The following is a 71,742-nucleotide window of genomic DNA, read 5'->3' on the forward strand; positions in this document are numbered from 1 at the left end:
AAGATTCTTAAAACTACTTCAAAAACAAAACACAAGGGGTCCTCGAGATTCATTCAAACTAGTTCAAAAACAAACACAAAAGAACACTGAGATCCTTAAAACTACTTCAAAAATAGAACAAAATGGCTTCCCGAGATTCTTTGAAACTACTTCAAAAACAAACGACAAGGGACCCCCGAGATTCTTTCAAGCTACTTCAGAAAAAACGACAAGGGACCCCCGAGATTCTTAAAACTACTTCAAAAACAAAACACAAGGAGTCCCCGAGATTCTTTCAAAACTACGTCAAAAACAAACGACAAGGGACCCCCGAGATTCTTAAAACTACTTCAGAAACAAAAAACAAAGAGTCCCCGAGATTCTTTTAAACTACTTCAGAAACAAACCGCAAGGGACCCCCGAGATTTTTAAAACTACTTCAAAAATAAAACACAAAGAATCCCCGAGATTCTTTTAAACTACTTCAGAAACCAATGACAAGGGACCCCCGACATTCTTAAAACTACTTCAAAAACAAAACACAAGGAGTCCCCGAGATTCTTTCAAAACTACTTCAAAAACAAGCGACAAGGGACCCCCGAGAATCTTAAAACTACTTCAGAAACAAAAAAAAAAGAGTCCCCGAGATTCTTTTAAACTACTTCAGAAACAAACCGCAAGGGACATCCGAGATTTTTAAAACTACTTCAAAAATAAAACACAAAGAATCCCCGAGATTCTTTTAAACTACTTCAGAAACCAATGACAAGGGACCACCGACATTCTTAAAACTACTTCAAAAACAAAACACAAGGAGTCCCCGAGATTCTTTCAAACTACTTCAAAAACAAACGACAAGGAACCCCCGAGATTCTTTCAAAACTACTTCAAAAACACACGACAATGGAGCAACGAGATTCTTAAAACTACTTCAAAACAAAACACAAGGAGTCCCCGAGATTCTTTCAAACTACTTCAAAAACAAAACACAAGAAGTCCTCGAGATTCTTTCAAACTACTTCAAAAACAAAACACAAGAAGTCCCCGAGATTCTTTCAAACTACTTCAAAAACAAAACACAAGGAGTCCCCGAGATTCTTTCAAACTACTTCAAAAACAAACGACAAGGGACCCCCAAGATTCTTAAAACTACTTCAAAAACAAAACACAAGGGGTCCTCGAGATTCATTCAAACTAGTTCAAAAACAAACACAAAAGAACACTGAGATCCTTAAAACTACTTCAAAAATAGAACAAAATGGCTTCCCGAGATTCTTTGAAACTACTTCAAAAACAAACGACAAGGGACCCCCGAGATTCTTTCAAGCTACTTCAGAAAAAACGACAAGGGACCCCCGAGATTCTTAAAACTACTTCAAAAACAAAACACAAGGAGTCCCCGAGATTCTTTCAAAACTACGTCAAAAACAAACGACAAGGGACCCCCGAGATTCTTAAAACTACTTCAGAAACAAAAAACAAAGAGTCCCCGAGATTCTTTTACACTACTTCAGAAACAAACCGCAAGGGACCCCCGAGATTTTTAAAACTACTTCAAAAATAAAACACAAAGAATCCCCGAGATTCTTTTAAACTACTTCAGAAACCAATGACAAGGGACCCCCGACATTCTTAAAACTACTTCAAAAACAAAACACAAGGAGTCCTCGAGATTCATTCAAACTAGTTCAAAAACAAACACAAAAGAACACTGTGATCCTTAAAACTACTTCAAAAATAGAACAAAATGGCTTCCTGAGATTCTTTGAAACTACTTCAAAAACAAACGACAAGGGACCCCCGAGATTCTTTCAAGCTACTTCAGAAACAAACGACAAGGGACCCCCGAGATTCTTAAAACTACTTCAAAAACAAAACACAAGGAGTCCCCGAGATTCTTTCAAAACTACTTCAAAAACAAGCGACAAGGGACCCCCGAGAATCTTAAAACTACTTCAGAAACAAAAAAAAAAGAGTCCCCGAGATTCTTTTAAACTACTTCAGAAACAAACCGCAAGGGACATCCGAGATTTTTAAAACTACTTCAAAAATAAAACACAAAGAATCCCCGAGATTCTTTTAAACTACTTCAGAAACCAATGACAAGGGACCACCGACATTCTTAAAACTACTTCAAAAACAAAACACAAGGAGTCCCCGAGGTTCTTTCAAACTACTTCAAAAACAAACGACAAGGAACCCCCGAGATTCTTTCAAAACTACTTCAAAAACACACGACAATGGAGCAACGAGATTCTTAAAACTACTTCAAAACAAAACACAAGGAGTCCCCGAGATTCTTTCAAACTACTTCAAAAACAAAACACAAGAAGTCCTCGAGATTCTTTCAAACTACTTCAAAAACAAACGATAAGGGGCCCCGAGATTCTTAAAACTGCTTCAAAAACAAAACACAAGAAGTCCCCGAGATTCTTTCAAACTACTTCCAAAAACAAACGACAAGGGACCCCCAAGATTCTTAAAACTACTTCAAAAACAAAACACAAGGAGTCCCCAAGATTTTTTCAAACTACTGCAAAAACAAACGACAAGGCAGCCCCGAGATTCTTAAAACTACTTCAAAAACAAAACACAAGAACTCCCCGAGATTCTTTCAAACTACTTCAAAAACACACGACAAGGGTGCCCCGAGATTCTTAAAACTACTTCAAAAACAAAACACAAGGAGTCCCCAAGATTTTTTCAAACTACTGCAAAAACAAACGACAAGGCAGCCCCGAGATTCTTAAAACTACTTCAAAAACAAAACACAAGAAGTCCCCGAGATTCTTTCAAACTACTTCAAAAACAAAACACAAGGAGTCCCCGAGATTCTTTCAAACTACTTCAAAAACAAACGACAAGGGACCCCCAAGATTCTTAAAACTACTTCAAAAACAAACGATAAGGGACCCCCGAGATTCTTAAAACTACTTCAGAAACAAAAAACAAAGAGTCCCCGAGATTCTTAAAACTACTTCACAAACCAAAAACAAGGAGTCCCCGAGATTCTTTTAAACTACTTCATAAACAAACGACAAGGGACCCCGGAGATTCTTAAAACCCCTTCAAAAACAAAACACAAGGAGTCCCCTAAATTTTTTCAAACTATTGCAAAAACAAACGACAAAGGACCCCCGAAATTCTTAAAACTACTTCAAAAACAAAACACAAGGGGTCCTCGAGATTCTTTTAAACTACTTCAGAAACAAACGATAATGAACCCCTAGATTCTTAAAATTACTTCAAAAACAAAACAGAAGAAGTCCCCGAGATTCTTTCAAACTACTTCAGTAACAAACCACAAGGGACCCCCGAGATTCTTAAAACTACTTCAGAAACAAAAAACAAAGAGTCCCCGAGATTCTTTTAAACTACTTCAGAAACAAACCGCAAGGAACCCCCGACATTCTTAAAACTACTTCAAAAACAAAACACAAGGGGTCCTCGAGATTCATTCAAACTAGTTCAAAAACAAACACAAAAGAACACTGAGATCCTTAAAACTACTTCAAAAATAGAACAAAATGGCTTCCTGAGATTCTTTGAAACTACTTCAAAAACAAACGACAAGGGACCCCCGAGATTCTTTCAAGCTACTTCAGAAACAAACGACAAGGGACCCCCGAGATTCTTAAAACTACTTCAAAAACAAAACACAAGGAGTCCCCGAGATTCTTTCAAAACTACTTCAAAAACAAGCGACAAGGGACCCCCGAGAATCTTAAAACTACTTCAGAAACAAAAAAAAAAGAGTCCCCGAGATTCTTTTAAACTACTTCAGAAACAAACCGCAAGGGACATCCGAGATTTTTAAAACTACTTCAAAAATAAAACACAAAGAATCCCCGAGATTCTTTTAAACTACTTCAGAAACCAATGACAAGGGACCACCGACATTCTTAAAACTACTTCAAAAACAAAACACAAGGAGTCCCCGAGATTCTTTCAAACTACTTCAAAAACAAACGACAAGGAACCCCCGAGATTCTTAAAACTACTTCAGAAACAAAAAACAAAGAGTCCCCGAGATTCTTTTAAACTACTTCAGAAACAAACCGCAAGGAACCCCCGAGATTTTTAAAACTACTTCAAAAATAAAACACAAAGAATCCCCGAGATTCTTTTAAACTATTTCAGAAACCAATGACAAGGGACCCCCGACATTCTTAAAACTACTTCAAAAACAAAACACAAGGGGTCCTCGAGATTCATTCAAACTAGTTCAAAAACAAACACAAAAGAACACTGAGATCCTTAAAACTACTTCAAAAATAGAACAAAATGGCTTCCCGAGATTCTTTGAAACTACTTCAAAAACAAACGACAAGGGACCCCCGAGATTCTTTCAAGCTACTTCAGAAAAAACGACAAGGGACCCCCGAGATTCTTAAAACTACTTCAAAAACAAAACACAAGGAGTCCCCGAGATTCTTTCAAAACTACGTCAAAAACAAACGACAAGGGACCCCCGAGATTCTTAAAACTACTTCAGAAACAAAAAACAAAGAGTCCCCGAGATTCTTTTAAACTACTTCAGAAACAAACCGCAAGGGACCCCCGAGATTTTTAAAACTACTTCAAAAATAAAACACAAAGAATCCCCGAGATTCTTTTAAACTACTTCAGAAACCAATGACAAGGGACCCCCGACATTCTTAAAACTACTTCAAAAACAAAACACAAGGAGTCCTCGAGATTCATTCAAACTAGTTCAAAAACAAACACAAAAGAACACTGAGATCCTTAAAACTACTTCAAAAATAGAACAAAATGGCTTCCTGAGATTCTTTGAAACTACTTCAAAAACAAACGACAAGGGACCCCCGAGATTCTTTCAAGCTACTTCAGAAACAAACGACAAGGGACCCCCGAGATTCTTTCAAGCTACTTCAGAAAAAACGACAAGGGACCCCCGAGATTCTTAAAACTACTTCAAAAACAAAACACAAGGAGTCCCCGAGATTCTTTCAAAACTACGTCAAAAACAAACGACAAGGGACCCCCGAGATTCTTAAAACTACTTCAGAAACAAAAAACAAAGAGTCCCCGAGATTCTTTTAAACTACTTCAGAAACAAACCGCAAGGGACCCCCGAGATTTTTAAAACTACTTCAAAAATAAAACACAAAGAATCCCCGAGATTCTTTTAAACTACTTCAGAAACCAATGACAAGGGACCCCCGACATTCTTAAAACTACTTCAAAAACAAAACACAAGGAGTCCCCGAGATTCTTTCAAAACTACTTCAAAAACAAGCGACAAGGGACCCCCGAGAATCTTAAAACTACTTCAGAAACAAAAAGAAAGAGTCCCCGAGATTCTTTTAAACTACTTCAGAAACAAACCGCAAGGGACATCCGAGATTTTTAAAACTACTTCAAAAATAAAACACAAAGAATCCCCGAGATTCTTTTAAACTACTTCAGAAACCAATGACAAGGGACCACCGACATTCTTAAAACTACTTCAAAAACAAAACACAAGGAGTCCCCGAGATTCTTTCAAACTACTTCAAAAACAAACGACAAGGAACCCCCGAGATTCTTTCAAAACTACTTCAAAAACACACGACAATGGAGCAACGAGATTCTTAAAACTACTTCAAAACAAAACACAAGGAGTCCCCGAGATTCTTTCAAACTACTTCAAAAACAAAACACAAGAAGTCCTCGAGATTCTTTCAAACTACTTCAAAAACAAAACACAAGAAGTCCCCGAGATTCTTTCAAACTACTTCAAAAACAAAACACAAGGAGTCCCCGAGATTCTTTCAAACTACTTCAAAAACAAACGACAAGGGACCCCCAAGATTCTTAAAACTACTTCAAAAACAAAACACAAGGGGTCCTCGAGATTCATTCAAACTAGTTCAAAAACAAACACAAAAGAACACTGAGATCCTTAAAACTACTTCAAAAATAGAACAAAATGGCTTCCCGAGATTCTTTGAAACTACTTCAAAAACAAACGACAAGGGACCCCCGAGATTCTTTCAAGCTACTTCAGAAAAAACGACAAGGGACCCCCGAGATTCTTAAAACTACTTCAAAAACAAAACACAAGGAGTCCCCGAGATTCTTTCAAAACTACGTCAAAAACAAACGACAAGGGACCCCCGAGATTCTTAAAACTACTTCAGAAACAAAAAACAAAGAGTCCCCGAGATTCTTTTAAACTACTTCAGAAACAAACCGCAAGGGACCCCCGAGATTTTTAAAACTACTTCAAAAATAAAACACAAAGAATCCCCGAGATTCTTTTAAACTACTTCAGAAACCAATGACAAGGGACCCCCGACATTCTTAAAACTACTTCAAAAACAAAACACAAGGAGTCCTCGAGATTCATTCAAACTAGTTCAAAAACAAACACAAAAGAACACTGTGATCCTTAAAACTACTTCAAAAATAGAACAAAATGGCTTCCTGAGATTCTTTGAAACTACTTCAAAAACAAACGACAAGGGACCCCCGAGATTCTTTCAAGCTACTTCAGAAACAAACGACAAGGGACCCCCGAGATTCTTAAAACTACTTCAAAAACAAAACACAAGGAGTCCCCGAGATTCTTTCAAAACTACTTCAAAAACAAGCGACAAGGGACCCCCGAGAATCTTAAAACTACTTCAGAAACAAAAAAAAAAGAGTCCCCGAGATTCTTTTAAACTACTTCAGAAACAAACCGCAAGGGACATCCGAGATTTTTAAAACTACTTCAAAAATAAAACACAAAGAATCCCCGAGATTCTTTTAAACTACTTCAGAAACCAATGACAAGGGACCACCGACATTCTTAAAACTACTTCAAAAACAAAACACAAGGAGTCCCCGAGGTTCTTTCAAACTACTTCAAAAACAAACGACAAGGAACCCCCGAGATTCTTTCAAAACTACTTCAAAAACACACGACAATGGAGCAACGAGATTCTTAAAACTACTTCAAAACAAAACACAAGGAGTCCCCGAGATTCTTTCAAACTACTTCAAAAACAAAACACAAGAAGTCCTCGAGATTCTTTCAAACTACTTCAAAAACAAACGATAAGGGGCCCCGAGATTCTTAAAACTGCTTCAAAAACAAAACACAAGAAGTCCCCGAGATTCTTTCAAACTACTTCCAAAAACAAACGACAAGGGACCCCCAAGATTCTTAAAACTACTTCAAAAACAAAACACAAGGAGTCCCCAAGATTTTTTCAAACTACTGCAAAAACAAACGACAAGGCAGCCCCGAGATTCTTAAAACTACTTCAAAAACAAAACACAAGAACTCCCCGAGATTCTTTCAAACTACTTCAAAAACACACGACAAGGGTGCCCCGAGATTCTTAAAACTACTTCAAAAACAAAACACAAGGAGTCCCCAAGATTTTTTCAAACTACTGCAAAAACAAACGACAAGGCAGCCCCGAGATTCTTAAAACTACTTCAAAAACAAAACACAAGAAGTCCCCGAGATTCTTTCAAACTACTTCAAAAACAAAACACAAGGAGTCCCCGAGATTCTTTCAAACTACTTCAAAAACAAACGACAAGGGACCCCCAAGATTCTTAAAACTACTTCAAAAACAAACGATAAGGGACCCCCGAGATTCTTAAAACTACTTCAGAAACAAAAAACAAAGAGTCCCCGAGATTCTTAAAACTACTTCACAAACCAAAAACAAGGAGTCCCCGAGATTCTTTTAAACTACTTCATAAACAAACGACAAGGGACCCCGGAGATTCTTAAAACCCCTTCAAAAACAAAACACAAGGAGTCCCCTAAATTTTTTCAAACTATTGCAAAAACAAACGACAAAGGACCCCCGAAATTCTTAAAACTACTTCAAAAACAAAACACAAGGGGTCCTCGAGATTCTTTTAAACTACTTCAGAAACAAACGATAATGAACCCCTAGATTCTTAAAATTACTTCAAAAACAAAACAGAAGAAGTCCCCGAGATTCTTTCAAACTACTTCAGTAACAAACCACAAGGGACCCCCGAGATTCTTAAAACTACTTCAGAAACAAAACAGAAGGATTCCCTTAGATTCTTTCAAACTACTTCAGAAACAAATCACAAGGGACCCCCAAGATTCTTAAAACTACTTCAGAAAGAAATCACAAGGAGTCCCCGAGATTCTTTTAAGCTACTTCAGAATCAAACGACAAGGGACCCCCGAGATTCTTAAAACTACTTCAGAAACAAAACAAAAAGAGTCCCCGAGATTCTTTTAAACTACTTCAGAAACAAACGACAAGGGACCCCCGAGATTCTTACACCGACTTTAGAAAAAAATAACAAGGAGTCCCCGAGATTCTTTCAAACTATTTCAGAAACAAACGACAAGAGACCCCCGAGATTCTTTCAAACTACTTCAAAAATAAACACAAAAGAACCCCGAGATCCTTAAAACTACTTCAAAAACAAAACAAAATTGCTTCCCGAGATTCTTTGAAACTACTCCAAAAACAAACGACAAAGAACCCCCGAGATTCTTTAAAATTAACTCAAAAACCGGACTCAGGTGGTCCCCGAGATTCTTTCAAATTACTTCAAACACAAAACACAATGCGTCCCCGAGATCCTTAAAACTACTTCAAAAACAAAACATAAGGGATCCCCGAGATTCTTTCAAACTACTTCAAAAACAAACGACAAGGGACCCCCGAGATTCCTTCAAACTACTTCAAAAACAAACACAAAAGAATTCCGAGACCTTTAAAACTACTTCAGAAACATAACAAAATGGGTCCCTAAAATTCTTTAAAACTACTTCGAAAACAAAAGTAGTAGTAATATATTGCCCATGTTTTCTTTACACGAACCCAATCGTTGTGTTCGTACCCCTAATACACGATTTTTAGATGTACCATATCCCAGAACAAGTTATGGGAAAAATTCCTGTGCTGGCAGATTATCAAGACTAGTAAATTTTCTATAGCGCGTAGATTTCATGGGTGTGGTGACACAATAATAAATAGTAGTAAATAATCGCCCCATCTCAATTGATTATTTTTTTTTCCGTTCTGAGGCGGACAGCGAAGAGAAGACAATTACCCTTTTTTTTCGGAAAGAAAATTTAAGGCGTCCAAATTGGAAAATCGGTTCCATTTTCAAAATTTATGAAGTACATATTCTGTAAAGCCCTTTCTTATGTATCTTTTAAATTATACTTTAAGGTACATTTTGATCAAGAAGATTTCGTCTAGGATTTAAAGTTAAAAGAGAACGCTGTACCTAAACATTTTAAAGCTCAAGATTTCAAATATAAAGCTCCATTTAAAATTATCAATCCAGAAAACACAATTACCGATAAAATATCAAGATTCAAAATTCGGTATCCACTGATAAACAATTTACAAATCGAGTGTTTAGGAAAGTCATACCAAAAGTTATTGCTACAGAAAGAAGACGAAATTTATTGTTTAAAAGAAAAAATTAACAGATTAAATTTAAAGAATTTAAAAATCAATAACAAACTGTCCAAAATGTTGGTGGTTTAGATTATTTACGTTTATATTTTATATTTTCCTTATTACACATTCTATTTTTTGTATTTTTATCTGATACCTACGTTTTATATAATTGTAATATGGCGAATAAAACATTAGTATCACTATCACTATAAATGAAGAAAAAACCCTTGCAATATAAGGCGTAGATCGAATAACTAATAGAAGGAAAATAACAATGTATCTCTTTTTAATTAACAGTATTAAGAGTAGTTACCAGAATGAAGAGGGGGTGGGTGGGCGGGCCTACTGCTTGTCTACAAAAGACTCTCTAGGAAAAAGTTAAACTTAGCCCCACCCACCCACCCGTTCTCTAATGTGGATTTTGCAACTAACTCCTCCTCTCTATCTGACAACGAAGAAAAAATGCATCCATCACAACTGAGACAGGGGCGAGTGGGTGGGGCTTAATTATCGGTTTTTTTTTCTTAGCGTATACCTATTTTCAACAAAACCATATTTATAACATAATTCTAATCTCAAATTTACCATTTGATATTTAAAGCATTTTTATTATAAGCCCCACCCGTAGTTTGCACATTTTAGACAGATCAGTATTTATAAAAAATATTTCCTGGTACCACTGTCTTTTCAGAATTTTTGGGATTATTTTGCTTACTACAAGTAGAAGTAGAAGTATTTTTATAACCGTTTTCCGTTAATTAAAGTTTATTATTACGATTTGTACTGCTGATGCCGTCCATTATACATCTTAAAATCGGGTACATAAGCAATATGCGGCAGGTGTTCCATGCGTTCATTCAAGCTTACACAGACGATAAATCGAATTAAATCTTCCGTTTTAACAGAACTACTGCATCCAAACAATTAATTTCAACTGGCTTAACTTTACCTTTCTAAAATTTTTTCGAAGTACTTTGTTGCATACAAATTTTTCGTTGCGATTTTTCTGGGTGTTTTACTAAGTACTAAATTATTTTAGAAAATGTCGGACTTACCCTCTTTATGCACTTTCAACTCGTTAACCTTCACGTCTTCTTTTTTATTCCGGAGAGAACGCGAACCTGAGTTTTAATTTTCTTTCGATTAGTTGCCAAAGATAGACGAAAGATGCATACAAATTGACGAATTTTATCTAGCAATTTATCATTTTTTTTTTTAGAAATTTTCTTTCATTGTGAGAGCTAGTAACCCATTTTTTACGTAACCTTAGGCAAAACTTCCGCATAATGAATTTGGACTTTTGAACGTGAAAAAAAGATTGTCTATTGAAAAACAACTTTATTAAAAATATTGCACTAACTGAGATACATTTGGTAAAAATATATTACAAAAGGAACATAAAAACGCTCATTTACAATATCGTACATAATTACATCAAAATAAAAACAGAGAACAAGAAGGAACAAGTCAATAAATATGTAAAAAAATAACAACCAGCTTAAACTTGCACATATTCTAAAAACTTGTTAGCGTTAATACTGTGTGCTTAAGTAAGTAAAGTAAATAATTGCACTGATCCCTCCAACCGCACTGTACCGATTATTATTGCACTGTATTCCGATATCACAAAGTCATAGAGAAGCGCACCGATTACACTAACCTACAATTAAAAATATCGACACAGATATTGCACGTCTGGATATTCTTAATATCTAATATTGCACGATCTAGGCAAACCCAGCCCGCCTTCAAGACCATCATCTTGATCTAACTCTAGAATAAATAAATAAATAGAACAGACCATATCACAATCAGTCCCTCTGCAGCAGCTCGTGCAGAGCGGCGATGTACGTCTGTGCCATCTGCAGCGTCTCGAACTTGGACAGCTTCCTGTCGTTCCCCAGCGACGGCACCACGTCCCTCAGCCTGTCGAAGGCGTCGTTCAAGCTGTTCATCCTCCTGCGCTCCCGCGCGTTCGCCGCCAGCCGCCGCTTCTTCATCACTTCCATGCCGGCCTGCGCCGCCGCCCCCTTCTTGGCGTCCTTCTTGTACTTGCACGGGGCCCGGTAGAACTCCTGGCTGCCGTAGCCGCCCCCGTCCGACTTGTACCCGTACACGTTGTTGTTCTCCCCGTAGTGGCCCCAGCTCTCCTGCTTGTAGTAGTTGGGGGTGTAGGGCTGCGACGACATGCCCGGGTCCGAGGAGATGGACATGGGGCTGGACAGGCTCAGGGGGTGGCAGCCCGGCGAGCCCCGCGGCGACAGGCACCCGTCGGAGGACGACTCGTGGTTCTGCTGGTAGTAGTCGTTCTGGTGCAGGAACATTTCGCGTCTTCCATCACATCACACCGAGGAGCGGCGCGTGCTGGCACTGTTTATGTTCCGGTTCTTGGCTAAGTGGTTCACTCGCGGATAACAGGTTCTTGGACGGATGCTGCCAGGGCTCGCGGCGGACTGGAGATGACGAGCGTGTGCTAGGTGTTAAATCAAAGAAGTGGTAGCGGTCGAGGCTTTGCCATTGCCACTGTCGAGGATGGAGGTGAGGCCGGCGCTAGAGGTGTGCGATGGGATTTTTTCTGCGAATGGGGGACGGGTTGGCGGCTGGGGAAGGCGGAAGCGAGGTGGCGAGCGAGGGCAGGGGAAGACCGGAGAGTGAATCTCCTAGTTTTGGTACAGCAGGTGCAAGAACGACTAGAGAAGGCAGGAATTTTTACAACTATTTCATTTATTTCACTTAATTTAGTACCAAGAAGTGAGGTCCGGACTTTAGATCCTTCTTCTTACTTCCCGAGCGTAAGCTAAGGAACTATTTCAATGCAGTACCTCGGACGACTGGATACTTTCATGTTTTCTCGACGTTTAATTGAATCTTTTCTACGGACGGGTTTTTCCAAGACTTCATTTATGGACACGGCCATAAGGCCGGATGTTGTAAATATAGATAGTTTGTCACCAACTATGAAATGACGTAATTTCAAAATTTTACAATAGTGGATATAATTTAAATTTTATATCCTCCGTTTACGGTTTATGAATCCGTGTTGAGTTTTTACCTTAGACGTCATAATTTTTGGAAAAAAATCAACAACATTTTCCAATTTATAGTTTTTGGAAGCATGTTAAATCGTTAGTCAAAATTTATCCGTTCATGCTCCCAGGAATTGATGATTTTGTCGATTAAATGTTATTTAAATGTTAAAAAGTAGCATAATCATGAACTTGTAGTTTATAAATACACTATTGAGATTTTTCGACTTTTCGATTTGTCGATTTTTCGGTGTTTGAATGATACGATTTCTCAATTTTCGACTTTCTTTCAGTTTTTGGATTTTTCAATATTTCGATTTTCCGACTATTCGATTTTTGGACTCCTGAATTTTTTGATTTCTGAATTTTCAATATTTCGTTAAGCTTTATATTTTTCAATTTTTCGTTGTTTTAATTTTTCAATTGTTAAAATTCTAGGTTTTTCGATTTCTCGAGATTTCAGTTCTTCTATATTTCAATTTTTCAATTGTCCGGCGTTTTAAATTTTTTATTTTTTCAATTTTTCTTTTATAAAACTTCTCGATTCATCAATTTTTCGATTTCTAACTTTTCGTCTGAGCTTTCGACTCCTCAATTTCTCGATCCTCTGATTTTCCGATTTCTATCTCAGTTTTTGAATTTTTCAATGTTTTGATTTTTCAATTTTTTATTTTTTTGATTTTCAGTTTTTCGTTTTTTAAACTTTAAATATTTCAATTTTTCGACTAATTTATAGTTCGATTTCTCAATTTTCCGGTGTTTCAATGATACGATTTCTCAATTTTTGTCCTCTTCAGTTTTAGAAAATTTTCAAATTTTGACGTTTCTAAATTTTCAGCTTTCCGATTTCTGTACCAATCTTTTTTTTATTGTCCCAATTCTCGATTTCCAAAGTTGCGATTTTTAAGCTTCCGATTTTTCGGCTTTGCTTTTCAGTTTTTCGATTTCTCACTTTTACAATTTTTTAATTTCTCAATTTTTTGGATATTTCTTTCAGTTTTGCATTTTGCAATATTTCGATTTTAGGACTTTTCAATTTCTCGATCCTCTGATCTTTCGATTTGTCGATGTCTCAGTTTTTTAATTTTTCGATATTTCGATTTTCAAACTATTCCATTTTTGGACTCCTGAATTTTTTGATTTCTGAATTTTCAATATTTCGTTAAGCTTTATATTTTTAAATTTTTCGTTGTTTTAATTTTTCAATTGTTAAAATTCTAGGTTTTTCGATTTCTCGAGATTTCAGTTCTTCTATATTTCAATTTTTCAATTGTCCGGCGTTTTAAATTTTTGATTTTTTCAATTTTTCTTTTATAAAACTTCTCGATTCATCAATTTTTCGATTTCTAACTTTTCGTCTCAGCTTTCGACTCCTCAATGTCTCGATCCTCTGATTTTCCGATTTCTCGATATCTCAGTTTTTGAATTTTTCAATGTTTTGATTTTTCAATTTTTTATTTTTTGGATTTTCAGTTTTTCGTTTTTTTAACTTTAGATATTTCAATTTTTCAACTAGTTTATAGTTCGATTTCTCAATTTTCCGGTGTTTCAATGAAACGATTTCTCAATTTTTGTCCTCTTCAATTTTAGAAATTTTCCAAATTTTGACGTTTCTAAATTTTAAGCTCTCCGATTTCTGCACCAATCTTTTTTTTATTGTCCCAATTCTCGACTTCCCACAGTTTCGATTTTTAAACTTCCGATTTTTCGGCTTTGCTTTTCAGTTTTTCGATTTTTCTCTTTTACAATTTTTTAATTTCTCAATTTTTTGGATATTTCTTTCAGTTTTGCATTTTGCAATATTTCGATTTTAGGACTTTTCAATTTCTCGATCCTCTGATCTTTCGATTTGTCGATATCTCAGTTTTTTAATTTTTCGATGTTTCGATTTTTCGATTTCTCGGTTTTTCGATTTTTTACTTTTGGGCTTTTCAATTTTTCGAATTTCTAATTTTTTGATGTTTCGATTCTTGAGTTACCTGATTTTTAAATTTTTCACTTTTTTAACTTCTGGAGTCTCGATTTCTAGATTTTTCATTTTTTCGATTTTTTAAATTTAGACTTTCGAATTTTTGTTTGATTTTTTGCGATATTCTAATTGTTCAGTGTTTTAAATTTTAGATTTTTCAATTTCTCGATTTCTTGACACTTCAGTTCTTCACTATTTCTGTTTTTCAATTTTTCAAATTTTGACCTTGCTAAATATTCAGTTTTCCGATTCCTCAGTTAATTTATTTTTGATATTCCCATTTCTCGAGTTTTCAGTTCTTCAGTTCTTCGATTTTTCGACTTTGTTTTTTGGTTTTTCAATTTCTCAATTTTCCAATTTTTTAATTTCTCAATCTTCGGATATTTCATTCAGTTTTGAGATTCTCCAATGTTTTGATTTTTCAATTTTTAAAATTCTCGATTTTTCAGTTTTTCGAGTTTTAATTTTTCTTCTCAGCTTCCGACTCCTCAATTTCTCGATCCTCTGAATTTTCGATTTCTGGAGCTCTTAGTTTTTTCATTTTTCGATGTTTCGATTTTTGGATTTCTCCGTTTTTTGATTTTTTACTTTTCAGCTTTTGAATTTCCAATTTTTCTTTTTTAAAATTTTTCGATTTTTCAATAAATTTTTGATTTCTCGATTTATCGAATTGAGTTGTTTCAACGTTTTGATTGTTCAACTTTTCGATTTTCAACTTTTCTTCTCAGGTTTCGACTCTCCAATTTCTCGATCCTCTGATTTTTCGATTTCTCGGTTTTTCGATTTTTTACATTTGCGCTTTTCAATTTTTCGATTTTTCAATTTTTTGATGATTCGATTTATCAGTTATCTGATTTTTAAATTTTTCACTTTTTTAAATTCTCGCTTTTTCATTTTTTCGATTTTCAAAATTTAGATTTTCGATTTTTTTTTATTTATTGCGATATTTTAATTGTTCAATGTTTTAAATTTTAGATTTTTCGATTTCTCGATTTTTTGATTCTACAGTATTTCTGTTTTTCAATTTTTAAATTTTTTAATTTCTCAATCTTAGGATATTCTTTCAGTTTTGGGATTCTCCAATGTTTTGATTCCTTGACTTTTCGATTTTTCGACTTCTGGATTTTTGGATTTTTTATTTTTTTTGGATTTTCAGTATTTCGTTTTCTAAAATTTAGATTTTTCAAATTTTCGACTATTTTATATTTCGATTTCTCAAAATTTCAACTTTTCGATATTATTTATATAATTTTTCAATTTTCAAAATTCTGGATTTTTCAACTTCTGAAGTTTTCAGTTCTCTATTTTAATTTTTCAAGTTTCCGAATTTTTAAATTTTCGATTTTTCAATTTTTTGAGATCTCGATTTATCGACATGCGGGTAGTTCGATGTTTTATTGTTCAATATTTAGATTTATCAATTTTTCCATTTTTAACCTTTTGATTTTTCGGATTTTGGTTGTCTCAGTTTTTTAATTTTTCGAAGTTTCGATTTTTCTATTTGTCGGTTTTTGATTTTTTACTTTTCGGCTTTTCGATTTTTGGATGTTTTTATCTGATTTTTCAATTTTCCAATTTTTCTAAATTTTCCAGTTTCGTTTTTTCAATTTGTTGATTTTTCAGTTTTTCAATTTTTTAATTTTAGATTTTCGAATTTTTATTTAGTTAATTTTTCGATTTTTCGATTTTTCAGTGCTTAAATATTTTTTAATTTTTCAATTTTGACGTTTCTAAATTTTCAGGTTTCCGATTTCTGCACCAATCTTTTTTTTATTGTCCCAATTCTCGACTTCCCAAAGTTTCGATTTTTAAGCTTCCGATTTTTCGGCTTTGCTTTTCAGTTTTTCGATTTCTCACTTTTCCAATTTTTTAATTTCTCAATTTTTTGGATATTTCTTTCCGTTTTGGGATTTTTCATATTTCGATTTTTGGACTTTTCAATTCCTCGATCCTCTGATTTTTCGATTTGTCGATGTCTCTGTTTTTGAATTTTTCTATGTTTCGATTTTTGGATTTCTCGGTTTTTCGATTTTTGTTTTTAGTTTGGGACTTTTCAGTTTTTCGATTTTCCAATTTTTTTATGTATCGATTCTTCAGTTAACCGATTTTTAAATTTTTCACTTTTTTAAATTCTGGAGTTTCGATTTTTCGATTTTTCATTTTTTAATTTTAGAAATTAGATTTTGGATTTTTTTTTTTTGATTTATTGCGATATTTTAATTGTTCAGTGTTTTATATTTTAGATTTTTCGATTTCTCGATTTCTTGATTTTTTATTTCTTCAGTATTTCTCTTTTCAATTTTTCAAATTTTGACCTTGCTATATATTCAGTTTCTCCCAATTTCTCAATTAATCTATTTTTGATTTTCCCATTTCTCGACTTTTCAGTTTTTCAATTCTTCGATTTTTCGACTTTGCTTTTTGGTTTTCCAATTTCTCAATTTTCTAATGTTTTTAATTTCCCAATCTTTGGATACTTCTTTCAGTTTTGAGATTCTCCAATGTTTTGATTTTCAATTTTTTAGTTTTTGGATTTTCAGTTTTTCGTTTTTTAAACTTTAAATATTTCAAAATTTCGATCTTTCAATTCTCCAGTTCTTCAATTTTTCGAGTTTTTAAGTTTGCGATTTTTCGACTTAGCTTTTTTGACATTTTTTGTCCCAATTTTTTGATATTTCGTTCAATTTTGTGATTTTTCAGTTTTTCGATTCTTCTATTTTTCTCAATTTTTCAATTTTTCGATATTTAAGTTTTGGGATTTTTTAGTACTTCGACCTTTCAATTTTACGTTTTTAAACTTTAGATTTTTAAATTGTTCGATTTTTCAGTTCTTCAATATGTTTTAAATTTTGATGTTCATGAATTTTAAGTGTTCCGACTATTTTCTATTTTTCAATTTTTGGATATTTCAGTTTTGGGATTTTTTAGTATTTCGACTTTTCTCGACTTTTTATTTTTTGAATTTTCAATTTTTCGTTTCTTGTACTTTAGGTTTTTCAATTTTTTGATCGTTTTATACTTTGATTTCTCAAATTTTCAACTTTCCGATATTTTAATTTTTCAATTTTTAAATTCTGGATTTTTCAACTTTTGATTGTTCAATTTCTCGATTTATCAATTTTTCCATTTTTCGATTTTTCGATGTTTTGATTTTTGAGTTGTCCGATTTTTTCAATTTTCCATTTTTCTTAATTTTCGAGTTTCGATTTCTAGATTTGTTGATTTTTCAGTTTTGCGATTTTTAAATTTTAGATTTTCGAATTTTATTTTTCTTTTAATTTTTTGATGTTCCGATTTCTCCATTTTTCAATTTTACGATATTTTAATTTCTCAATCTTTGGATATTTTTTCAGTTTTGAGATTCTCCAATGTTTTGATTTTTCAATTTTTAATTTTTTGGATTTTCAGTTTTTCGTTTTTTAAACTTTAGATTTTCAATTTTTCGACTATGTATTTTGTATTTCGATTTCTCAAATTTTTAACATTTCGATGTTATTTATATAATTTTTCAATTTTTAAAATCCTGGATTTTTCAATTTTTAAAATTCTGGATTTTTCAATTGTTTGAGATCTCGATTTATGCGGATGTTTCGATGTTTTGATTCTTCACTCTCTCGATTTATCAATTTTTCCATTTTTAACTTTTCGATTTTTCGATTTCTGGTTGCCTCAGTTTTTTAATTTTTTTTTCGATGTTTTTATCTGATTTTTCAATTTTCCATTTGTTTAAATTTTCCAGTTTCGATTTCGATTTGTAAATTTTAGATTTTCGAATTTTTATTTTTTTAATTTTCCGATTTTTCGATTTTTCAGTTCTTCAATATTTTTAAATTTTTCAAATTTTGACGTTTCTTAATTTTCAGATTTTCGATTTCTCAATTAATCTATTTTTTGATTTTCCCATTTCTCGACTTCCCAAAGTTTTAATTTTTCTGTTCCTCAATTTTCCGATTTTTCAGGTTTTGATTTTTCAATCTTTTAATTTCGTTTCTTAAACTTTAGGTTTTCCAATTTTTCGATCGTTTCATTCTTTGATTTCTCAAATTTTCAACTAGCCCCACCCACCCGCCCTCTTTTTTCTTAGAAGGTATGTCATTTGCCAAAATCGATCGTGTTTTAGCAGGTACTAGCCCCGCCCACCCACCCTCTCTTTTCTTAGAGAGTACTCATTAGCCAAAATCAGTCTTACTAGGTGCTAAAATGAGATCGATTTTGGCAAATGACCTAGCCTCTAAGAAAAGAGAGGGTGGGTGGGCGGGGCTAGTTCCTATTAAGATAAGACTGATTTTGGCAAATGAGACAATCTCTAAAAAATGGAGGGCGGGCGGGCGGTTCTAATAAAGAAATTTAATTAAATTATTATAAAAAAAGACACTAGAGGCTCCAAAGCACTTCCAGATTCTTTCCAAACAGGAATATGTATAACCTCAAGATTCTTAGTAACTCAAATTTACAAAGGCCTCTGTCACTGCTTCTAGGCCTGTTCTGGAACACTTATCCCGACATCCGCTTCCAGGATTTTCTCCGGCCGCCGTCACCGACAATGAGTCATCATCGCCATACATGCTAGAACCCATTATTTCGTAGCAGTATGTTTTGGATGCTATTTAAAACCTGCCTCAGTGTCCTGGAAACAGTAAAAACCCACCGTTCCCTGATTAATATATCGAGGTCAAAGTCGCTTTGAAAGAAAACATTTGTTTTGATAAGACAGTGATTCTATAAAATTATTAACTCAGTACAAAGTCGCCAGTGAGTCAAACAAGATGTCCACAAACTTTTGTGCACTAATTCTCCTCACGCTAGCTACATTTTCACTACAGTCGAATAATGACAATGTAAGTATTCGACAAAATTTTACAATTAAAAATCCAAACTTCGACGTAGTTTTTCGTCGTCTCTACTACCGAAAGCACTAACAACCTCGACACCAACACCAACACCCAACAAGCCCCGACAAACTGTAAAGAAATTCAAAAACAGGGTCACAGGATTTCGGGGATTTACACCATCATGCCCAGGTACGCATTAGTACCCTTCAAAGTGTACTGCAACATGCGAACTCAAGGTGGTGGCTGGACCGTCATTATGAACAGATATGATGGATCTCAGGACTTTTACTTGGACTGGAATAGTTACAAGAACGGGTTCGGAAAGCTGGAGGGCGAATTTTGGCTAGGTTTGGAGAAGATGCATTTACTGACAGGTACTGCAGCATCCTTTAAGGTACAAATTCTGTAGAATATTTTTCGTTTGACAGGATACGAATACAACGAGTTACTTATTGAACTAGTAGACTGGGACGATAAAGAAGTCTATGCACGATATAAGACCTTCAAAGTTGGAACTGCAGAAGATCAATATACGATGGAGATCTTGCGAGGGTACAGTGGTACCGCTGGAGACTATTTCTCCCAGGAAGCTGGAATGAAATTTACGACTAAGGATAGAGATAATGATTTATGGGCCGAAGGTAATTGTGCTGATTGGTCGAATGCCGGATGGTGGTACCGTAGTTGTAAGAGAACTCATTTGAGTGGAAAACTCTTGGGCAAGACTTTTCCTCCGTCGGATATATGGAAGAGAACATACTGGATTGGTTCCAACGGAAAGGATTACAGTTTGAAGGAAGTGAGAATGATGGTTCGACCATTGCGTCCAGATCTGTGAACACTTTTTGGACGATTATTGTGTTTACAAATCAGAAGTTTAATTAAACATTTTGAAAGTTTGTTTTGAATGCCTTTGTATCTACAGTAAAACCCCACCAGTTCGCTTATTAATATAACGAGGTTAAACCCAAGTCTCTTTGAAAGAAAACAATTGATAAGGCAGCGTTTGCATAAATTTCTTTAGAAAAATTCCTTTTTTAACGTTGTAACTGTGTTTAAATTTTTGTTATGAGTAACGTAAGATCACAGATAATTGTCGCTATAAATATTTTATTTATGAATAAAATTGTTTATTTCATACTAAGTACTAAATCTAGTTTTGTTGTTGTTACTGACCGATATGCATTAACCCGACCAAGAAGATAAGAATGTAAAAACCCAGTTGTGCACACTGCTGAAGGTGCTATCACTCAGAATTGTCACACAACAGTTGAGCATAAATTCTCACTCACACCCTGTATTTTTCAAGTTCAAAAAACGAAAAATTGAAAATCCAAAAAGTGAAACGTCGAGAAATCGAAAAATCCAGAACGTGAAAAATCCAAAAGTCGAAATACTAAAAAATCCCAAAATTGCAAAATTGAAGAATCGAAAAACTGAGAAAACTTTAAAAAATTGGAAAATTGAAAAATGGGAAAATTCAAAAACTGAGACAATCAAAACATCGAAACATCTGAATCTCGATAAATCGAGTTCTCAAAAAATTGAGAAATCGAAAAATAAAAAAATTCGGAAATGAGAAAAATTAAAATATGCCCGAAAAATTCACAAATCGAAATATATATAAAGCTGTCGAAAATTGAAAAGTCTAAAGTTTAAAAACGAAAAACTGAAGAACTGAAAAATTGAAAATGCGAATTCGGAAAACTGAAAATTTAGCAGCGTCAAAATTTGACAAATTGTAAAATAGAAATACTGAAGACCTGGAAAATCAAAAAATCCAGAAATCGAAAAATCTAAAATTTAAAACATTAAACAATTGAAATATCAAACAAAAATTGAAAAACTGAAAAATTGACAAATCGAAACTCCAGAATTTAAAAAAAAAACAGAAAATCGGATGACTGAAAAATCGAAACATCGAAAAATTGGAAAATCGAAAAACCGAGAAATCCAAAAATCGAAACATCGAGAAATAGGCAAAAGTTGAGAAATTGATAAATTCAGAAATTGAACAATCAAGACACCCAAACATCTGAATTCGATAAATTCAGAATTGGCCTGAAAATTTGAAAAATTGAATAAACGAAAAATTGGAAAATCGAAAGAAACAACAAAAAATAAAGGAAATCAAAATTGTGATATAAAATCAAAAAAGTGAAAATAAAAAATCGGGAAAATGAAAAATAAAAATCGGAAACAAAAATGGAGAAGGGAAAAATTAAAAATTGAGAAACTGAAAAATCGAAAAATGAAAATCTGTAGGTAATATTGAAAAATTGCCAAATTGAAAAACTGAAGGAACGAAAAATTGAAAATTTTGGAAGTCGAGAAATTGCAAAATTGAAAAACCAAAAATAAAAAACGAAAAATTAAAAAATGAAAACTTGAAAAATCTTAAGAATCGAAAAAGTGAAAAATAAAAAAAAAAGAAATATGTATTATGAAATAGAAATATTTAAAATTAAAGCTATTGAAAAATCGGAAGACTGGAAATCCAAAAACTGCAAAGTGAGAAATTTAAAAATTGAAAAATGGACGAACTGAAAATTCAAAGCCTGAATATTTGAAAAATTGTAAAATCGAAAAAAAAAAACGCAGAAAATAAAGGAAATGAAAAAACGGACAATCGTGATATAAATCGAGAAAATAAAAATTAAGAATTCGCCACATTGAAAAATAAAAATCGGGAACATGAAAAATTGTGGAAACGAAAAATTGAGAAACTGAAAATTCGAAAACTTGAACGAAAAATTGAAAAATCGAAAGAAACAACAAAGAATAAAGGAATTGAAAAAAATGAAAATTTGTGACAAAACCGAGAAAATGAAAAGTAAAAAATCGGGAAAATAAAAAATAAAGGAATTGAAAAAATGAAAGTTTGTGACAAAAATTTTAAAAATTGAAAACTTAAAATATCGAAAAGTTGTAAAAACCGAAATTAAAAAAACGAAAAATTGAAAATCTAAAAAGCAAAACGTCGAGAAATCGAAAAATCCAGAACGTGAAAAATCCAAAAGTCGAAATACTAAAAAATCCCAAAAAAATGAAAAACTGAAGAATTGAAGAACTGAAAAATCGAAACTGCGAATTCGGTAAACTGAAAATTTAGCAAAGTTAAAATTTGAAAAATTGTAAAATAGAAATACTGAAGAACTGGAAAATCAAAAAATCCAGAAATCGAAAAATCTAAAATTTAAAACACTGAATAATTGAAATATCGCAAATTGAAAAATGGAGAAATCCAAACATCAAAGAATCAAAAAAGAAAAATTCGAAAATCTAAAGCTTAAAAATAGAAAAACCGAGAAATCCAAAAATCGAAACATAGAGAAACAGGAAATTATTGAGAAATTGATAAATTGAGAAATTGAACCATCAAAACATCCAAACATCTGAATTCGATAAATCGAGAAATAAAAAAAATGAAAAATTTTAAGAAAGAAAAATTAAAACAGCGAAAAGTTGAAAAAAAAATAAGAAATAGAAGGATAAAACTGTCGAAAATTTGAGAAATCTAAAGTTTAACGAAAAATGGAAAATCCAAAAAGTAAAAAAGGGGTGGAAACCCAAAAACAGCAAACTGAAAAATTTAAAAATCGAAAAATCGAAGAATTGGACACTCGAAAGAAACAACAAAAATTAAAATAACTGTGATATAAAATAGAGAAAATGAAAAATAAAAAATCAGGAAAATGCAAAATAAAAATCGGGGAGTTGAAAAATTGAGGGGACGGAAAATTGAAAACGTGCACAATTAAAAATCGAGAATGTGAAAAATGGAAAAATGAGATTTTGTAATATTGAAAAATTGGAAAATTTGAAAGTCGACAAATTGTAAAATTGAAAAATCAAAAATATAAAAAACGAAAAACTGTATAATAAAAACTTGAAAATGTACAAAGTGAAAATCAAACTTGAAAATTTGAAGAACAATTGCTAAAAACCTGAAAATTTGAAAAATTTAATAAAGGAAAAATTGTAAAATCGAAAGAACAAAAAAAAATAAAGGAAATCAAAAAAAGCAAAATTGTGATATAAAATCAAAAAAGTGAAAATTAAAAAAATCGGGAAAATGAAAAATAAAAATCGGAAACAAAAAATTGGAAAAGGGAAAAATGAAAAATTGAGAAACTGAAAAATCGAAAAATGAAAATCTGTCATATTGAAAAATTGCCAAATTGAAAAACTGATGCAAACCGAAAAATTGAAGGAACGAAACATTGAAAATTTAATCAAAAATAAAAAACGAAAAATTACAAAATGAAAACTTGAAGAATCTTAAGAATCGAAAAAGTGAAAAATCAAAAAAAAAAGAAATATGTATTATGAAACAGAAGTATTTAAAATTAAAGAAATTGGAAAATCGGAAGACTGGAAATCCAAAAACTGCAAAGTGAAAAATTTAAAAATTGAAAATTGGACGAACTGAAAATTCAAAGCCTGAAAATTTGAAAAATTGTAAAATCGAAAAAAAAAACACAGAAAATAAAGGAAATGAAAAAACGGACAACTGTGATATAAATCGAGAAAATAAAAATTAAGAATTCGCCACAGTGAAAAATAAAAATTGGGAACATGAAAAATTGAGGAAACGAAAAATTGAAAATGACAAAAATTAAAAACTGAAAATGTGAAAAATCGAAAAATGAGAAACTGTAAAATTGAAAAATTGCAAAATTAAAAAACTGCAAATCGAAAAATTGAAAAATTTAGAAGTCAAGAAACTGTAAAATTGAAAAATCAAAAATAAAAAAACGAAAAGGTTTATGATGAAAACTTGAAAATTGTCAAAAGTGAAAACCAAACTTGAAAATTTGTAGAAACGAAAATTTGAAAAATGGAAAGATTAAAAATTGAAAAACTTAAAATTCGAAAAAGTGAAAAATAAAAAAAAAGAAATATGTATTATGAAATAGAAAAATTTAAAATTAAAGAAATTGGAAAATCGGAAGACTGGAAATCCAAAAACTGCAAAGTGAAAAATTTTAAAATTGAAAAATGGACGAACTCAAAATTCAAAACCTGAAAATTTGAATTATTTTAAATCGAAAAAAAACACAGAAAATAAAGGAAATGAAAAAACGGACAATTGTGATATAAATCGAGAAAATAAAGATTAAAAATTCGCCACATTGAAAAATAAAAATCGGGAACATGAAAAATTGTGGAAACGAAAAATTGAAAAATCGAAAGAAACAACAAAAAATAAAGGAATTGAAAAAATGAAAATTTGTGACAAAATCGGGAAAACAAAAATTTAAAAAATCGGGAAAATGAAAAATAAAAATCGAGAACATGAAAAACTGAGGAAACGAAAAATTGAAAATGACAAAAATTAAAAACTGAGAATGTGAAAAATCGAAAAATGAGAAACTGTAAAATCGAAAAATTGAAAAATTTAGAAATCAAGAAACTGTAATATTGAAAAATCAAAAATAAAAAAACGAACAAGTTTATGATGAAAACTTGAAAAATGTCAAAAGTGAAAATCAAACTTGAAAATTTGTAGAAACGAAAATTTGAAAAATCGAAAGATTAAAAATTGAAAAACTTAAAATTCGAAAAAGTGAAAAATAATAAAAAAAGAAATATGTATTATGAAATCGAAATATATAAAATTAAAGAAATTGGAAAATCGGAGGAAAAATAAAGATCGAGAACTTGAAAAACTGAGGAAACGAAAAATTGAAAATGACAAAAATTAAAAACTGAGAATGTGAAAAATCGAAAAATGAGAAACTGTAAAATCGAAAGATTGCAAAATTAAAAAATTGCAAATCGAAAAATTGAAAAATTTAGAAGTCAAGAAACTGTAAAATTGAAAAATCAAAAATAAAAAAACGAACAAGTTTATGATGAAAACTTGAAAAATGTCAAAAGTGAAAATTGCAAATTGAAAAATTTTAAACCTGGAAATTCATGGAAATGAAAAATCAAAGGCTGAAAATTTGAAAAATTGAACAAATAAAGAATTGTAAATAAAAAAAACAACAAAAAAATAAAAGAAATAAAGAAACCAAAAATTGTGTTATAAAATCGAGAAACGTGGCTGAAGTCGCCACTGGGGTATATAATATGTTGCCTATGCAAAAATTGTCTGGCGCGAACGGATAAAATGAACACCCTGTCTATTATATGCTTAATAAAACATGTATAAAGTATGTTTTGAATGCTATTTAAAACCTGCCCCGGTGTTCTGGAAACAGTAAAACCCCAACAGTGCACAAATTATGATAACGAGGTTAAATCCAAGTCTCTTTAAAACAAAACATTTGATAAGACAGTGTTTGGATAAAATTATTAAGTATAAAATCGCCAGTGAATCAAACAAGATGTCCATGAAGTTTTGTGCACTAGTTCTCCTCACACTAGCTACAATTTCACTACAGTCGAATAATGACAACGTAAGTATTCTACAAACTTTTCTAATCAAAAACTCAAACTTTGACGTAGTTTGTCGTCGTCTCTACTACTACTACCGAACGCACCGAAAACTCTAACAAGCTCGACGAAGTTCAAACCAAATTAGCAACGCTGGAAGCCCAAATCGCAAAACTCCAGAAAACTCTACAAGACAAAACTAACCCAGAAACCAACACCCTCACTAAACAAGTCCCAACAAACTGCAAAGAAATTCAAAAACAGGGTCACAACACCTCAAACATTTACTACATTCAGCCACGATTTTCCACTGAAGCTTTTCCAGTCGTGTGCGATATGAAAACCAGAGGAGGTGGTTGGACGTACATTTTGAACCGATTTGACGGCTCCGAGGATTTTTATGTAAAGTGGGACAACTACAAGCAAGGCTTTGGTAACCTAGGTGGCGAATTTTGGCTAGGTTTGGAAAAAATTCATCTTCTGACAGGTGAGTACCACTTCAGGAACGACATCCACATAAACGTACTTTTTAAAGGGTACGAATTCAACGAACTCTTGGTGGAGATAGTGGACTGGGACAACAAACAAGTGGATGCTCACTACAACACGTTTATGGTAGGAAACGAAAAAGAAGGTTATGTTTTGAAAATTTTAGAGGGGTATAGTGGTACCGCTAGCGACTCATTCAAGAACGAAGCCGGTATGAGGTTTACTACTAGGGATAAAGATCAGGATGTGTGGAATGAAGGGAATTGTGCCAGTTTTTCGGAAGCGGCTTGGTGGTACCGAAGCTGCAAATGGAGCCATCCTACTGGCAAGTACTTCAAGGATAGTAGAACGGGGAAGGACTATCTCAAGGGGATATATTGGGTTGGGTATCGCGGAAACACCTACAGTCACAAGCAAATAAGGATGATGGTCCGACCACGAGAACAGAGCAAAGCGGAGCTATTTCCAAAAGAAAAATTTCTTTAGAAAAATTCCCCTTTTAACGTTTTAACTGTGTTTAAATTTTTGTGATGAGTAATGTAAGATCACAGATAATTGTCGCTATAAATATTTTATTTATGAATAAAATTGTTTATTTAAGTACTAAGTACTAAATCTAGTTTTGTTGTTGTTACTGACTGATATGCATTAACCCGACCAAGAAGATAAGAATGTAAAAACCCAGTTGTGCACACTGCTGAAGGTGGTATCACTCAGAATTGTCACTCACCCTGTATTTTTATCACCGTATCTTACTCTGTTTTTTCGTGTTCTTCTAATCGAAAAACTTAAAATTTTAAAAATTGAAAATTTAAAATATCGAAAAGTTGAAAGATTGTGAAAACCGAAAGTTCAAAAAACGAAAAATTGAAAATCCAAAAAGTAAAACGTCGAGAAATCGAAAAATCCAGAACGTGAAAAATCCAAAAGTCGAAATTCTAAAAAATCCCAAAATTGAAAAATTGAAGAATCGAAATCTTGACAAGTCGAAAACGGTAATTAATTGAGAAATCGGAAAACTGAAAATTCAGAAACGTCAAAACTTGAAAATTTAAAAAATTGGAAAATTGAAAAATCGGAAAATTCAAAAACTGAGACAATCAAAACATCGAAACATCCGAATCTCGATAAATCGAGTTCTCAAATAATTGAAAAATCGAAAAAAAAAATCGGAAAAAAGAAAAATTAAAATATGCAAGAACTGAAAACCCGAAAAATTCACAAATCGAAATATATATAAAACAGTCGAAAATTGAAGAGTCTAAAGTTTAAAAAATGAAAAACTGAAGAATTGAAGAAGTGAAAAATCGAAACTGCGAATTCGGAAAACTGAAAATTTAGCAACGTCATAATTTGAAAAATTGTAAAATAGAAATACTGAAGAACTGGAAAATCAAAAAATCCAGAAATCGAAAAATCTAAAATTTAAAACATTGAACAAATGAAATATCGCAAATTGAACAATGGAGAAATCCAAACATCAAAGAACCAAAAAAGAAAAATTCGAAAATCTAAAACTTAAAAATAGAAAAACTGAAAAATCGACAAATCGAAACTCCAGAATTTAAAAAAATTAAAAAATCGGATAACTGAAAAATTGAAACATCGAAAATTGGAAAATAAAATCGAAAAATCCAAAAATCGAAACATCGAGAAACAGAAAAAAATTGAAAAATTTTAAGAAAGAAAAATTAAAACATTGAAAAGTTGAAAAAAAATTAAGAAATCGACGTATAAAACTGTCGAAAATTTGAAAAATCTAAAGTTTAACGAAAAATTGAAAATCCAAAAAAGTAAAAAAAGGGTGGAAACCCAAAAACTGCATACTGAAAAATTTAAAAATCGGAAAATCGACGAATTGGAATCGATTGCCCTGAAAATTTGAAAAATTGAATAAACGAAAAATTGGAAAATCGAAAGAAACAACAAAAATTAAAAAATTGTGAAAATGAAAAATAAAAAATCAGGAAAATGCAAAATAAAAATCGGGGAGTTGAAAAATTGAGGGGACGGAAAATTGAAAACGGGCACAACTAAAAATCGAGAATGTGAAAAATGGAAAAATGGGAAATTGTAATATTGAAAAATCGGAAAATTTGGAAGTCGACAAATTGTAAAATTGAAAAATCAAAAATAAAAAAACGAAAAAGTGTATAATAAAAACTTGAAAATGTACAAAGTGAAAATGAAACTTGAAAATTTGAAGAAAAATTGCTAAAAACCTGAGAATTTGAAGAATTTAATAAAGGAAAAATTGTAAAATCGAAAGAAACAACAAAAAATAAAGGAAATCAAAATTGTAATATAAAATCAAAAAAGTGAAAATCAAAAATCGGGAAAATGAAAAATAAAATTCGGAAACAAAAAATTAAAAATTGAGAAACTGAAAAATCGAAAAATGAAAATCTGAAATATTGAAAAATTGCCAAATTGAAAAACTGAAGGAACGAAAAATTGAAAATTTTGGAAGTCGAGAAATTGTGAAATTGAAAAACCAAAAATAAAAAAAGAAAAATTACAAAATGAAAACTTGAAAAATCTTAAAATTCGAAAAAGTGAAAAATAAAAAAAAAAAGAAATATGTATTATGAAATAGAAATATTTAAAATTAAAGATATTGGAAAATCGGAAGACTGGAAATCCAAAAACTGCAAAGTGAAAAATTTAAAAATTGAAAAATGGACGAACTGAAAATTCAAAGCCTAAAAATTTGAAAAATTGTAAAATCGAAAAAAAACAAAATAAAGGAAATGAAAAAACGGACAATTGTGATATAAATCGAGAAAATAAAAATTAAGAATTCGCCACATTAGAAAATAAAAATCGGGAACATGAAAATTGAAAAATCGAAAGAAACAACAAAACATAAAGGAATTGAAAAAATGAAGATTTGTGACATAAAACCGAGAAAATAAAAATTAAAAAATCGGGGAAACAAAAAATAAAGGAATTGAAAAAATGGAAGTTTGTGACAAAAATTTTAAAAATTGAAAACTTAAAATATCGAAAAGTTGTAAAAACCGAAAGTTCAAAAATCGAAAAATTGAAAATCTAAAAAGTAAAACGTCGAGAAATCGAAAAATCCAGAATGTGAAAAATCCAAGAGTCGAAATACTAAAAAATATCAAAACTGAAAATTTGAAGAATCGAAAAACTGAGAAAACACAAAATTCAACGAAATATCCAAAAATTGGGAAATTAAAAAATTGAAAAATTGGGAAATCGAGAAGCCGAAAAACTGCAAACCTAAAGAATCGAAAACTTTAAAAATCTGGAGCCTGAAAATTCGAAAAATTGAGGAACTGAGAAACGGTAAAATTGAAACCTTAACAAGTCGAAAATGGTAAAATCAAAAAATTGATTAATTGAGAAATCGGAAAACTGAAAATTCAGAAACGTCAAAACTTGAAAATTTAAAAAATTGGAAAATTAAAAAATCGGAAAATTCAAAAATTGAGACAATCAAAACATCGAAACATCCGAATCTCGATAAATCGAGTTCTCAAAAAATTGAAAAATCGAAAGAAAAAAATTCGGAAAAAAGAAAAATTAAAATATGCTAGAACTGAAAACTCGATAATTTCACAAATCGAAATATACATAAAACAGTCGAAAACTGAAGAGTCTAAAATTTAAAAAATGAAAAAATGAAGAAAACTGAAAAATCGAAACTGCTAATTCGGAAAACTGAAAATTCAGCCAAGTTAAAATTTGAAATATTGTAAAATAGAAATACTGAAGAACTGGAAAATCAAAAAATCCAGAAATCGAAAAATCTAAAATTTAAAACATTGAACAATTGAATTATCAAACATCAAAAAATCAAAAAAGAAAAATTCGAAAATCTAAAACTTAAAAATAGAAAAACTGAAAAATCGACAAATCGAAACTCCAGAATTTAAAAAAATTAAAAAGTCGGATAACTGAAAAATCGAAACATGGAAAATTTGGAAAATCGAAAAATCGAGAAATCCAAAAATCGAAACATCGAGAAACAGAAAAAAAATTGAGAAATTGATAAATTGAGAAATTGAAGAATCAAAACATCCAAACATCTGAATTCGATAAATTGAGAAATAAAAAAAATTTTAAGAAAGAAAAATTAAAACATCGAAAAGTTAAAAAAAAATTAAGAAATCGAAGTATAAAACTGTCGAAAATTTGGGAAATCTAAAGTTTAACGAAAAATTGAAGATCCAAAAAGTGAAAATAGGGTGGAAACCCAAAAACTCCAATCTGAAAAATTTAAAAATCGGAAAATCGACGAATTGGAATCGATTGGCCTGAAAATTTGAAAAATTGAATAAACGAACAACTGTAAAATCGAAACAAACAACAAAAAATAAAGGAAATCAAAATTGTGATATAAAATCAAAAAAGTTTTTCAATTTTTAAAATTCTGGATTTTCCAATTTTTTGAGATCTCGACTTATCTAGATGCGGATGTTTCGATGTTTTGATTCTTCAGTCTCTCGATTTATCAATTTTTCCATTTTTAACTTTCCGATTTTTCGATTTCTGGTTGCCTCAGTTTTTTAAATTTTTTTCGATGTTTTTATCTGATTTTTCATTTGTTTAAATTTTCCAGTTTCGATTTCAATTTTTAAATTTTAGATTTTCGAATTTTTATTTTTTTAATTTTCCGATTTTTCGATTTTTCAGTTCTTCAATATTTTATAATTTTTCAAATTTTGACGTTTCTTAATTTTCAGATTTCCGATTTCTCAATTAATCTGTTTTTCGATTTTCCCATTTCTCGACTTCCCAAAGTTTTAATTTTTCAGTTCCTCAATTTTCCGATTTTTCCGGTTTTGATTTTTCAATTTTTCGATTTTTCAATCTTTTAATTCACCAATTTATGACTATTTTGTTCAATTTTGCGATTTTTCAGTTTTTCCATTCTTCAATTTTTCGATATGTCAGTTTTGGAATTTTTTAGTAAGTCTTTCAACTTTTCAATTTTTCGAGTTTTGGATTCGTCGATTTCTCGACATTTTACTTTTTGGATTTTCGATTTTTCATTTTTTAAACTTCAGGTTTTCCAATTTTTCGATCGTTTCATATTTTGATTTCTCAATTTTTCAACTAGCCCCACCCACCCGCCCTCTCTTTTCTTAGAAGGTGTGTCATTTGCCAAAATCGGTCGTGTTTTAGCAGGTACTAGCCCCGCCCACTTACCCTCTCTTTTCTTAGAGAGTACTCATTAGCCAAAATGAGTCTTACTAGCTGCTAAAGCTAGGCTCCAAAGCACTTCCAGATTCTTGACAATGAGTCATCATCGCCATACATACTAGAACCCATAGGTGTCGTACCGGGGCGGCGTATGGGTTTATTTTGTAACAGTATGTTTTGGATGCTATTTAAAACTTGCCTCAGTGTCCTGGAAACAGTAAAAACCCACTATCCCCTAAATAATATAACGAGGTCAAAGTCGCTTTGAAAGAAAACATTTGTTTTGATAAGACAGTGATTGTATAAAATTATTAACTCAGTACCATAGATAATATAATAATATAATATTGAAATAGATAGGCAACTTTTATAGCAATAATTGGCATTTTAAAATGCATGCGACATCTGGTAAAATGTTCCCCAACTTCTATACACTAAGCGGGAAATTCAAATCTCACAGTTTTTACTGGGTTTTTGATATCATGAAATAAAATATCCTTGCTATTTGCTGTAGCACGGCCGTTTAATCACAAAATTAAAACTCACAGATTATAATGCAAATGTTCACACATATCGATTAAAATATATGCCAACAACTGCAATACTGTCTAAAGTGTATGTTTTTTCTGTACGTCCGTACTACAACATTTGCAAGTGTATTATAATTACAAAGCATTATTTTTCTGTGTATTTACGTTTTAAGCGCACAGGGCGAAATCATAATAAACAGGATAGAAATCATATAAAAATTTATTGGTGTTGTAGGCTTGTAGGTTTTTGAACTGTGATTAATTTGTGTAAAAAATATGTTTTCGAGTAATTGTACAAGTAATTACATAATTAGATAGATAAATAGTTACAGGTAGAATTTTATCACAGGTACTATAGAAATTTATATTTTAAAGAGTCATGATAGTACAGAAAACCATGTTGCTGCTGCACACATAACTTTAAACATTTGTAGTAATCGTTACTTAATTTAACAAAATATAAGAAAAACTAAAGAATGTACATAATTAAATTGAGCTAATATCGAAAAGAATATGCGCTTTAGAATATAGAATTCTACAGGTCAATAATACATGAACAGTACCTAATAATGGTAGAGGGTAATATCAGAAAAAATGTGTTAATGCTTTCGATTTTTCCTTCGTTTTTCGAAGTACAATTTGGCTTCTTTACAAACAGGATCTAGGCTTTGGCTACTTATATTTCTTTTATCTTGTCCATTTAAAATTCGGTTTAAGCCTTTGCACCAATTGTGACAAGTTAATAATGAAAATTTTTTAATAATATAATCTGTTATTTCTCCAACGTGTTCACATTCGTCATTAAAATTGAAATTTACCATGATTTTTAAAAAATTAGTTAGTAATTCAAATGCATTTTCTTGACATGCAATTTTAGGCATTATAAACCTAATAGCGTTGTAACAATTACATAATCCTTTTATTAAGGTAGGAGTACAATACTTTAATTTATAGGGTACCTTATTACTAAATTCTTTTTCAACTACAAGATCATGCCAATTATTATTTTTTTTTAATACTAAATTACTTTTGCAATTAACACAAGTTTTGAGAGTTCTTATTTCTTTCACTACAAAACCACTGATATAAGCCATTACCATTTTGTTCATATATGTGTATGACATTTCTGGAATAGAGATAGTATCTAAATTAATCATGTTTGTCGTGTCATCCTCTTCTGGTAGGCCCTGAGTTACAAATTGGCGTATTGATGTTAACAAACCATCCGAAAAATCTTCTTCACAATTTGCAGAAAGTGAGTGTCGTGTTGTTAAATTATTAAATAAAAGCGTTTTGAAGTGATTCTTGAATTGTATAGTTGTAGGATTTATGTTTTGGGCACCTTGTTGTCTAATTTGCCCGAAAAAGTTTTCCAAGGGATCTTGGTTAAAAACTCTGGGTTTGAAAAACATTACTCCCTCTGAACGTAAATTAGAAAAAATGTTTGATAAACCACATAATAGTGTTGTTGCCCAATTTCTTAAACTTGGCGGTGTAATTTTGCGGACACCATCGGTAAAATAAATGTTGTCTAAAGATTTTATCGCAGAGTTCCAGAAATTAAGGTGCATTGAATTTTGCGTTACAGCACATCTCAAATTATTTTGGTTTACTGGCTTCAATGAGCGTCCGTTCACGCTATCAAATAAATCATTAAAAAATTTTAAAACTTTTGCTGTACCAATTGCTGACGGCTGCAGCTGCATGCCATTTACAGTAGTTCAACTCTTAGCCATCAGTGAAATTACGGAAGCTACTGAATGGCTCAGAACTTGGCTTGCACAAGACACTTTCATTTTTTTTATGTGTTGGGGATGTACATGAGCCTCGGTCAATTTAGGTAATGCTCTTAATTCTACTGAACACTGGTCCATCTTGTAAGCTGTATGAATATCGTCCCACCGTGCGCGTAGTGTTTCATCATCTTCTTGCCAGATGATATCATGCTTTAATAGGTTATTTCTGATACCTTTTAGAAGATGTGGTGGATCGTAAATGTGTATAATTTGTTTATCATTAACTATAAAATATTTCAGATTTTTGTTTAATGTAGAATCTCCAGACGTTACAGTTGTGTTCATTAAATAATTAATAGCAGCCTGATTATTTGACCCTTGGTCACTAATTGTGGCTAGTACATTTAGACCAACACTGTGTAGTTTATAAATAGTTTTTTTCAAAAGCCGGACTATATCAATAGTTTTTGTGGGTCCATTGGAAAACACGTACATTATTGGTTGTTTCCATTCTCTAGTCACACCTTTAATCATAAAAACTAGGCTTCTGTCAGCAATTTTTGCTTTCTTGACGTCACCCAAATCTTCAAATCCTTCAAATCCCTTAGTATGAACATTTAATGCAATATGAGGCTCAGTACTTATTTCATCAAACATAAGAACGCAATGCTTTTCATTGCGACTCAGACCTTTAACTTTGGCCCTTAAATTGTCAAAAAGAGTTTCATTAATCCCACATTTTATGGGTATTCTGTTCAAAAGAGACATGACAGTCTTTCTTGATGGCAGTGCAAATATTTTGGATAATAACTTGTAAGCACGGCCACTCTGTCGATGTAAGAGAAGTCCCATAATTTTATCGTCCAGCGTATAGCGCCGTCCCTTAGGACGCAAGCCTGCTAATCTGATTTGACTTCTAATGAAATTACGCACGATGTTGTTTAATGGCCTCGTTGCCCGATCTATTAATTCTTGTTTGTTGATTTTTTTTAGTTTGCCCTTATAGATGTTTTTAACTTTCGTCAAACGATTCAATTTTGAACACAATTTTTTGGTGACCTGATACATGTCTTTGGCGGTTCCTGTTAATAACTTACTTCTACTCACACCTATTTGTTTTAAAACATGAGTTGGGATATATTTTTTTGAAATCCAACTTTCGGCCATTGCATTGGAATGTTGACGTTTTAAACCTCTTAATACGGGATTTTCGGGAAGCTCTTCACATGTCGAAGGAGATGGACAGGAGTGGAATGGGTCAGGATTGACAACAAAGTTATTCTCACATCCTAAAAAATAAAAACTGTTACTTTATTTTGACAAGTATAATATTCACTGTGGTCCATGTTTTCTTATTACAGTAGCCCATTTTATGGGAGGACTCAATTTTCTGGGAATAAATATACAACATATTTTATTTATTGCAGTAATGAATAATTATTCCAATTTGTACTAAAATTTATTTATTTAAATGAATTAGATTAGACAATTTTGCCGTCATACTGAAATCATTAGTGATTAGTGCTCATTTCTTAAGTCTGCAATTGCACAAAAATGAAATGATATCATTTTTCAGCTTTGGATTATTTTCGTTTTGTTAAGTTGTTTTGCTTTTGTTTGTTTGATGTAAAATATTTGATTTGATAGATTATCTGCTTGTTCGACATTATTGGAGCGTAATTTATCATTCTTTTTAATTAAGGGACCGGTGATGCAACCCATAATACACTTGTCCGAAATTTCATTTAAAAGAAACACATTATCGTTATGAATAAGAATTGTCAATGATTGTTTACAATTTTGAGTCCCGCTGTTTTCTTAATAGTACATGATTATTTTAAGAAATAAATTAGATTCAATGTATGTATGGATTATACTAGACTGTTTGAAAGTTGCAATTTTTGCATGTATGTATACTTGATCATTACCGTTAGAAGTAGATGCGAGTTCATAAGAAGTGATTTCTGTTGTTAAACTTGGTAAGAATAACTGAGGTATTGTGTCCTTTCGCAGATACATATTTGAAGCTCTATCTTCAGTTCGAAAATGTTTGTGGCAAACACGGTGTGATCGATATATCAGGTCAGGTTCCTTTTTGCGGAGCTCTTCTTCCCCACATAAAATCAACCATTTTCGGAAAAGAATAGGATTTTTAGCGGGATTTGGAAAACGATGGCGAGGAGATTGCCTGTCTTCGCATCCACGAATAGCACATTTCCTTAATTTGGTCATTATAACGCTACAAAATGTATATTATATGAAAAGATCAGTAGGTATGATAATTATAATTTTGTACCTGTAAAATTTGAGAAACAGATAAAACTTAATGATAATAAACCACAAATGGAATAGTCTTTGATAAAAATGATGTAAAACACGAACAACGACTAACTATTACAAAAACACGAACAAAGTAACTATTATAAAAACACGAACAACTAACTATTATGAAAACAAGAACAAGAATACGTATAACAACAATAGGACGAACACAAAACAGGAATACAAAACAGGAACACACTTATAATAACGATTTAAGGCAAAAATAACACAGTGAGAATAATCTGACAGGAGAAAACAGACGTGTAATCACAGGCCACTACGATAATTCAAATTTACAAATTTTAAAATTCGACCGCCGCGCCTCTGGTGAAATGTTCCCCAACTATTTAGTGTTTTACAGGGAAATGTAAAGAGTAAAGAGTGAGCAGCCCATGCTCAGTACAAAGTCGCCAGCAAGGCCAACTAGATTCATACTGCTTAAACGCTGTATAAGGCCTCGTCACTCGCGCTTTTTAAAGTTCCTATCAAACGTACCGAAAGTGGAGCAACCTTGTGGGATTTTAAACAACTTTGATATGCCACCAAACACCAAGTGTCACTGTCACTGTGATGTGACCAAGTGTCACTGCCAGAAGTGGTTGATGTCAGTGTTAAATAGAAACTCAAAACAAGCAAGAAATAATACCATAATAAGAATAAACCATTTATTAAAGCTTCAATAGTTTCCTGCTTTGGGGTTTGTTGTCTATTATTTTTCTTTTTAAAGAATCTGTTTTTTCTAGACATATATTCGACAAGACCGGTTTTGCTACTGTTAGTATAATGATCACGCTGAGGTCTTGTTGGTGTTCAACGCAAGGTAGTAATGGATTTTTTAGTAATTTTGGTTGTAAGAGCTTAATCAGGTGGTCACATGTTTTGTTAAAACTTAAGTGTGGTAAAATTTCTTGGATGACATCGGCTATTTGCTTTACAAGTCCCACAAATAGTTCACTTGGGTGTATTAAGCCACCATGGTCTTGAAGGGTTATTAATTTTAGCAGAGGTCCAGGTATTGTACTTGATACTAATGGTGCAATACAATTATCACATCGAATTTTTTGTTGCAGCTTAAGAATTACATATCCAGCTAAGAAAGCTATGGATGCAGAGTAGAGGTTACTTTCAGGTACTTGATTCCGTTTTAAACTATCAATTTTGTAACGTAAATCTGCAGGCAGAAGTAGTTCTTCAAGTTGGTCCTCTGCTGTTTGATTTCTCTGATGAGACAGTTGATTCAAAGATACATGACTAACAGTACTTGCGGTGTTAGCAAATAAAGATGATTTTAAAATGCCACTTCGTAGAATTTGCCGTAAAGCATATTCTGCAGCACGAGCATCAGTGGTGTCATTTGAGCCTCCTTTTAGGCGAATATGGGAAAATGTTGCTTCAACTGCGTCCGAGCTAAATGATCTAGTTAATACATAATAAAATCCAGATTGTTTAAGAAGAAACTGAATGCACAAAAATGTGCTTTTTGCTGTGAAACACAAAGCATGTGCCGTTTCGTCGCTTAAGCCTGAATAACCAGTCCTGCTTGAAGTAGACTAAATATCCTTGACTTAATGTTGGAAAGTCACATTCAACCAGTGAAGGCGTTCGTCCGAAACGTTCACATATGGTGCAACAGTGCTATCGAGGGCATGAATGTAGTGCCTGCGAGTTGAAACATTGTGCACTTGAAAGAAATGATACATGTTTTCCATGTATAAGATAGTCCCATCAGCATCAATAAAATTATCATATCCATCTTCTTTTAATAATTTAAGCGCTGAAGTAACTGGCGGTGAAAAAACCTGTACAGCTCGCAACACATTCATCTTCTCCAGATTTGTTGGAAATAGGTGTTTTTTGGTAAGGTACCTGACAGGTTTCACAGGCCATTCCTTTTGTAGGCCATATAAGGATTTCAAATAGGACGAAGAAATGATGCCAGCTGAGGAGTTCATATTATGGTGCAAAAAAAGGTTTCTTGCATTTTTCATCGCATGACAAAAATCAAAAGAAAGAAATAAAGGCACTGGTGGAAGAAATGGATGCTCAATGTAATATCTGAGTGTTCCTCCACATAAATTTCTGAACAGTCCTACATTAGAGGGATGATTGTCCGTAACAATGCGTAAAACTAGAAATCCACAGTCTGTCAGAAGTTTGAGAACTTGCAAAGTTAATGAATGGAAATCTGCAGCTTGTAATGTGGAATGAAAAAAATACCCAGCTGGAATAACAAATCGTGCTGATAAGCCATTAATTACAAAACATGCCATTTTGTTTGCAATTTTTGGTTAACTACCGATAGAATTTGAATTACTATCCAGTCCATAAATGCGGTCTTCTGCTCTACTATAAATCATCTTCTCTTTTATTGACATGTCGTCAATAATCAAGGAACACAATCTTTGTGCAGGGTGCTTTAAATTTTGTAGTTCTGCATACAAGCGTTCTTTTATTAAATTGTTTGTTCCATTCAAAATGCCAAGAGAACCTTAACAATAACAATATAAATACAGAACGAGAACAAACGACCAAGAAACCCAAAACACACAAAAGTAGCAAAAGATTGATTCGATATGACAATTGTGACAGCGTGGAACCGGTGATAGTAATTATCACAAATAATTATAATGATCTTGACGAACATGATTCTTGTTTTCATTTCAAATACAGTATCGTAATTTGAGAATAGATGACACCACTTTCGGGATTCCATGGCTTGCTATCCTGGAACCCAATTTTCAGTGGAGTGACGAGGCCTTGTACAGCGCTAAGCGATATGAATCTAGTTGGCCTTGGTCGCCAGTGAGTCAAACAAGATGTCCACAAAATTTTGTGCACTAATTTTCCTGACGCTAGCTACATTTTCACTACAGTCGAATAATGACAACGTAAGTATTCGACAAAATTTTACAATTAAAAACTCAAACTTTGACGTAGTTTGTCGTCGTCTCTACTACTACTACTACTACCGAACGCACCGAAAACACCAACAAACTCGACGAAGGTCAGAAAACTAACCCAGAAACCAACACCTGCACTAAACACGTCCCGACAAACTGTAAAGAAATTCAAAAACAGGGTCACAACACTCCTGGGATTTACACCATCCTACCTAAGTACGCACTAGAACCCTTCAAAGTGTACTGCAACATGCAAACTCGAGGTGGTGGCTGGACCGTCATTCTGAACAGGTATGATGGATCTCAGGACTTTTACTTGGACTGGAATAGTTACAAGAATGGGTTTGGAAAGCCGGAGGGCGAATTTTGGCTAGGTTTGGAGAAGATGCATTTACTGACAGGTACTGCAGCATCCTTTAAGGTACAAATTCTGTAGAATATTTTTCGTTTGACAGGATACGAGTACAACGAGTTACTTATTGAACTAGTAGACTGGGACGATAAAGAAATCTATGCACGATATAAGACCTTCAAAGTTGGAAGTGCAGAAGATCAATATGCGATGGAGATCTTGCGAGGGTACAGTGGTACCGCTGGAGACTATTTCTCCCAGGAAGCTGGAATGAAATTTACGACTAAGGATAGAGATAATGATTTATGGGCCGGAGGTAGTTGTGCTGATTGGTCGAATGCCGGATGGTGGTACCGTAGTTGTAAGAGAGCTCATTTGAGTGGTAAACTCTTGGGTAAGACGTTTCCTTCGTCGGATATATGGAAGAGAACATACTGGATTGATTCCCACGGAAATGATTACAGTTTGAAGGAAGTGAGAATGATGGTTCGACCATTGCGTCCAGATCTGTGAACACTTTTTGGACGATTATTGTGTTTACAAATCAGAAGTTTAATAAAACATTTTAAAAGTATGTTTTGAATGCCTCTGTATCTACAGTAAAACCCCACCAGTTCGCTTATTAATATAACGAGGTTAAACTCAAATATCTTTGAAAGAAAACAATTGATAAGGTAGCCTTTGCATAAATTTCTTTAGAAAAATTCCCCTTTTAACGTTGTAACTGTGTTTAAATATTTGTGATGAGTACTGTAAGATCACAGATAATTGTCGCTATAAATATTTTATTTATGAATAAAATTGTTTATTTTATACTAAGTACTAAATCTAGTTTTGTTGTTGTTACTGACTGATATGCATTAACCCGACCAAGAAGATACAAATGTAAAAACGCAGTTGTGCACACTGCTGAAGGTGGTATCACTCAGAATTATCACACAACAGTTGAGCATAAATTCTCACTCATACCCTGTATTTTTCAAGTTCAAAAAACGAAAAATTGAAGATCCAAAAAGTAAAAAAGGGGTGGAAACCCAAAAACTACAAACTGAAAAATTTTAAAATCCGAAAATCGACGAATTGGAATCGATTGGCCTGAATATTTGAAAAATTGAATAAACGAAAAATTGGAAAATCGAAAGAAACGATAAAAATTTAAAAAATTGTGATATAAAATCGAGAAAATGAAAAATAAAAAATCAGGAAAATGCTAAATAAAAATCGGGGAGTTGAAAAATTGAGGGGACGGAAAATTGAAAACGGGCACAATTAAAAATCGAGAATGTGAAAAATGGAAAAATGAGATTTTGTAATATTGAAAAATTGGAAAATTTGGAAGTCGACAAATTGTAAAATTGAAAAATCAAAAATAAAAAAACGAAAAAGTTGAAAATGTACAAAGTGAACATGAAACTTGAAAATTTGAAGAAAATTGATAAAAACCTGAGAATTTGAAAAATTTAATAAAGGAAAAATTGTGAAATCGAAAGAAACAACAAAAAATAAATAAAATCAAAATTGAAATATAAAATCAAAAAAGTGAAAATCAAAAATCGGGAAAATGAAAAATAAAAATCGGAAACAAAAAATTGGAGAAGGGAAAAATTAAAAATTGAGAAACTGAAAAATCGAAAAATGAAAATCTGTAATATTGAAAAATGTCAAATTGAAAAACTGAAGGAACGAAAAATTGAAAATTTTGGAAGTCGAGAAATTGTAAAATTGAAAAACAAAAATAAAAAACGAAAAATTACAAAATGAAAACTTAAAAAATCTTAAGAATCGAAAAAGTGAAAAATCAAAAAAAAAAAGAAATATGTATTATGAAATGGAAATATTTAAAATTAAAGAAATTGGAAAATCGGAAGACAGGAAATCCAAAAACTGCAAAGTGAAAAATTTAAAAATTGAAAAATGGACGAACTGAAAATTCAAAGCCTGAAAATTTGAAAAATTGTAAAATCAAAAAAAAACAGAAAATAAAGGAAATGAAAAAACTGACAATTGTGATATAAATCGAGAAAATAAAAATTAAGAATTCGCTACATTAGAAAATAAAAATCGGGAACATGAAAAATTGAAAAATCGAAAGAAACAACAAAACATAAAGGAATTGAAAAAATGAAAATTTGTGACATAAAACCGAGAAATGAAAATTAAAAAATCGGGAAAACAAAAAATAAAGGAATTGAAAAAATGGAAGTTTGTGACAAAAATTTTAAAAATTGAAAACTTAAAATATCGAAAAGTTGTAAAAACCAAAAGTTCAAAAAACGAAAAATTGAAAATCTGAAAAGTAAAACGTCGGGAAATCGAAAAATCCAGAACGAGAAAAATCCAAAAGTCGAAATACTAAAAAATCCGAAAACTGAAAAATTGAAGAATCGAAAAACTGAGAAAACACAAAATTGAACGAAATATCCAAAAATTGGGAAATTTTAAAAATTGAAAAATTGGGAAATCGAAAAGACAAAAAACTGCAAACCTAAAGAATCGAAAACTTGAAAAATCTGGAGCCCGAAAAATCGAAAAATTGAGGAACTGAAAAACTGAAAAATCGAAACCTTGCCAAGTCGAAAATGGTAAAATCAAAAAATAGATTAATTGAGAAATCGGAAAACTGAAAATTCAGAAACGTCAAAACTTGAAAATCTAAAAAATTGGAAAATTGAAAAATCGAAAAATAAAAAAATTTGGAAAAAAGAAAAATTAGAATATGCAAGAACTGAAAAACCCGAAAAATTCACAAATCGAAATATATGTAAAACAGTCGAAAATTGAAAAGTCTAAAGTTTAAAAAACGAAAAACTGAAGAATTGAAGAACTGAAAAATCGAAACTGCGAATTCGAGAAACGGGAAAATAAAAAAATATATATATTAAAGGAAAAATCGAGAAACTGAAAATTTACCAACGTCAAAATTTGAAAAATTCTAAAATAGAAATACTGAAGAACTGGAAAATCAAAAAATCCAGAAATTGAAAAATCTAAAATTTAAAACAATGAACAACTGAAATATCGCAAATTTGAAAAATGGAGAAATCCAAACATCAAAGAATCAAAAAAGAAAAATTCGAAAATGTAAAACTTAAAAATAGAAAAACTGAAAAATCGACAAATCGAAACTCCAGAATTTAAAAAAATTAAAAAGTCGGATAACTGAAAAATCGAAACATCGAAAATTGGAAAATGGAAAAACCGAAAAATCCAAAAATCGAAACATCGAGAAACAGAAAAAAATTGAAAAATTTTAAGAAAGAGAAATTAAAACATCGAAAAGTTGAAAAAAAATTAAGAAATCGACGTATAATACTGTCGAAAATTTGAGAAATCTAAATTTTAACGAAAAATTGAAGATCCAAAAAGTAAAAAAGGGGTGGAAACCCAAAAACTGCAAACTGAAAAATTTAAAAATCGGAAAATCGACGAATTGGAATCGATTGGCCTGAAAATTTGAAAAATTGAATAAACGAAAAATTGGAAAATCGAAAGAAACATCAAAAAATAAAGGAAATCAAAAAAAGCAAAATTGTGATATAAAATCAGAAAAGTGAAAATTAAAAAATCGGGAAAATGAAAAATACAAATCGGAAACAAAAATTGGAAAAGGGAAAAATTAAAAATTGAGAAACTGAAAAATCGAAAAATGAAAATCTGTGATAATGAAAATTTGCCAAATTGAAAAACTGATGCAAACCGAAAAATTGAAGGAACGAAACATTGAAAATTTAATCAAAAATAAAAAACGAAAAATCACAAAATGAAAACTTGAAAAATCTTAAGAATCGGAAAAGTGAAAAATAAAAAAATAAGAAATATGTATTATGAAAGAGAAATATTTAAAATTAAAGAAATTGGAAAATTGGAAGACTGGAAATCCAAAAACTGCAAAGTGAAAAATTTAAAAATTGAAAAATGGACGAACTGAAATTTCAAAGCCTGAAAATTTGAAAAATTGTAAAATCGAAAAAAAAACATAGAAAATAAAGGAAATGAAAAAACAGACAATTGTGATATAAATCGAGAAAATAGAAATTAAAAATTCGCCACATTGAAAAATAAAAATTGGGAACATGAAAAATTGAAAAATCGAAAGAACCAACAAAACATAAAGGAATTGAAAAAATGAAAATTTGTGACATAAAACCGAGAAAATGAAAATTAAAAAATCGGGAAAACAAAAAATAAAGGAATTGAAAAAATGGAAGTTTGTTACAAAAATTTTAAAAATTGATAACTTAAAATATCGAAAAGTTGTAAAAACCGAAAGTTCAAAAAACGAAAAATTGAAAATCTGAAAAGTAAAACGTCGGGAAATCGAAAAATCCAGAACGTGGAAAATCCAAAAATCGAAATACTAAAAAATCCCAAAACTGAAAAATTGAAGAATCGAAAAACGGAGAAAACAAACAATTGAACGAAATATCCAAAAATTGGGAAATTAAAAAATTAAAAAATTGGGTAATCGAAAAGCCAAAAAACTGCAAACCTAAAGAATCAAAAACTTGAAAAATCTGGAGCCTCAAAAATCGAAAAATTGAGGAACTGAAAAACGGAAAAATTGAAACCTTAGCAAGTCGAAAATGGTAAAATAAAAAAATAGATTAATTGAGAAATCGGAAAACTGAAAATTCAGAAACGTCAAAACTTGAAAATCTAAAAAATTGGAAAATTGAAAAATCGAAAAATAAAAAAATTTGGAAAAAAGAAAAATTAGAATATGCAAGAACTTAAAACCCGAAAAATTCACAAATCGAAATATATGTAAAACAGTCGAAAATTGAAAAGTCTAAAGTTTAAAAAACGAAAAGCTGACGAATTGAAGAACTGAAAAATCGAAACTGCGAATTCGAGAAACGGGAAAATCAAAAAATATATATATTAATCGAAAAATCGGAAAACTGAAAATTTAGTAACGTCAAAATTTGAAAAATTCTAAAATAGAAATACTGAAGAACTGGAAAATCAAAAAATCCAGAAACCGAAAAATCTAAAATTTAAAATATTGAACAATTGAAATATCGCAAATTGAAAAATGGAGAAATCCAAACATCAAAGAATCAAAAAAGAAAAGTTCGAAAATCTAAAATTAAAAAACAGAAAAACTGAAAAATCGACAAATCGAGACTCCAGAATTTAAAAAGATTAAAAAATCGGATAACTGAAAAATCGAAACATCGAGAAATAGAAAAAAATTAAGAAATTGGAAAATCGAAAGAAACAGCAAAAATTAAGCAATCGAAAAAACAAAAAATTGTGATATTAAATCGAGAAAATGAAAAATAAAAAATCAGGAAAATGCAAAATAAAAATCGGGGAGTTGAAAAAATGAGGGGACGGAAAATTGAAAAAGGGCACAATTAAAAATCGAGAATGTAAAAAATGGAAAAACGAGAAATTGTAATATTGAAAAATTGGAAAATTTGGAAGTCGACAAATTGTAAAATTGAAAAATCAAAAATAAAAAATCGAAAAAGTGAATAATAAAATCTTGAAAATGTACAAAGTGACAATCAAACTTGAAAATTTGAAGAAAAATTGCTAAAAAACTGAAAATTTGAAAAATTTAATAAAGGAAAAATTGTAAAATCGAAAGAACAACAAAAAATAGAAGAAATCAAAAAAAGCAAAATTGTGATATAAAATCAAAAAAGTGAAAATTAATAAAATCGGGAAAATGAAAAATAAAAATCGGAAACAAAAAATTGGAAAAGGGAAAAATTAAAAATTGAGAAACTGAAAAATCGAAAAATTGAAAATCTGTCATATTGAAAAATTGCCAAATTGAAAAACTGATGCAAACCGAAAAATTGAAGGAACGAAACATTGAAAATTTAATCAAAAATAAAAAACGAAAAATCACAAAATGAAAACTTGAAAAATCTTAAGAAACGAAAAAGTGAAAAATAAAAAAATAAGAAATATGTATTATGAAAGAGAAATATTTAAAATTAAAGAAATTGGATAATCGGAAGACTGGAAATCCAAAAACTGCAAAGTGAAAAATTTAAAAATTGAAAAATGGACGAACTGAAAATTCAAAGCCTGAAAATTTGAAAAATTGTAAAATCGAAAAAAAAACACAAAAAATAAAGGAAATGAAAAAACGGACAACTGTGATATAAATCGAGAAAATAAAAATTAAGAATTCGCCACATTGAAAAATAAAAATTGGGAACATGAAAAATTGTGGAAACGAAAAATTGAAGAATCGAAAGAAACAACAAAAAATTAAGGAATTGAAAAAATGAAAATTTGTGACAAAATCGGGAAAATAAAAATTAAAAAATCGGGAAAATGAAAAATAGAAATCGAGAATTTGAAAAATTGCGGAAACGAAAAATTGAAAATGACAGAAATTAAAAACTGTGAATGTGAAAAATCGAAAAATGAGAAACTGTAAAATCGAAAAATTGCAAAATTAAAAAATTGCAAATCGAAAAATTGAAAAATTTAGAAGTCAAGAAATTGTAATATTGAAAAATCAAAAATAAAAAAACGAACAAGTTTATGATGAAAACTTGAAAAATGTCAAAAGTGAAAATCAAACATGAAAATTTGTAGAAACGAAAATTTGAAAAATGGAAAGATTAAAAATTGAAAAACTTAAAATTCGAAAAAGTGAAAAATAAAAAAAAGGAATATGTATTATGAAATAGAAATACATATATAAAATTAAAGAAATTGGAAAATCGGTAGACTGGAAATCCAAAAACTACAAAGTGAAAAATTTAAAAATTGAAAAATGGACGAACTGAAAATTCAAAACCTGAAAATTTGAATTATTTTAAATCGAAAAAAAACACAGAAAATAAAGGAAATGAAAAAACGGACAATTGTGATATAAATCGAGAAAATAAAGATTAAAAATTCGCCACATTGAAAAATAAAAATCGGGAACATGAAAAATTGTGGAAACGAAAAATTGAAAAATCGAAAGAAACAACAGAAAATAAAGGAATTGGAAAAATGAAAATTTGTGGCAAAATCGGAAAAATAAAAATTAAAAAAATCGGGAAAATGAAAACTAAAAATCGAGAACTTGAAAAACTGAGGAAACGAAAAATTGAAAATGACAAAAATTAAAAAATGGGAATGTGAAAAATCGAAAAATGAGAAACTTTAAAATCGAAAAATTGCAAATCGAAAAATTGAAAAATTTAGAAATCAAGAAACTGTAATATTGAAAAATCAAAAATAAAAAAACGAACAAGTTTATGATGAAAACTTGAAAAATGTCAAAAGTGAAAATCAAACTTGAAAATTTGTAGAAACGAAAATTTGAAAAATGGAAAGATTAAAAATTGAAAAACTTAAAATTCGAAAAAGTGAAAAATAAAAAAAAAGAAATATGTATTATGAAATAGAAATATTTAAAATTAAAGAAATTGGAAAATCGGAAGACTGGAAATCCAAAAACTGCAAAGTGAAAAATTTTAAAATTGAAAAATGGACGAACTGAAAATTCAAAACCTGAAAATTTGAATTATTTTAAACCGAAAAAAAACACAGAAAATAAAGGAAATGAAAAAACGGACAACTGTGATATAAATCGAGAAAATAAAAATTAAGAATTCGCCACATTGAAAAATAAAAATGGGGAACATGAAAAATTGTGGAAACGAAAAATTGAAAAATCGAAAGAAACAAAAAATAAAGGAATTGAAAAAATGAAAATTTGTGACAAACTCGGGAAAATAAAAATTAAAAAAATCGGGAAAATAAAAAATAAAAATCGAGAACTTGATAAACTGAGGAAACGAAAAATTGAAAATGAGAAAAATTAAAAACTGAGAATGTGAAAAATCGAAAAATGAGAAACTGTAAAATCGAAAAATTGCAAAATTAAAAAATTGCGAATCGAAAAATTGAAAAACTTAGAAGTCAAGAAACAGTAAAATTGAAAAATCAAAAATAAAAAAACGAAAAGGTTTATGATGAAAACTTGAAAAATGTCAAAAGTGAAAATCAAACATGAAAATTTGTAGAAACGAAAATTTGAAAAATCGAAAGATTAAAAATTGAAAAACTTAAAATTCGAAAAATTGAAAAATAATAAAAAAAGAAATATGTATTATGAAATAAAAATATATAAAATTAAAGAAATTGGAAAATCGGAAGACTGGAAATCCAAAAACTGCAAAGTGAAAAATTGAAAAATTGAAAAATGGGCGAACTGAAAATTCAAATCCTGAAAATTTTAAAAATTGTAAAATCGAAAAAAAAAACACAAAAAATAAAGGAAATGAAAAAACGGACAACTGTGATATAAATCGAGAAAATAAAAATTAAAAATACGCCACATTGAAAAATAAAAATCGGGAACATGAAAAATTGTGGAAACGAAAAATTAAAAAATTGAAAGAAACAACAAAAAATAAAGGAATTGAAAAAATGAAAATTTGTGACAAAATCGGAAAAATAAAAATTAAAATAATCGAGAAAATGAAAAATAAAAATCGAGAACTTGAAAAACTGAGGAAACGAAAAATTGAAAATGACAAAAATTAAAAACTGAGAATGTGAAAAATCGAAAAATGAGAAACTGTAAAATCGAAAAATTGCAAAATTAAAAAATTGCAAATCGAAAAATTGAAAAATTTAGAAGTCAAGAAACGGTAAAATTGAAAAATCCAAAATAAAAAAACGAAAAGGTTTATGATGAAAACTTGAAAAATGTCAAAAGTAAAAACCAAACTTGAAAATTTGTAGAAACGAAAATTTGAAAAATCGAAAGATTAAAAATTGAAAAACTTAAAATTCGAAAAAGTGAAAAATAAAAAAAAAGAAATATGTATTATGAAATAGAAATATTTAAAATTAAAGAAATTGGAAAATCGGAAGACTGGAAATCCAAAAACTGCATAGTGAAAAATTTAAAAATTGAAAAATGGTCGAACTGAAAATTCAAAGCCTGAAAATTTAAAAAATTGTAAAATCGAAAAAAAAACACAGAAAATAAAGGAAATGAAAAAACGGACAACTGTGGTATAAATCGAGAAAATAAAAATTAAGAATTCGCCACATTGAAAAATAAAAATTGGGAACATGAAAAATTGTGGAAACGAAAAATTGAAAAATCGAAAGAAACAACAAAAAATTAAGGAATTGAAAAAATGAAAATTTGTGACAAAATCGGGAAAATAAAAATTAAAAAAATCGGGAAAATGAAAAATAAAAATCGAGAATTTGAAAAATTGCGGAAACGACAAATTGAAAATGACAGGAATTAAAAACTGAGAAAGTGACAAATCGAAAAATGAGAAACTGTAAAATCGAAAAATTGCAAAATTAAGAAATTGCAAATCGAAAAATTGAAAAACTTAGAAGTCAAGAAACTGTAAAATTGAAAAATCAAAAATAAAAAAACGAAAAGGTTTATGATGAAAACTTGAAAAATGTCAAAAGTGAAAATCAAACATGAAAATTTGTAGAAACGAACATTTGAAAAATCGAAAGATTAAAAATTGAAAAACTTAAAATTCGAAAAAGTGAAAAATAAAAAAAAAGAAATATGTTTTATGAAATAGAAATATTTAAAATTAAAGAAATTGGAAAATCGGAAGACTGGAAATCCAAAAATTGCAAAATGAAAAATTTAAAAATTGAAAAATGGACGAACTGAAAATTCAAAGCCTGAAAATTTGAAAAATTGTAAAATCGAAAAAAAAAACACAAAAAATAAAGGAAATGAAAAAACGGACAACTGTGATATAAATCGATAAAATAAAAATTATGAATTCGCCACATTGAAAAATAAAAATTGGGAACATGAAAAATTGTGGAAACGAAAAATTGAAAAATCGAAAGAAACAACAAAAAATTAAGGAATTGAAAAAATGAAAATTTGTGACAAAATCGGGAAAATAAAAATTAAAAAAATCGGGAAAATGAAAAATAAAAATCGAGAACTTGAAAAACTGAGGAAACGAAAAATTGAAAATGACAAAAATTAAAAACTGAGAATGTGAAAAATCGAAAAATGAGAAACTGTAAAATCGAAAAATTGCAAAATTAAAAAATTGAAAAATTTAGAAGTCAAGAAACGGTAAAATTGAAAAATCAAAAATAAAAAAACGAAAAGGTTTATGATGAAAACTTGAAAAATGTCAAAAGTAAAAACCAAACTTGAAAATTTGTAGAAACGAAAATTTGAAAAATCGAAAGATTAAAAATTGAAAAACTTAAAATTCGAAAAAGTGAAAAATAAAAAAAAGAAATATGTATTATGAAATTGAAATATTTAACATTAAAGAAATTGGAAAATCGGAAGACTGGAAATCCAAAAACTGAAAAGTGAAAAATTTAAAAATTGAAAAATGGACGAACTGAAATTTCAAAGCCTGAAAATTTGAAAAATTGTAAAACCGAAAAAAAAACACAGAAAATAAAGGAAATGAAAAAACGGACAATTGTGATATAAATCGAGAAAATAAAGATTAAAAATTCGCCACATTGAAAAATAAAAATCGGGAACATGAAAAATTGTGGAAACGAAAAATTGAAAAATCGAATGAAACAACAAAAAATAAAGGAATTGAAAAAATGAAAATTTGTGACAAAATCGGGAAAATAAAAATTAAAAAAATCGGGAAAATGAAAAATAAAGATCGAGAACTTGAAAAACTGAGGAAACGAAAAATTGAAAATGACAAAAATTAAAAACTGAGAATGTGAAAAATCGAAAAATGAGAAACTGTAAAATCGAAAGATTGCAAAATTAAAAAATTGCAAATCGAAAAATTGAAAAATTTAGAAGTCAAGAAACTGTAAAATTGAAAAATCAAAAATAAAAAAACGAACAAGTTTATGATGAAAACTTGAAAAATGTCAAAAGTGAAAATTGCAAATTGAAAAATTTTAAACCTGGAAATTCATGGAAATGAAAAATCAAAGGCTGAAAATTTGAAAAATTGAACAAATAAAGAATTGTAAATAAAAAAAACAACAAAAAAATAAAAGAAATAAAGAAACCAAAAATTGTGTTATAAAATCGAGAAACGTGGCTGAAGTCGCCACTGGGGTATATAATATGTTGCCTATGCAAAAATTGTCTGGCGCGAACGGATAAAATGAACACCCTGTCTATTATATGCTTAATAAAACATGTATAAAGTATGTTTTGAATGCTATTTAAAACCTGCCCCGGTGTTCTGGAAACAGTAAAACCCCAACAGTGCACAAATTATGATAACGAGGTTAAATCCAAGTCTCTTTAAAACAAAACATTTGATAAGACAGTGTTTGGATAAAATTATTAAGTATAAAATCGCCAGTGAATCAAACAAGATGTCCATGAAGTTTTGTGCACTAGTTCTCCTCACACTAGCTACAATTTCACTACAGTCGAATAATGACAACGTAAGTATTCTACAAACTTTTCTAATCAAAAACTCAAACTTTGACGTAGTTTGTCGTCGTCTCTACTACTACTACCGAACGCACCGAAAACTCTAACAAGCTCGACGAAGTTCAAACCAAATTAGCAACGCTGGAAGCCCAAATCGCAAAACTCCAGAAAACTCTACAAGACAAAACTAACCCAGAAACCAACACCCTCACTAAACAAGTCCCAACAAACTGCAAAGAAATTCAAAAACAGGGTCACAACACCTCAAACATTTACTACATTCAGCCACGATTTTCCACTGAAGCTTTTCCAGTCGTGTGCGATATGAAAACCAGAGGAGGTGGTTGGACGTACATTTTGAACCGATTTGACGGCTCCGAGGATTTTTATCTAAAATTTTAGAGGGATATAGTGGTACCGCTGGGGATTCATTCAAGAACGAAGCCGGTATGAGATTTACTACTAGGGATAAAGATCAGGATGTGTGGAATGAAGGGAATTGTGCCAGTTTTTCGGAAGCGGCTTGGTGGTACCGAAGCTGCAAATGGAGCCATCCTACTGGCAAGTACTTCAAGGATAGTAAAACAGGGAAGGACTATCTTAAGGGGATATACTTAATGTGACTCGATCTTGAAATGTGTGGCAATTAGTAACTTTTATGAAATAGAAATATATCTGTGTCCTTGTTATGCTCCGTCTTTTCGACAGCAGGTATTTTTTGCTTCCAGTATGGCGATCCTGTTACTGTCATTTGGCCGTCAATTGCCTTGGTGGTAACACGTCTTCCACGACTGTTTGCTGGTTACCGGTGACACTTTCTCGTTGAATAGGGCTGGAGTTACTTTGGGACTGGAATAGTGTTCTTTCCGGTCCGTTAACTCAATAATTCTAGTACAGTCTGTCGTAACCTCAAATCGTAAACACATCAAACTTTCGTTGACAGATAGCGAAAATTACTAGCCTCGCGCTATCTTTGTTTAACACATAGGTTAGGTTCCTCTCTGTCGAATTCCGACCACAGGCAGTTTGCCGTACTTTCTAAAAGTAATAGTAGATCTAGTGACTTTAGATATACTGGGTGGGGTATCGCGGAAACACCTACAGTCACAAGCAAATAAGGATGATGGTGAGACCACGAGAACAGAGCAAAGTGGAGCTATTTCCAAAAGAAAAATTTCTTTAGAAAAATTCCCCTTTTAACGTTTTAACTGTGTTTAAATTTTTGTGATGAGTAATGTAAGATCACAGATAATTGTCGCTATAAATGTTTTATTTATGAATAAAATTGTTTATTTTATACTAAGTACTAAATCTAGTTTTGTTGTTGTTACTGACTGATATGCATTAACCCGACCAAGAAGATAAGAATGTAAAAACCCAGTTGTGCTCACTGTTGAAGGTGGTATCACTCAGAATTGTCACACAACAGTTGAGCATAAATTCTCACTCACACCCTGTATTTTTCAAGTTCAAAAAACGAAAACTTGAAAATCCAAAAAGTAAAACGTCGAGAAATCGAAAAATCCAGAACGTGAAAAATCCAAAAGTCGAAATACTAAAAAATCCCAAAACTGAAAAATTGAAGAATCGAAAAACTGAGAAAACACAAAATTGAACGAAATATCCAAAAATTGGGAAATTAAAAAATTGAAAAATTGGGTAATCGAAAAGCCAAAAAACTGCAAACCTAAAGAACCTAAAACTTGAAAAATCTGGAGCCCGAAAAATCGAAAAATTGAGGAACTGAAAAACTGAAAAATCGAAACCTTGGCAAGACGAAAATGGTAAAATCAAAAAATAGATTAATTGAGAAATCGGAAAACTGAAAATTCAGAAACGTCAAAACTTGAAAATCTAAAAAATTGGAAAATTGAAAAATCGAAAAATAAAAAAATTTGGAAAAAAGAAAAATTAGAATATGCAAGAACTGAAAACCCGAAAAATTCACAGATCGATATATATGTAAAACAGTCGAAAATTGAAAAGTCTAAAGTTTAAAAAACGAAAAACTGAAGAATTGAAGACTGAAAAATCGAAATTGCGAATTCGAGAAACGGGAAAATAAAGAAATATATATATATATATTAATCGAAAAATCGGAAAAATGAAAATTTAGCAACGTCAAAATTTGAAAAATTCTAAAATAGAAATACTGGAGAACTGGAAAATCAAAAAATTCAGAAATCGAAAAATCTAAAATTTAAAACATTGAACAATTGAAATATCGCAAATTGAAAAATGGAGAAATCCAAACATCAAAGAATCAAAAAAGAAAAATTTGAAAATATAAAACTTAAAAATAGAAAAACTGAAAAATCGACAAATCGAAATATTGGAAAACCGAAAAACCGAGAAATCCAAAAATCGAAACATCGACAAATAGAAAAAAATTGAGAAATTGATAAATTGAGAAATTGAACAATCAAAACATCCAAACATCTGAATTCCATAAATCGAGAAATAGAAAAAATTGAAAAATTTTAAGAAAGAAAAATTAAAACATTGAAAAGTTGAAAAAAAATTAAGAAATCCAAGTATAAAACTGTCGAAAATTTGATAAATCTAAAGTTTAACGAAAAATTGAAGATCCCAAAAGTAAAAAAGGGGTGCAAACCCAAAAACAGCAAACTGAAAAATTTAAAAATCGGAAAATCGACGAATTGGAATGGATTGGCCTGAAAATTGTAAAAATTGAATAAACGAAAAATTGGAAATTCTAAAGAAACAACAAAAATTAAAAAATTGTGAAAATGAAAAATAAAAAATCAGGAAAATGCAAAATAAAAATCGGGGAGTTGAAAAATTGAGGGGACGGAAAATTGAAAACGGGCACAACTAAAAATCGAGAATGTGAAAAATGGAAAAATGAGAAATTGTAATATTGAAAAATTGGAAAATTTGGAAGTCGACAAATTGTAAAATTGAAAAATCAAAAATAAAAAAACGAAAAAGTGTATAATAAAAACTTGAAAATGTACAAAGTGAAAATGAAACTTGAAAATTTGAAGAAAAATTGCTAAAAACCTGAGAATTTGAAAAATTTAATAAAGGAAAAATTGTAAAATCGAAAGAAACAACAAAAAATAAAGGAAATCAAAATAGTGATATAAAATCAAAAAAGGGAAAATAAAAAATCGGGAAAATGAAAAATAAAAATCGGAAAGGAAAAATCGGAGAAGGGAAAAATTAAAAATTGGGAAACTGAAAAATCGAAAAATGAAAATCTGAAATATTGAGAAATTGTCAAATTGAAAAACTGAAGGAACGAAAAATCTAAAATTTTGGAAGTCGAAAATTGAAGAACCAAAAATAAAAAACGAAAAATTACAAAATGAAAACTTGAAAAATCTTAAGAATCGAAAAAGTGAAAAATCAAAAAAAAAAGAAATATGTATTATGAAATAGAAATATTTAAAATTAAAGATATTGGAAAATCGGAAGACTGGAAATCCAAAAACTGCAAAGTGAAAAATTTAAAAATTGAAAAATGGACGAACTGAAAATTCAAAGCCTGGAAATTTTAAAAATTGTAAAATCGAAAAAAAACAGAAAATAAAGGAAATGAAAAAACGGACAATTGTGATATAAATCGAGAAAATAAAAATTAAAAATTCGCCACATTGAAAAATAAAAATCGGGAACATGAAAAATTGTGGAAACGAAAAATTGAGAAACTGAAAATTCGAAAACTTGAACGAAAAATTTAAAATCGAAAGAAACAACAAAAAATATAGGAATTGAAAAAATAAAAATTTCTGACAAACTCGGGAAAATAAAAATTAAAAAAATCGGGAAAATGAAAAATAAAAATCGAAAACATGAAAAATTGAGGAAACGAAAAATTGAAAATGACAAAATTTAAAAACTGAGAACGTGAAAATCGAAAAATGAGAAACTGTAAAATCGAAAAATTGCAAAATTAAAAAATTGCAAATCGAAAAATTGAAAAATTTAGAAGCCAAGAAACTGTAAAATTGAAAAATCAAGAATAAAAAAAACGAAAAAATTTATGATGAAAACTTGAAAAATGTAAAAAGTAAAAATCAAACATGAAAATTTGTAGAAACGAAAATTTGAAAAATCGAAAAAACTTAAAATTCGAAAAAGTGAAAAATAAAAAAAAAGAGATATGTATTGTAAAATCAAAATATTGAAAATGAAAGAAATTGAAAAATTGGAAGACTGGAAATCCAAAAACTGCAAATTGAAAAATTTTAAACGTGGAAAATCATGGAATTGAAAAATCAAAGCCTGAAAATTTGAAAAATTGTCTGTCGCGAACAGATAAAATGAACACTATATATTATATGCTTAATAAAACATTTTAGAAGTGTGTTTTGAATGATATTTAATACATGTCCCAGTGTCCTGGAAACAGTAAAACCCCAGCAGTGCACAAATTATGATAACGAGGTTAAATCCCAGTCTAGTTGAAACAAAACATTTGATAAGACAGTGTTTGTATAAAATTATTAAGTATACAATCGCCAGTGAATCAAACAAGATGTCCACGAAACTTTGTGCACTAGTTCTCCTCACGCTAGCTAAATTTTCACTACAGTCGAATAATGACAATGTAAGTATTGTACAAATTTTTCCAATTAAAGAATTAAATTTTTGATGTAAATAGGTTGTCGTCGTCTCTACTACAGAGCGCACTTCTCCACCAACCGAAAACACTAACAAACTGGACGAAATTCAAACCAAATTAGCAACGCTGGAAGCTGAAATCGCAAAACTCCAGAAAACTAACCCAGAAACCAACACCTGCACTAAACACGTCCCGACAAACTGTAAAGAAATCCAGACACAAGGCCACAACATTTCTGGGATTTACACCATTCTACCCAAGTACGCATTAGAACCCTTTAAAGTGTACTGCAATATGCAATCTCAAGGTGGTGGCTGGACCGTCATTATGAACAGATATGACGGATCGCAGGACTTCTACTTAGACTGGAAGAGTTACAAGAATGGGTTTGGTAAACTGGAAGGCGAATTTTGGCTAGGTTTGGAGAAAATGCATTTACTGACAGGATACGAATACAACGAGTTGCTCATTGAACTGGTTGACTGGGATAATAAACAACTCCATGCCCACTATCAAATCTTCAGGGTTGGAGATGAAGTAGGCCAATACGCGATGGACACCTTGCGAGGGTACAGTGGTACCGCTGGAGACTATTTCTCCAAGGAGGCTGGAATGAAATTTACGACTAAGGATAGGGATAACGATGTAGATGCTACTGCAAATTGTGCTGATTGGTCGAATGGCGGCTGGTGGTACCGTAACTGCAAAAGAGCTCATCTGACTGGGAAACTTTTGGGGAAGACTTTTCCTCAGGCTGATATATGGAAGAGAACGTACTGGATTGCCCCCGATGGAAGTAATTACAGTTTGAAGGAAGTCAGGTTGATGGTGCGACCAATGCGACCCAAATTTATGGACATTTATTAAAACTTTGATGAAATTTTATTAATAAAGCGATTCTTTGCTTGTTCCAGATTTTATCAAACTTCTCAATTCCCTATATTTCGTCGCGTAGACGTCTAGATTTTTGTAAAAAAATCTACAATTTCTCAAGTTTTTTAATATCTCTTCCAGTTACGGGTTTTTTCAAAATTTCGATTTTTGGACTGCTGGATTTTTTCTTTTAGATTTTCAATTTATCGTTAAACTTTAGACTTTGCAATTTTTCGACGTTTTGTTGTTTTAATTTCTTAATTTTTAAAATTATAGGTTCTTCGATTTGTGGAGTTTTTAGTTCTGCATTTCTAGTTTTCATTTTTCCAAATTTTTAAATTTTAGATTTTGCAATTTTTCGATTTTTTAACTTTTTAATTTCTCGATTTATCGAATTCAGATGTTTCGATGTTTTGTTTGTTCAATTTCTCCATTTATCAATTTTTCATTTAACTTTTCTTCTCGGCTTTCGACTCCTTGATTTCTCGATCCTCTGATTTTTCGATTTCTCGATGTCTCAGTTTTTGAATTTTTCGATGTTTCGTTTTTTAGATTTCTCGGTTTTTCGATTTTTTACTTCCAGGCTTTTCAATTTTCCGATATTTCGATTTTTCAATTTTTGTTTTTTTGATGTGTGGATTTCTCGATTTTTTAATTTTGCGATATTTTAATCGTTCAATGTTTTAAATTTTAGATTTTTCGATTTCTGGATTTTTTGATTTTCCAGTTCTTCAGTATTTCTATTTTACAATTTTTCAAATTTTGGCGTTGCTAAATTTTCAGTTTTCCGATTTTTCATTTAATCTATTTTTGATTTTCCCATTTCTCGACTTCTCAAAGTTTCCACTTTTCAGTTCTTCAATCGGTTTTTCGATTTTTCAATTTTCCAATTATTTGATTTCTCAATTTTTGGATATTTCTTCCAGCTTTGAGATTTTTCAATATTTCGATTCTTCGACTTTTCGATTTTTAGACCTCTGGATTTTTCGATTTTTTATTTTTTGAATTTTCAGTTTTTCGTTTTTTGAACCTTCGGTTTTTACAACTTTTCGATATTTTAGGTTTTCAATTTTTAAAATTTTTTCACAAACTTTCATTTTTTCAATTCCTTTATTTTTTGTTTTCCTGATTTTTTAATTTTCGTTTTCTCGGTTTTATGTCATAAATTTTCATTTTTTCAATTCCTTTATTTTTTGTTGTTTCTTTCGATTTTTCAATTTTTCGTTCAAGTTTTCGAATTTTCAGTTTCTCAATTTTTCGTTTCCACAATTTTTCATGTTCCCGATTTTTATTTTTCAATGTGGCGAATTTTTAATTTTTATTTCCTCGATTTATATCACAATTGTCCGTTTTTTCATTTCCTTTATTTTCTGTTTTTTTTTTCGATTTTACAATTTTTCAAATTTCCAGGCTTTGAATTTTCAGTTTGTCCATTTTTCAATTTTTAAATTTTTCACTTTCTAGTTTTTGGATTTCCAGTCTTCCGATTTTCCAATATCTTTAATTTTAAATATTTCTATTTCATAATACATATTTCTTTTTTTTTTTTATTTTTCACTTTTTCGATTCTTAAGATTTTTCAAGTTTTCATTTTGTAATTTTTCGTTTTTATTTTTGGTTTTTCAATTTTACAATTTCTCGACTTCCAAAATTTTCAATTTTTTGTTCCTTCAGTTTTTCAATTTGGCAATTTTTCAATATTACAGATTTTCATTTTTCGATTTTTCAATTTCTCAATTTTTAATTTTTCCCATCTCCAATTTTTTGTTTCCGATTTTTATTTGTCATTTTCCCGATTTTTTATTTTCATTTTTTTGATTTTATATCACAATTTTGATTTCGTTTATTTTTTGTTGTTTCTTTCGATTTTACAATTTTTCCTTTATTAAATTTTTCAAATTTGCAGGTTTTTAGCAATTTTTCTTCAAATTTACATGTTTGATTTTCACTTTGTACATTTTCAAGTTTTTAATATACACTTTTTCGTTTTTTTATTTTTGATTTTTCAATTTTACAATTTGCCGCCTTCCAAATTTTCCAATTTTTCAATATTACAATTTCTCATTTCTCCATTTTTCACATTCTCGATTTTTAATTGTGCCCTTTTTCAATTTTCCTTCCCCTCAATTTTTCAACTCCCCGATTTTTATTTTGCATTTTCCTGATTTTTTATTTTTCATTTTCTTTATTTTATATCACAATTATTTTAATTTTTCTTGTTTCTTTCGATTTTCCAATTTTTCGTTTATTCAAATTTTCAAATTTTCAGGCCAATCGATTCCAATTCTTCGATTTTCCGATTTTTAAATTTTCCAGTTTGCAGTTTTTTGGTTTCCACCCCTTTTTTACGTTTTGGATTCTTCTTGTTTTAATTTTTCTTTCTTAAAATTTTTTATTTTTTTATTTCTCGATTTATCGAATTCAGATGTTTGGATGTTTTGATTGTTCACAACTTTAGCACTTTCTTTATCAATTTTTCCATTTTTAGCTTTTCGATTTTTCGATTTGGCCTATTTCCGTTTTTCAATTTTTCAATTTTTCGACTTCTCGACTTTTCGACTCCTCGATTTTTCGATTTCTCGATGTCGCAGTTTTTGTATTTTTCGATGTTTCGATTTTTCGTTTGTCGGTTTTTTGATTTTTCGATGATTCGATTTTTGAATTATTCGATTTTTTAAATTTTCGAATTTCGATTTGTTGAATTTTCAGTCTTCGATTTTTAACTTTTAGATTTTGAATTTTTATTTTTTGATTTTTTGAAGTTTGGATTTCTCCATTTTTCACTTTTATATTTTAATTTTTCAATGTTTAAAATTTACGATTTTTCGATTTTTCAGGTGTTCAATATTTTTTCATTTTTCAAATTTTTACGTTTCTGAAGATTCAGTTTTCCGATTTCTCGAATAATCAATTTTTGTTTTTCCGTTTGTCGACTTCCTAAAGTTTCGATCCTTCAGTTCTTCAATTTTTCGATTTTTCAGATTTTTGATTTTTCAGTTTTTCCATTTTTTAAATTTGCGATTTTTCAACTTTGGTTTTTTGACTTTTTGATTTTTCAATTTTTCACGTTTTTTATGTCCTAATTTGTGCATATTTCGATCAATTTTCTGATTTCTTAGTTTTTCGATTCTTCAATTTTTCTTCAATTTTTCAATTTTTCGATATTTGAGTTTTGGGATTTTTCGATTTCTCGACTTTCACTTTTTAGATTTTCAATTTTTCGTTTTTTAAACTTTAGTTTTTTCAATTTTTCGATTGTTTTATCCTTCGGTTTCTCAATTTTTCAATTTTTCAATTTTTGAAATCTTAGGTTTTTCGATGTTCGATTTTTCAATTATCCCATTTTTCAGTTTTTCAATTTTTTTAATTCTGGGGTTTCGATTTCTCGATTTGTTGATTTTGCAGTATTTTTATTTTTCGATTTTTCAAATTTTGACGTTGCTAAATTTTCAGTTTTTCGATTTCTCAATTTTCTAATTTCTCAATTTTTGGATATTAATTCCAGTTTTGGATTTTCTCAATATTTCGATTCCTCGACTTTTCGATTTTTCAACTTTTTATTTTTTGGATTTTCAGCTTTTCGTTTTTTAAACTTTAGAATTTTCAATTTTTCGACTGTTTTATATTTCGATTTCTCAGTTTTTCAACTTTTCCATATTTTCCTTCTTCAATTTTTAAAATTCTAGACTTTTCAATTTCTCGAGTGACCAATTCTATATTTTAATTTTCCAATTTTCCGAATTTTTTAATTTTCAATTTTTCAATTTTTTGGGAACTAGATTTATTGAGATTCGGGTGTTCCAATGTTTAGATTGTTCAATTTCTCGATTCATCAATTTTTCACTTTTAACTTTTCGATTTTTCGATTTTGGCAAATTTCGGTTTCTCAATTTTTCAATTTTTCGACTTCTGGCTTTTCGACTCCTCGAGATCTCGATCTTGTGATATTTCGTATTCTCGATGTCTAAGTTTTATCCGATTTTTTGATTTTTGGATTTGTTGAATTTTCAGTTATTCGATTCGATTTTTATTTTTTAATTTTTGATGTTTGGATTTCTCGATTTTGCGATATTTTAATTGTTCAATGTTTTAAAGTTTAGGTTTTTCCATTTCTCAATTTTTTTATTTTTCAGTTCTTCAATTTTCCTATTTTTCTATTTTTCAAATTTTGACGTTGCAAAATTTTCAGTTTCTCGATTTCTCAATTAATCTATTTTTGATTTTCCCATTTCTCCGACTTCTCAAAGTTTAAATTTTTCAGTTCTTCAGTTCTTCGATTTTTCGACTTTGTTTTATTGGTTTTTCGATTTGTCAATTTTCCAATTATTTAGTTTATCAATTTTTGGATATTTCTTCGACTTTTCGATTTTTCGACTTATGGATTTTTTGATTTTTTATTTTTTGGATTTTCAGTTTTTCGTTTTTTGAATTTTAGAATTTTCAATTCTTCGACTTTTTTATATTTCGATTTCTCAATTTTTCAACTTTTCCATATTTTACTTTTTCAATTTTGAAAATTCTAGATTTTTCAATTTCTCGAGTTTCCAATTCTTTATTTTAATTTTTGAATTTTCGAGATTCGGATGTTTCAATATTTAGATTGTTCAATCTCTCGATTTATCAATTTTTCCATTTTTAGCTTTTCGATTTTTCGATTTTGGCCTATTTCGGTTTCTCAATTTTTCGATTTTCCGACTTCTCGAGTTTCGACTCCTCGAGCTCTCGATCTTTTGATTTTTTGATTTCTCGATGATTTTTCTGTTTTTCATTTTTCCTATTTTGACGTTTCTGAATAATTGATTTCTCAATTAATCTATTTTTTGATTTTCCCATTTCTCAACATGCCAAAATTTCGATCTTTCAGGTATTCAGTTCTTCAATGTTCAGATTATTCAGATTTTTGATTTTTCAATTTTTCGATTTTAAAGTTTGCGATTTTTCGATTTAGCTTTTTTGACTTTTTTTATGTCCTAATTTTTGGATATTTCGTTCAAGTTTGTGATTTTTCAGTTTTTCGATTCTTCAATTCTTCAATTCAATTTTTTTTAGTTTTGGGATTTTTTAGATTTCGACTTTTCCGATTTTTCGAGTTCTGGATTTTTCGATTCCTCGACATTTCACTTTTTGGATTTTCAATTTTCCGTTTTTTAAACTTTGTTTTTTTCAATTTTCCGACTGTTTTATCTTTCGATTTCTTAATTTTTCAACTTTTGGATATTTTAACTTCACATTTTTTAAAATTTTAGGTTTTTCGATTTCTCGAATTTTTCGATGTTTCGAGTTTTCATTTATCCGATATTTCAGTTTCTTTATTTTTAAATTTTAGATTTTCTAATATTTATTTTTTTGATTTTTTCATGTTTGGATTTCTCGATTTTACAATTTTTCCATACATATTTGAATTCTTCAACGTTTTCAGTTTTGGCTTTTTTAATTTTTCGATTCTTTAATTTTGCCATCTTGGTTTTTCGATTTTCATTTCAACACACCAATTTTGGGAATTTTTCAATTTCTGGATTTTTTAATCTTTCAATATATTTTAATTTTCCGATTTTTTACATTGTAGATTTCTTGTTTTTTTATATGTTTCGATTGCTCGATCTTCCGGTTTTTCAACTTCTCGACTTTCCGATGTCTCGATGTTTCAATTTTCTAATTTCTAGGTTTTCGATTTTTTGAATTTTCAGCTCTTCAGATTATTAATCTTGCAATTTTTCGATGTTTTGACTTTTCAATTTTTCGATTTCTCAAATTTTGGAGAATTTTTTTGAATTCAGTTTTGGAATTTATGGATTTCTCGAATTTTCAGTTTTTCAATTCTTCAATTTTTCGATTTTTTAAATTTTTACATATTACATTTTTCGATCTCGTGACATCTCGATTTTTCGCTTTTTGAAATTTTTCGATTTCTCGATTTTACCTTTTCAATTTTTCAATTTTCAATATTTCAACGCTGATTTCCTGATTTTTTAAGTTTCCGATTTGTAAATTTTTCCAACATTATCAGTTTTGGGAACTTTTCAATTTCTGTTTTTTTTTAATCTTTCAATATATTTTAATTTTCCGATTTTTTACATTGTAGATTTCTTGATTTTTTATGTTTCGATTCCTCGATCTTCCGGTTTTTCAACTTCTCGACTTTCCGATGTCTCGATGTTTCAATTTTCTAATTTCTAGGTTTTTCGATTTTTTGAATTTTCAGCTTTTCAGTTTATTAATCTCGCAATTTTTCGTTTTTCAAATTTTAGAGAATGTTTTGGAATTCAGTTTTGGAATTGATGGATTTCTCGACTTTTCAGTTTTTCAATCCTTCAACGCTGATTTCCTGATTTTTTAAGTTTCCGAGTTCTGAATTTTTCCAACATTATCAATTTTGGGAACTTTTCAATTTCCGTTTATTTTCAATTTTTCGATTTTTAAAATTTTTGATTCTTCAATAAAGCAATTTTTCAATTTTTCGGTTTTTCGATCACTGAGAGCTTGTATTTTCCCCTTTTTTTTTTTTAATATTCAGAGCCATCTTTTCACAACAGAAAACATGGTACATTTTTGCAATTATGAGGGTTTTAAGTTCCATGTTGTGAAAAGAAGTCTACATTATATTGAAATAAAAAGTCAAAATATAAACCCCGCCCTCCCACCCTAACTCAATTGTGATGATTTTTTTAATCTTGGAAACATAAAACAGGTTTAAAATAGCCAATTTTTGTAGGGTTTTAATTTTTTCTCAATGTACATAGTATTCTTTGAACAACACGATACTCAAGAAAAGGTTTTTAATTTGTCGTACTGAAATAAGGATTTTGCAGAAGCTCCGTCCCATTGACTCACGACGAATAAAAAAAATTATCAGAATTGAGATAGGGTGGGTGGGCGGGGCTACATTTTCCTTCGTTTTCTTAATATGTGTAGACTTATTTCGACGACAAGAAACTTAAAATATGTCTAAAATGATTTTTGTTAACATCAAACACAAAGAATTAATTCTTAGGTAAACTAAGATATCGCTTAGAGTCGAAATTGGCCTGAGCGCGCGCTGGTCTGTGGATCCAACAAGTTCTCAGGCGACGATTTCTCCAAGTGATGTAAATGATGGAAATTTCCAACCATTAATTCACATATATTTTTTTTTTGGAACGAGTTCTCGGTAGGAGGCTTCTGTTTGCATTTTTCGCTCACACTCCCGAAAACAAAACCTCAAGGCGTCTTTACAAGTCACACTGTTTGTTATTTTGATACAAATCTCGCGCCCGCCCCCTTCCGAACCATTTACGCCTTCCTAGAAGCCAAGTCCGACTTTTAATCTGCCCCGTGTTGGCACAACCGATAATAAAACTATTTTGAAAACGAAAATCGAACAAAACCCTGCCATATTTGGCACAGTCGGCGTAATTGTTGCATGTGTACTAATTTATAAAAACTGTCATTATCCTCACACGTCTAATTATAGCCGGCACAATCTCCCACTAACGAGTGCTCGCTCCGAGCCGTGAAATAAAAACGCAATTATTTGATATGAAAATTACGCACCTACGTCGTCGATAATCGAAAATTGAAGACGTCCAGGTTGAGATTTAATTGATTAATGAAAGAGGCTTACAGTTACTTCTACAAATGGGTGTATGACTATTAATTTCATGGTGCGAGGAGTTAATTTAGCACCGCCATTAGCGGCGTTTCTAGAAATCGCTTAGTGTTTTTAATGGGAAAACTACAATTGTTGGTTGTTCATGTGGAGAACGATGGGCATGCTGGCAAAAAATCGCCCAAAACGTTGCGTTTCTCTCACCGATTTTGAGAGCTCAGAAATTTTACATCACCATTACTCTACGACGAGAGTGTAGCGAAGTGAAGAAGTGAAAAGTGTAAGTGGGAAAATGCCGACAACCCGTAAGTACCAAGTTGGTGACGGACGTGCAGTGAACTGTGTTAATTATTGGTTAATTACCAATAATTATTGTTGTAAACAAAACTTCTCACACTTCTTCTTATCTATCTATCTGTTGATAAGTTTTTGCAAATTTGTCCATTTTTTCTTAATATAAGAAGTCTTCTTTTCCCCACAAAAAACTGAAAACATGCTTAACTTTCCTGTTGTTGAAAGAAAACTCTATGTATTAAAAAAAAAACAAAGATTAAGCCCCACCCACCCACCCCAATCTCAGTTGTGATGAATTTCATATGGTAATTTGTTCTAGAGAAAAGAGGATTTAGTAACTAAACTCCGCCCTTCAGCTCACGATGAATAAAGCATTCATCACAATTGAGAAGGGGTGGGTGGGCGGGACTAGTATTTTTTCCATTTTTTCTTAATATTAGAAGTTTTCCTTTCCCAACAAAAAACTGAAAGCATGTTTAACTTTCCTGTTGTTGAAAGAAAACTCTATGTATTATAAAACAAAAACAAAGATTAACTTTAGAATTTTCAAATTTTCGACTGTTTTATATTTCGATTTCTCAATTTTTCAACTTTTCCATATTTTACTGTTTCAATTTTTAAATTTCTAGATTTTTCTCGAGTTTCTAATTTTATATTTTAATTTTTCAATTTTCCGAATTTTTCAATTTTCGATTCTTAAATTTTTTTGGATCTCAATTTATCGAGATGTTTCGATCTTTAAATTCTTCAGTTTCTCGATTTATCAATTTTCCCATTTTTAACTTTTCGATTTTTCGATTTTGGCCTATTTCGGTCTCTGAATTTTTCAATTTTTCGACTTCTTGATCTTTCGACTCCTCGAGTTCTCGATCTTTTGATTTTTCGATTTCTCGATGTAGCAGTTTTTGTATTTTTCGATGTTTCAATTTATCGATTTTTCGAGTTCCGATTTGTTGAATTTTCAGTTCTTCGATTTTTATTTTTTGATTTTTTGATGTTTGGATTCCTTTTCAATTTTACGATATTTTAATTTTTCAATGCTTTAAATTTTCGATTTTTCGATTTTTCAGTTCTTGAATATTTTCTAAGTATTAAAATTTTCACGTTTCTGAATTTTCAGTTTTCCCATTTCTCCACTTCCCAAAATTTCGATCTTTCAGTTCTTCAGTTCTTCAATATTTGATTTTTGGTTTTTGGTTTTTCAATTTTTCGATTTTTTAAGTTTGCGACTTTTCGACTTTTCAAGTTTTTTATGTTCCAGTTTTTAGATATTACCCTCAATTTTTTGACTTTTCAGTTTTTCGATTCTTCAATTTTTCAATTTTTCGATATTTGAGTTTTGGGATTTTTTAGCATTTCGACTTTTCAATTTTTCGAGTTCTGGATTTGTTGATTTGTCGACTTTTTACTTTTTGGATTTTCAATTTTTCGTTTTTTATATTGTGGTTTTTTCAATTTTTTTATTGTTTTATCCTTCGGTTTCCCAATTTTTCAACTTTTAAATTTTTAAAATGTGGGTGGGTGGGCGGGGCTTGTATTTTGTCCATTTTTCTTAATACACCAAGTGTTCTTTTCCCAAAAAGAAACTAAAAGCATGGTTAACTATCCTGTTGTTGAAAGAAAACTCTATGCATTAAAAAAAAAACAAAGATTAAGCCCCACCCACCCACCCACCCCAATCTCAATTGTGATGAATTTCAAATGGTAATTTGTTGTAGAGAAATGAGGATTTTGCAATTCATCACAACTGAGAAGGGGTGGGTGGGCGGGGCTTGTATTTTGTCCATTTTTTCTTAATATAAGAAGTCTTCCTGTCCCAAAAAAAAAACTGGAAACATGTTAAACTTTCCTGTTGTTGAAAGAAAACTCTATGTATTAAAAAACAAAAACAAAGATTAAGCCCCACCCACCCGCCCAATCTCAATTGTGATAAATTTCATATGGTAATTTGTTGTAGAGAAATGAGGATTTTGCAACTAAACTCCACCCTTTAGCTCACGATGAATAAAGCATTCATCACAATTGAGAAGGGGTGGGTGGGAGGGGCTTGTATTTTGTCCATTTTTCATTATATACCAAGTCTTCTTTTCCCAAAAAGAAACTGAAAACATGTTTAACTTTCCTGTTGTTGAAAGAAAACTCTATAAATTAAAAAAAAACATAAATTAAGCCCCACCCACCCGCCCCAATCGCAATTGTGATGAATTTCATATGGTTATTTGTTGTAGAGAAATGAGGATTTTGCAACTAAACTTCGCCCTTCAGCTCACGATGAATAAAGCATTCGTCACAATTGAGAAGGGGTGGGTGGGTGGGGCTTGTATTTTGTCCATTTTTTCTTAATATTAGATGTCTTCCTTTCTCAACAAAAAACTGAAAACATGTTTAACTTTCCTTTTGTTGAAATAAAACTCTACATTTTAAAAAAAAAACACAAAAATTAAGCCCCACCTACTCACCCCAATCTCAATTGTGAAGAATTTCATATGGTAATTTGTTGTAGAGAAATGAGGATTTTGCAACTAAACTCCGCCCTTCAGCTCAGGATGAATAAAGCATTCATCACAATTGAGAAGGGGTGGGTGGGCGGGGTTTGTATTTTTTCCATTTTTTCTTAATATAAGAAGTCTTCCTTTCCAAACAAAAAACTGAAAACATGTTTAACTTTCCTGTTGTTGAAAGAAAACTCTATATTTAAAAAAAAACAAAAAGAGTAAGCCCCACCCACCCGCCCCAATCTCAATTGTGGTGAATTTCATATGGTTATTTGTTGTAGAGAAATGAGGATTTTGCAACTAAATTTCGCCCTTCGGCTCACGATGAATAAAGCATTCATGACAATTGAGAAGGGGTGGGTGGGCGGGACTTGTGTTTTGTCCATTTTTTCTTAATATACTAAGTCTTCTTTTCCCGAAAAGAAACTGAAAACATGTTTAACTTTCCTGTTGTTGAAAGAAAACTCTATATTTAAAAAACAAACACAAAAGAGTAAGCCCCGCCCACCCGTCCTAATCTCAATTGTGCTGAATTTCATATGGTAATTTGTTGTAGAGAAATGAGGATTTTGCAACTAAACTCCGCCCTTCAGCTCACGATGAATAAAATATTCATTACAATTGTGAAGAGGTGGGTGGGCGGGGCTTGTATTTTTTCCATTTTTTCTTAATATAAGAAGTCTTCCTTTCCCAACAAAAAACTGAAAACATGTTTAACTTTCCTGTAGTTGAAAGAAAACTCTATGTATTAAAAAAAACAAAGATTAAGCCCCACCCACCCGCCCCAATCTCCATTGTGATGAACTTCATATGATAATTTGTTGTAGAGAAATGAGGATTTTGCAACTAAACACCGCCTTTCGACTCACGATAAATAAAACATTCATCATAATCGAGAAGGGCTGGGTGGGCGGGGCTTATATTTTGTCCATTTTTTCTTACTATAAGAAGTCTTTCTTTCCTAACAAAAAACTGAAATCATGTTTAACTTTCCGGTTGTTGAAAGAAAACTCTATATATTAAAAAAAAAAACAAAGATTAATAGCGACTCTTTGTGTGTGTCTGGGGGAATGTTGCCCTTCCGATTGGTCTGGCTGCTTACAAAAATTATTGAAATAGTTCCCTGAATATCATATATAAAAATCAAGACTGGAGATTATTAGTAAAGTTACATTATTTTTTTGGGAGCTTTAAAGCGTCTGGTAAAAGTTACCGCGGACGGAAAGTATCTGGCAGTATTAATTATTAATTTTTTACAATACTTTCTAAAACAACCGTAAAAGTAAGCATTAACATTAAGTGCTTCGACGAGGCTCAAGAGTGCTTTGCCTGTAGTAATGAAGATCACGGAAAGTGTTTGAAAATTGAAGAGAGTGAGCTTAAAATCTTGTGCAAATGCGGAAATTTTCGCTGTCTGTGTAATGAATATCTTATTTTAGAGGGAAGCTCCAAAATTGATGTCTTAAAAGAATCTGTCGTAAAGTGTCTAAATCATCATAATCATAATGATTATGATTCAAACGTTGTTAGCAAATCTAAATCTACTGTTATTTTGCAACCAAAAGATACTAAACAGTCGATTTCTACTACAAAAAAAGATTTATTGAGTCAAGTTGATCCAGTTAAATTGAATCTTGATGTTGCCTGTGTTAAACCTGGTCATAAGTTGTTGTGATACTGCCGACTCTAATAAAATTAAGAATTTAGTTGGTGAAAAATTAACGGACTACAACGTAAAAAATTTGGCAAGTTTAAAGCCGCGGATTAGGATTTCCGGAATAGACAAAGACATTCCAGAGGAAGAAGTGGTAGGCTACATTGTGGGTGAGAATGGGTCTTTATTTAGTACTGAATATATCTGCGGGTTCAAAAAATCTCTTCCTTTGCGTTTTGCAATCAATCGTCGAAGTAGATCTAGACTCCTACAGTGATATAACCAATGCTGGGAAATTACTTGTCGAGGATGACTACTGTAAAGTTTGGGACGCAATTGAAGTTCGTCGGTGCTTCAAATGCTCAGGTTTTAATCATATGTCAGGCCAATGTACAGCAAAATCTCCTATTTGTCCAAGGTGTGCCGGGGCTCATGTGCTAAAAGACTGTCAGTCTGAATCTCTGAAATGTACTCACTGTAGTTTTCACAACGACAAAAATCCGGATATTTCCAATAACAATGCGGCCTGGGATATTGACAAGTGCTCGATGTACCAAAATCAACTTCAAAAGCTTTAGGATTTAATACTTGATACTAAGTAGCAATCACAGAATTCGCAGATGATTAATATTTCTGCCACCAAATTATCTCTTATGAATAATTCTTTACCCAGTTGTTCAGCCAATTCGTCATTTTTGTGTTGTTATTATCAGAATGTTAGAGGTTTGTGCACCAAAACAAGGGAATTATACTTATCCTTAATTTCTGAAACGCATTTAAAGTTAATTGTACTACCTGAAACTTGGTTGCATAATGGTGTAAAGGGTGAGGAATTAATAGGTGCAGCTAAATGCAACGTTTATAGTAAAGATCGCAACTTCAAAGCGTGTAGAGTACTTTTAGCGATGGATCGTACTATATCTTCCTGTATCTGTGATAATCTTATGTGCAACAACATCTTCCTACTATTGATCTATTGTTAATAAAAATCAGCTTTAATTCCCGTACTATCTATGTTCTAGTCATATACATACCACCTCACTGTGATAATAATGATTATGTGATATTTTTTGATTTTCTGTTGTCTATGTCTTTTTTGTATGAGTCTCAATTAATTATTTTTGGTGACTTTAATTGTCCGGAGTTTATTCGAGATACATCAAGCATAACCTTACCTACTATTCCTCATCAGTGTATAAAAAATTGTATTTCTTTTTACGATCTCAAAAAATGCAATAATATTTTAAATAGTAACAATCGACTTCTTGATCTCCTTCTTATTAATAAAGACAATCACTGCATTGTTTCTCATGCACATGATCCACTTCTACCTGAGTACCGTCACCATTCTGCTCTTGCAGTTGAAATCAAAATGGTATTACCGTAAGAAATTTCCAATTTCGGTGGAGTCTGATTATAATTTTAGTAAATGCAATTTTAATATTCTCTATGAGAAACTTTTGTTAGCGAACTGGTCGGTTCTTAATAATTTTAACACTGTCGAGGAAGCCGTTTCTAAGTTCTATCAAATCTTAGATGAGATTTTCCAAATGCATGTTGCAAGGAAAGTAACTCATGTAGGTAATTATCCCAATTGGTTCAATGGCTCTATTATCAAAATAGTGAAGCAAAAGAAATCTGCTTGGAAAAAGTATAGTAAAACTAAATCTCCGGATGACTATCTGACATTTAAAACTTTGAGAACCCAGTTGAAATCTAAAATAAAAGATGCCTATAAATTGTATTTGCAACGAATGAATTACTGTGTTAAGTTAGACCCTAAAAGGTTTTGGGCATTTATAAACTCCAAAAAAAAATCAGACCTTTTTCCACAGAATATGACGTACAAAGATTCAAACCTCTCCAATCCCAAGGATATTGTTGACGCATTTGCTAATCACTTTGCCCAATCTTTTACTGACAAAAATCCACCTGTTAATCTTAAGTGTACAAGTCTAAATAAAAATATTCTTAGCGTAAAACACATCAGTGAAGAGAATGTATATAACGCCATTAAGAACTTAAAACCCAAAAGGACTAACGGACCGGATCAAATACCAGCTTTTGTGGTGAAAGATTGTGCAAATGTGTTCACAATACCATTAACTATTATATTCAACCTTATTTTAAAGACGTGTACTTTTCTTAATAAATGTAAGTACTCTAGAATTTGCTCCGTTTACAAAAAAGGACAAAAATCAAATGTTGAAAATTATAGGCCCATAGCTATTATTTCTAATTTTGCCAAGGTGTTCGAAACACTATTACATAATATTTTGTCCCATCGTATATCACAAATGATTTCCTCAACTCAGCATGGTTTTACCAAAGGACGCTCCACTATGACAAATCTTCTTTCCACAACACAATTTTTAAGTGATTCATTAGACAACCAACGTTATTTATACTGATTTATCAAAGGCATTTGATAAAGTTGCCCATCGCTTCCTAATGCAAAAGTTAGAATGTTCTGAGTTTTTTAGACAGCGTTTATCCCCTGAGAGGTTATCCTCAGGATCTACTTCTGGGTAGATTCAAAATTCCATCTTTGGTAAATAGACGTAGAGAGCACTCGGTAATAACTTTATTTAAAAGTGGCGCCTGAGCAAACAGCTCCCCGTCAAGGGCGCCACTCCCGTGACGTCACAGTAATAAACCAATATAATCTTGTAATCATTGGCGTCTCGTAAATTCTCCCAGGAACGTCATCGAATGTACAGGCTACTGACCACAACCAGTCATTACTCATGCTTGAATTATAGCATTTTCGAGTGAACTTCGCACAACACATACGAGATCTTGTATGATTAAGATTTAACTTATAATGCGTATACCACACGCAACATTGCCTACAAATTTTTCTCTTCCGCAAATACCGGTACGCTCTGCTACGATAAATGTTCAAACCCAGCAAAATCATCGCCTCCTAATTAGAACACAACAATCCCACGCTAGCTAAGATAAATACGCGCAACCTCCTCCCGACTAAAACCTCTGATTAAGTCATTCAGCATTGTTTCATCGAGCATAAAAACAAATTCGAGCGAATTATTATCCCGACGGTAATTTGGCCGTTTGAGACAGGCGAAATCCATCATTTTTATTGCCTAACAGAACTCGACGAGAACCCAAACGTCAGCACTTCGTTACCGAACGATTTCTGCGGAAAAAGTCGCTTTCGCTAAACCAACACAGGCATAATGCGCCAATAAGGCATCAATAGGAGAGTATTGAAAAAGCAGATGGCGGCCATCGGCGAATAAATCACCGGCAACAACGGCTAATTGAATAAAAGTACTTACAAGCAAGCGGAAGCGAGGCGCTACACAATATATCTCGGGGAATCAGGTGTATAATGGTGCAAAACACGACTCGGGGATAATGCGATTAGAGGAGAAGCGAAGCGATCTAGCAGGCGCGGATTTTTGCTTTTTATAAATAATGCTTATATTTTATTGTACACTAAAAACAAATTCCGTATTGCCACGACGAAAACGAATTTATAATAAATGTTAAAAATGCCTTAAAAAAGGTCTTATTGAGAATTAATTTGTAAACATTCTTATAAAAAAAAACATTAAGAATGCGAGCGCAGCGAGCACGTTTAAGTGATATTAACAATTACTCGTCAGTGTCCCTGAGAAGCTAAAATATTCAGTTTTGCAATTCTTGATTTAACCCAGAAAATAAAGTGACTCAGTGATTTTTTTTTGAGACACCCTGTATAAGCAAATCTAAAAAATATCATTTCAATGATCAATTATAGTACCTGCTAAAATAAGACCGATTCTGGCAAATGGCA

The 71,742-nt window shown here is 30.9% G+C and overlaps 5 protein-coding genes and 1 long non-coding RNA gene across 7 annotated transcripts; 5 read left to right on the forward strand and 1 right to left on the reverse strand.

Moving 5' to 3' along the window:
- Nucleotides 1-10,739: 10,739 nt before the first annotated feature.
- Nucleotides 10,740-12,043, reverse strand: LOC135145101 (transcription factor Atoh7-b-like). The gene has a single exon (XM_064077218.1). The coding sequence runs from the start codon at nucleotides 11,708-11,710 to the stop codon at nucleotides 11,198-11,200; it is 513 nt and encodes a 170-aa protein (XP_063933288.1). The 5' UTR covers nucleotides 11,711-12,043; the 3' UTR covers nucleotides 10,740-11,197.
- A 7,089-nt stretch (nucleotides 12,044-19,132) lies between these two features.
- Nucleotides 19,133-20,111, forward strand: LOC135145099 (angiopoietin-related protein 1-like). Of its 2 annotated transcripts, none has more exons than XM_064077215.1 (3): nucleotides 19,133-19,219; nucleotides 19,269-19,587; nucleotides 19,642-20,111. In XM_064077215.1, exons 1-3 carry the CDS (start codon nucleotides 19,148-19,150, stop codon nucleotides 20,049-20,051), a joined length of 801 nt encoding a protein of 266 aa, XP_063933285.1. In that variant the 5' UTR covers nucleotides 19,133-19,147; the 3' UTR covers nucleotides 20,052-20,111. The 2 variants fall into 2 exon arrangements, with proteins under 2 accessions (XP_063933285.1, XP_063933286.1); XM_064077216.1 differs by having other exon boundaries at nucleotides 19,365-19,587.
- Nucleotides 20,112-25,512: 5,401 nt separating this feature from the next.
- Nucleotides 25,513-26,642, forward strand: LOC135145100 (angiopoietin-related protein 2-like). Its single transcript, XM_064077217.1, has 3 exons — nucleotides 25,513-25,620; nucleotides 25,670-26,084; nucleotides 26,133-26,642. Exons 1-3 carry the CDS (start codon nucleotides 25,549-25,551, stop codon nucleotides 26,570-26,572), a joined length of 927 nt encoding a protein of 308 aa, XP_063933287.1. The 5' UTR covers nucleotides 25,513-25,548; the 3' UTR covers nucleotides 26,573-26,642.
- Nucleotides 26,643-36,346: 9,704 nt separating this feature from the next.
- LOC135145104 (uncharacterized) lies at nucleotides 36,347-37,642 on the forward strand. Its single transcript, XR_010283327.1, has 3 exons — nucleotides 36,347-36,858; nucleotides 36,917-36,975; nucleotides 37,024-37,642. It is a non-coding gene; the product is annotated as an uncharacterized LOC135145104 (long non-coding RNA).
- A 945-nt stretch (nucleotides 37,643-38,587) lies between these two features.
- Nucleotides 38,588-39,841, forward strand: LOC135145103 (microfibril-associated glycoprotein 4-like). Its single transcript, XM_064077220.1, has 3 exons — nucleotides 38,588-38,734; nucleotides 38,784-39,147; nucleotides 39,202-39,841. The coding sequence occupies exons 1-3, from the start codon at nucleotides 38,663-38,665 to the stop codon at nucleotides 39,609-39,611; spliced, it is 846 nt and encodes a 281-aa protein (XP_063933290.1). The 5' UTR covers nucleotides 38,588-38,662; the 3' UTR covers nucleotides 39,612-39,841.
- A 15,106-nt stretch (nucleotides 39,842-54,947) lies between these two features.
- LOC135145108 (fibrinogen C domain-containing protein 1-A-like) lies at nucleotides 54,948-55,947 on the forward strand. The gene is made up of 2 exons (XM_064077223.1): nucleotides 54,948-55,024; nucleotides 55,079-55,947. The coding sequence occupies exons 1-2, from the start codon at nucleotides 54,953-54,955 to the stop codon at nucleotides 55,904-55,906; spliced, it is 900 nt and encodes a 299-aa protein (XP_063933293.1). The 5' UTR covers nucleotides 54,948-54,952; the 3' UTR covers nucleotides 55,907-55,947.
- The last annotated feature ends 15,795 nt before the right edge of the window (nucleotides 55,948-71,742 follow it).

Source organism: Zophobas morio, unplaced genomic scaffold, assembly GCF_036711695.1.
Source record: "Zophobas morio isolate AGI-343-1 ecotype UQ-CSIRO unplaced genomic scaffold, CSIRO_AGI_Zmor_V1 ptg000124l, whole genome shotgun sequence".
Lineage (NCBI taxonomy): Eukaryota > Metazoa > Arthropoda > Insecta > Coleoptera > Tenebrionidae > Zophobas > Zophobas morio.

Bases quoted from the DNA above. Each gene is read 5' to 3' on its own strand.
- LOC135145103 (XM_064077220.1), top strand. From the start codon at position 38,663: ATGTCCACAAAATTTTGTGCACTAATTTTCCTGACGCTAGCTACATTT. The intron at 38,735-38,783 runs GTAAGTATTCGA...ACTTTGACGTAG, and splicing joins TACAGTCGAATAATGACAAC to TTTGTCGTCGTCTCTACTAC. The intron at 39,148-39,201 runs GTACTGCAGCAT...TTCGTTTGACAG, and splicing joins GAAGATGCATTTACTGACAG to GATACGAGTACAACGAGTTA.
- LOC135145099 (XM_064077215.1), top strand. From the start codon at position 19,148: ATGTCCACAAACTTTTGTGCACTAATTCTCCTCACGCTAGCTACATTT. The intron at 19,220-19,268 runs GTAAGTATTCGA...ACTTCGACGTAG, and splicing joins TACAGTCGAATAATGACAAT to TTTTTCGTCGTCTCTACTAC. The intron at 19,588-19,641 runs GTACTGCAGCAT...TTCGTTTGACAG, and splicing joins GAAGATGCATTTACTGACAG to GATACGAATACAACGAGTTA.
- LOC135145100 (XM_064077217.1), top strand. From the start codon at position 25,549: ATGTCCATGAAGTTTTGTGCACTAGTTCTCCTCACACTAGCTACAATT. The intron at 25,621-25,669 runs GTAAGTATTCTA...ACTTTGACGTAG, and splicing joins TACAGTCGAATAATGACAAC to TTTGTCGTCGTCTCTACTAC. The intron at 26,085-26,132 runs GTGAGTACCACT...TACTTTTTAAAG, and splicing joins AAAAATTCATCTTCTGACAG to GGTACGAATTCAACGAACTC.
- LOC135145108 (XM_064077223.1), top strand. From the start codon at position 54,953: ATGTCCACGAAACTTTGTGCACTAGTTCTCCTCACGCTAGCTAAATTT. The intron at 55,025-55,078 runs GTAAGTATTGTA...TGATGTAAATAG, and splicing joins TACAGTCGAATAATGACAAT to GTTGTCGTCGTCTCTACTAC.
- LOC135145101 (XM_064077218.1), bottom strand. From the start codon at position 11,710: ATGTTCCTGCACCAGAACGACTACTACCAGCAGAACCACGAGTCGTCC.